This window comes from Aplidium turbinatum, chromosome 2, assembly GCF_918807975.1.
Source record: "Aplidium turbinatum chromosome 2, kaAplTurb1.1, whole genome shotgun sequence".
NCBI classification, from domain to species: Eukaryota; Metazoa; Chordata; class Ascidiacea; order Aplousobranchia; family Polyclinidae; genus Aplidium; species Aplidium turbinatum.
Genome location: NC_137473.1, coordinates 12,965,320 through 13,037,408, shown reverse-complemented (window position 1 = coordinate 13,037,408; position 72,089 = coordinate 12,965,320). Strand labels below are relative to the sequence as shown.

Sequence of the window (72,089 nt, the reverse complement as noted above, 5' to 3'; positions counted from 1 at the left end):
ACTTAAATTTTGCATGCATCGGATTTAGTATTAAATTACCTTTCCAAGGATGTGCATCAATAGGTGGGCATTTGGGAGGAACGTCCAGCAGAACGGTTCAAAGATGGAAAATATTTTTAAGATATTCAAGAAAATAATACGATTTTACATAAAAAATACCTCTCCAAACATCTTCGAATAAAACTATATTCCGCAACATATGCCACTTAAATTTTGCATGCATCGGATTCAGTATTAAATTGCCTTTCCAGGGATGTGCATCAATAGGTGGGCATTTGGGAGGAACGCTCAGCAGAACGGTTCAAAGATGGAAGATATTTTTACAATATTCAAGAAAATAATACGACTTTTTGCATAAAAAACACCTCTCCAAACATCTTCGAATAAAACTATATTTCGCAACATATGCCACTTAAATTTTGCATGCATCGGATTTAGTATTTAATTACCTTTCCAGGGATGTGCATCAATAGGTGGGCATTTGGGAGGAACGTCCAGCAGAACGGTTCAAAGATGGAGGATATTTTTACAATATTCAAGAAAATAATACGATTTTTAAATAAAAAACACCTCTCCAAACATCTTCGACTGAAACTATATTCCGCAACATATGCCACTCAAAATTTGCATGCATCGGATTCAGTATTAAATTACCTTTCCAGGGATGTGCATCAATAGGTGGGCATTTGGGAGGAACGCTCAGCAGAACGGTTCAAAGATGGAAGATATTTTTACAATATTCAAGAAAATAATACGACTTTTTGCATAAAAAACACCTCTCCAAACATCTTCGAATAAAACTATATTTCGCAACATATGCCACTTAAATTTTGCATGCATCGGATTTAGTATTAAATTACCTTTCCAAGGATGTGCATCAATAGGTGGGCATTTGGGAGGAACGTCCAGCAGAACGGTTCAAAGATGGAGGATAATTTTAAGATATTCAAGAAAATAATACGATTTTTACAAAAAAAATATCTCTCCAAACATCTTCAAATAAAATTATATTCCGCAACATATGCCACTTAAATTTTGCATGCATCGGATTCAGTATTAAATTACCTTTCCAGAGATGTGCATCAATAGGTGGGCATTTGGGAGGAACGTCCAGCAGAACGGTTCAAAGATGGAAAATATTTTTACAATATTCAAAAAAATAATACGACTTTTTGCATAAAAAACACCTTTCCAAACATCTTCAAATAAAACTATATTCCACAACATATGCCACTTAAATTTTGCATGCATCGGATTCAGTATTAAATTACCTTTCCAGGGATGTGCATCAATAGGTGGGCATTTGGGAGGAACGTCCAGCAGAACGGTTCAAAGATGGAGAATATTTTTACGATTGGGAAAGGGAAGGTAAGTTGATACGGAAGGTAATTTGATACACCCTCCCTACAGATATGTACAAAAAATGTTAGTCAAAAATATTGTCATTAGGTGGAAGATCTGTGAAAATAATGCCTGCAAAAATTGCACCATGCAGCTAACTCGTGCTTTTGTGGCATAAAATTGTGAAAGTGTTTTTTTTTTTGAGTATTTTGGTACAATTTTTAACTCATGATTATTTTCGTCTGGAAAATTAAACAAAACTTCCTGAAAGATGAAACCCAATTCATTATTTTGATGGTTTATGGATAAGGCTTTAAGGGCATGTCACGTTTTTTCTGCAATGTCACAGTGTCAGTGTGCAATGTGCATCCAAGCATACAAAAATCAGAATTTTATCACTTTTTTTGAAAAAAGTAAACTGATACATGTGGAGAAGGTAAATTTATACAGTACTGTATATTAAATTCTTTTTTGTGACTGTAATAAATGTTGTCATGGATCTAGTTGATTTAAATAAGTTGTTCTTTATTAACTAGACCTGCTACTTTGGAAAACAACTATTATATAGGCTTTCGTATGTCTACACGCTATCTACTGTTAAAAAATGAGAACAGCTCAAAGAACCCCTCTTAAATAAGAACTCCAGCCAATCATTCTTCCCATGTCCATCCCGCTGCAGAAGCTTCGCCGCACACATGGGTCTCAACAGTCATCCTTGCGCACAATCACGTCAACCACATATTAAATTTTCATTTAGATCTTTGCTGTCAAGGGAGATTTCTGTGTTAGTTTTACTGTATCAAATTACCTTCCGGGTGCATCAATTTACCTTCCGTGGAAGGTAAATTGATACATTTGAGTGATGTTTTTAAAATTTCAATTAAAAAAGAAAAGTAACACAAATACAAAAGTGAAAATGTTTTTAAAAAGTGTGTAAGGGATCAGACTTTCATTTCAGCTTAAAATCAATAGTTTGTGTCAAGTAATTTTCAGTTAACAGGCAAAAATGTTAAAAGTGTATCAAATTCCTTTCCCTTTCCCTATTTAAGAAAATAATACGTCTTTTCGAGTTACATTTTACCTAAAAAGTGGCTTGGTACAGATAGTTTAACTTTAGTAGTTGCTTGTGAAATAACTTATTCATCGGACCTCTAAAAATTGTCGACTTGTCAAACTGGACCTTTGTTAAGGTTAATTAGTTGAGTAACCCTGAGCTATACCATTTGATTGAAGGCAGTGCGTTGACAAAACTGTCCCGGCTCCCAGTTCAGCTCCCGTCCTAGCACTCTTATAGTCCTATTCCCCTACCTCTAATCCTTAATCCTCACATCCCAACCCCATAATAAAGCGAACAAAATGTAATTAGAACGCTAAACCTACAATCGCGTTGGAGAAGATTCGAAGCAAGAATTTCAAGCGTGCCAATCTAACATGTTTACCAGTCCGCCATCACACCACTGACGTGAGCTTGCACATTGCAGGCGTATTGAAGCGAGGACCGGTAGTCAAGTCCAGTGGTTCTCAACCTTTTAACAGTGGGGGACCGGCAAAATTTAAAAAAAAATGTTCGCGGACCGGCAACCAAAGATCGTAGTAAATAGAATGAATATTTGTAACGTTGAGTTATCCAAAGTTGTCGTTGCGCACCATAATGCAAGGTTTTAGCATATGATTCGTATTCAGGACAAAAATTGGAATAAAACGGCAATCAAATCAACTCAAACAGAAAAATGTCAATTCATTTGCATACAAAATCAATGTCAGTGGAAAATTTCCTACTGTTACGCGGCCAGTAGCCTATGTGAGGAAGACGAGATATCAAAGAAGTTTCTAAAACACGTATAGCTCTGTTTCGGCATCCAGGCGATTTCTTTGCTTTGTTATTAAAGCTAGAGATGAAAAAGAATTGTCGTAGTTGAAACAATTAGGCCTACCATCAATTCGATGGCACGAATTCGTTTGCAAGAGATATCCAAAAGTGTTACAATGATGTTTTTCAAATCTTGACTGCAAAGTAGAAGCACAACATATTGTAATTCAATCAGACTTTCTTTTTCATGAAGATTAAGGTCGCATGTGTTGACATCATTCATCGATGCATGGATTGTTTATCCAAAAGTTTCCATGTCGAGGATCTTCATGGTACGCAAAATGATCGTCAAAATTGTTAGCCAACTCTTTCAAGTGTTGACTCACAATGCTCAGCACCTCTTTTTACTTTTTCCACCACTCCATTTTACCAGAATTTTCCATAGCAAATCGTCTTGTCTTCATTCTATTCCGAAGCGCAATTTTCCGCATCGTCTTTGAAAAACAAGATCTTTGCTTTCTCAAACTCCGGTTTTGGTAAATTTCCATTGTAGGCCTGACTATCCTGGAACTTCAAATTTATCTAATTCCAAAATTTCGTCTCCAACGACTATAAAAATTTTCAAAATTAAGGACAAAATTCCCCATTTGGTTATGTATTTCTGTGTTTCAAAACTTTTTGAAAACCACGAGCAACTTGTCACAAAAACATTATCAACGGCACAGAATTAGATCATCAAAACGTTCACCTTTATTATCAAACAATTTTACGTGGAGATATGTCAGTTTTACAGCTGTGCATATTTCACAGTGCAATCACAATTTTACAATATAATAATGACTTCACCTTAAAATAAGCTCTGCAGAAAGTAAGATCTTCTGCGGACCGGCAAAATAATTACACGGACCGACGCCGGTCCGCGGACCGGCGGTTGAGAACCACTGGACTCTAGTCTAGAGCAGGGGTAGTCTAGAGCAGGGATCCGCAAATAGCGGGTCGCGACCCAAACTTGGATAGCGAGACCATCCACAGTGGGTCGCAAAACCGTTTAAACTTACCATAAATATAACTTGTAAGGCAAAAATAAATACAATCATATAGTCTTTGATGTGCTGAGTTTAGTACTATTTGGTACGCTAAAAACAGCAAAAGAAATAGGCATGTACTTAGCCAAACACAATTTACCATCCTTGAAAAACAAATCAAACCTTGTAGATTTTTTGCTTTTCTCTAGTTTTCGTGCAAAAAGTGCTGCCTCCAAACGAAAAAAAATTTTGTTGGCTTTCTGTAGGAAAAACGAAGACTTAATAAATCGTTTTAAAACAACTTCCGTTTCTACATCAAAACTTGCCCCTTCAAAATTAGCTTATGACTTGGCAAAGATTTAAATTAAGTGGACGGGAAGGCAAGAAAGCCAATCTTCGTGTCCACCTTCAGGCATATCTTTAAGTGTCCTGCCAAAGACACAGCCGCATGCTCTTGAGCGGTGTCGAACCGGCGCCCTTACGATTGCCGTTTCAAGGCTCTCACCACTCGTAAGCCTGGATACGACGACGACGACTTGGCAAATTCCATCAGTAAACATTTGAAAAACTTTCCTCGTCCTATGTTTGTTTGTTTGTTTGTTTTATATTTATCCTGCATTGCGGGAAAGCGGACTTGAGCGCTATGCATCGGTGTACGCCTTCCGACGTACACCTGACCCACGCTGCAGCCGACGGCAATGTCTGTTTCCGGTTGTCTACTTTATTTATGACTTATAATTTGGTACTACCCATTACTCGAAATCGATCACTGGGTAACTATGTTCACTATTGCATGTTCACTATGTTCACTATGTTCACTATTCTTCACTACTATGTTCACTATGTTCACTATTGCAATCACTATGTTCATTCTAAAGTGAGAAAAATTACGCAATGGTGGCGTTTTGATTCTTCCTTTAGAAAATCTGTAAAACTCTTATATCTTGCGTTTAAACAACAAAAAATGGAAAGTGACTTGACATATCAACCCAGTAGGCCTACATTAACTTCAGAAAATGAAAAATCATGCAAGGCTATTCAATACAACAACACTGATATCGAAAATGAAACAAATGATGTCTTCAACTGCCATAGTGGAAAGTTATTATCAACAGAAAATCATGAAGAGACTTCAATGTACTGGGTGTGTAATAAACCTAACGATGGATTGTTAAACTTGCTTAACGTGGTTTCATCCTCGCTGCATATTCCCCCCCAAACAATCTGGCATTAGCGCTCACAAAAAAACAATGGGACCGCGTTCGTAGTCGCCTTGTATGTGAGGGTGTAAACGTAGTGATGCATTCGTCAAATTCGGTATTTTGTCACAGAACTCTTCAAGTAAACACTAAGTCCATTGAGGCTTTAAACATTTCATCTTCACCATTTTAGCAGAAATCAAGTTTCATTAATAATGATGCAAAATATCTTTCTCTGGCTCGTCTTGATGATTTATCATTGTCTGATAATATGACAGGCCTAGATATAAACACATCTCGCTGTGACAAAAGTTTGAGAAAAGCCGCAACTCACAACGGAAAAGTTGAAATAACTTTTTTCGAAACAAAAATCAACGACACAAAAGTTGATATGAACAAGGCGAAAACAAACAAAACGTATCAGCCAAAAGCCGAAGTTTATGACCAAAAAAACAAAGTTTCTGAACTAAAAATCAAAATTGATGATAAAAAAAAAACAGAACTGGTGGTGCAAAAGCTGACATTGATCATGCAAAGAATGCAACTGAAGTGACAAAAAACAACGTCATTGACGCAAAAACCGAAACTGATGACGCAAAAACTGACATTGATGACGCAAGAAGCGAAATGAAGGGAGCAAAAACCGAAACTGAAGGGACAAAAAACGACATTGATGACGCAAAAACTGACATAGGTGACGCAGAAACTAAAAATGACGAAACAGATGGTGTTCATAGAAGCTATGACAACCGGATACCTTCAATTTCCGATGAAACATTAAATGAGTTAGGAAACTTCACAGAATCAATATCACAAAAGCGTGAACGACGTTGTGAATGGGTTGATGTGACTAATAAGTCGTTTTTCCTTACGTTGGATGAATGGAAAGAGATGACCCTCAATCGCACCAAGCATCGATTTTTCTCCAGTCTGCATCGCGATGTTATATGCAAACAACTTAGAAAAAATTATGACAGTTGCGTTTTTTGTTTTAGAAATAATCATTTGGTATAACCAGCAGCGGTTGAATCCTAAAGCAATGGTAATTCAAAATTTTATAATGGTCATGCTAACGTGTATGCAAACACCCAAGTTGTTGTCGATGCCCTGTAAAAGGGGATGTACGCATTTTTTCATATGTTGATAAAATTGAAGTTATTGTAAATGTGATAGGGGAACGTAATCATGAAATGCATTGCGTAAAACGTAGGCCGGTTGCAGGAAAGCAGCGTAAATTACTCACACTGTAAATGAAAAAGGTTCGTTTAGGGTTCTTTTAGGGTTCTTTTTTCGAGAAAAACCCTAAGCTTAGGGTTCTTTTAACAAAAAAGGTTCTTTATTGCAAAAAGAACCCTTTGCTTGTCAAAAGAACCCTAGGCCTAGGGTTCTTTTTCGCAACTTGTTTCGAAAAGAACCCTACAGAAAGGTTCTTTTCGAAAAGGTTTTTTTTGGAACCTTTCTGTGAGATTATTTTAACAACAACGCAACTATATATGGAGATTATACAAATTAAAATCGTATTATTTTCTTGAATATCGTAAAAAAATCCTCCATGTTTTAACCATTCTGCTGGACGTTCCTCCCAAATGCCCACCTATTGATGCACATCCCTGGAAAGGTAATTTAATACTAAATCCGATGCATGCAAAATTTAAGTGGCATATGTTGCGGAATATAGTTTTATTTGAAGATGTTTGGAGAGGTGTTTTTTATGCAAAAAGACGTATTATTTTCTTGAATCTCGTAAAAATATCCTCCATCTTTGAACCGTTCTGCTGGACGTTCCTCCCAAATGCCCACCTATTGATGCACATCCCTGGAAAGGTAATTTAATACTAAATCCGATGCATGCAAAATTTAAGTGGCATATGTTGCGGAATATAGTTTTATTCGAAGATGTTTGGAGAGGGGTGTTTTATGCAAAAAGACGTATTATTTTCTTGAATATTGTAAAAATATCCTCCATCTTTGAACCGTTCTGCTGGACGTTCCTCCCAAATGCCCACCTATTGATGCACATCCCTGGAAAGGTAATTTAATACTGAATCCGATGCATGCAAAATTTAAATGGCATATGTTGCGGAATATAGTTTTATTCGAAGATGTTTGGAGAGGTGTTTTTTATGCAAAAAGTCGTATTATTTTCTTGAATATTGTAAAAATATCTTCCATCTTTGAACCGTTCTGCTGGACGTTCCTCCCAAATGCCCACCTATTGATGCACATCCCTGGAAAGGTAATTTAATACTGAATCCGATGCATGCAAAATTTAAGTGGCATATGTTGCGAAATATAGTTTTATTTGAAGATGTTTGGAAAGGTGTTTTTTATGCAAAAAGTCGTATTATTTTCTAGAATATTGTAAAAATATTCTCCATCTTTGAACCGTTCTGCTGGACGTTCCTCCCAAATGCCCACCTATTGATGCACATCTCTGGAAAGGTAATTTAATACTGAATCCGATGCATGCAAATTTTGAGTGGCATATGTTGCGGAATATAGTTTTATTCGAAGATGTTTGGAGTGGTATTTTTTATGCAAAAAGTCGTATTATTTTCTTGAATATCGTGAAAATATCCTCCATCTTTGAACCGTTCTGCTGGACGTTCCTCCCAAATGCCCACCTATTGATGCACATCCTTGGAAAGGTAATTTAATACTAAATCCGATGCATGCAAAATTTAAGTGGCATATGTTGTGAAATATAGTTTTATTCGAAGATGTTTGGAGAGGTGTTTTTTATGCAAAAAGTCGTATTATTTTCTTGAATATTGTAAAAATATCTTCCATCTTTGAACCGTTCTGCTGAGCGTTCCTCCCAAATGCCCACCTATTGATGCACATCCCTGGAAAGGTAATTTAATACTGAATCCGATGCATGCAAATTTTGAGTGGCATATGTTGCGGAATATAGTTTTATTCGAAGATGTTTGGAGAGGTGTTTTTTATGTAAAAATCGTATTATTTTCTTGAATATTGTAAAAATATCCTCCATCTTTGAACCGTTCTGCTGGACGTTCCTCCCAAATGCCCACCTATTGATGCACATCCCTGGAAAGGTAATTAAATACTAAATCCGATGCATGCAAAATTTAAGTGGCATATGTTGCGAAATATAGTTTTATTCGAAGATGTTTGGAGAGGTGTTTTTTATGCAAAAAGTCGTATTATTTTCTTAAATATTGTAAAAATATCTTCCATCTTTGAACCGTTCTGCTGAGCGTTCCTCCCAAATGCCCACCTATTGATGCACATCCCTGGAAAGGCAATTTAATACTGAATCCGATGTATGCAAAATTTAAGTGGCATATGTTGCGGAATATAGTTTTATTCGAAGATGTTTGGAGAGGTATTTTTTATGTAAAATCGTATTATTTTCTTGAATATCTTAAAAATATTTTCCATCTTTGAACCGTTCTGCTGGACGTTCCTCCCAAATGCCCACCTATTGATGCACATCCTTGGAAAGGTAATTTAATACTAAATCCGATGCATGCAAAATTTAAGTGGCATATGTTGCGAAATATAGTTTTATTCGAAGATGTTTGGAGAGGTATTTTTTATGCAAAAATCGTATTATTTTCTTGAATATTGTAAAATTATCCTCCATCTTTGAACCGTTCTGCTGGACGTTCCTCCCAAATGCCCACCTATTGATGCACATCCCTGGAAAGGTAATTTAATACTAAATCCGATGCATGCAAAATTTAAGTGGCATATGTTGCGGAATATAGTTTCAGTCGAAGATGTTTGGAGTGGTATTTTTTATGCAAAAAGTCGTATTATTTTCTTGAATATCGTGAAAATGTCCTCCATCTTTGAACCGTTCTGCTGGACGTTCCTCCCAAATGCCCACCTATTGATGCACATCCCTGGAAAGGTAATTTAATACTAGATCCGATGCATGCAAAATTTAAGTGGCATATGTTGCGGAATATAGTTTTATTCGAAGATGTTTGGAGAGGTATTTTTTATGCAAAAAGTCGTATTATTTTCTTGAATCTCGTAAAAGTATCCTCCATCTTTGAACCGTTCTGCTGGACGTTCCTCCCAAATGCCCACCTATTGATGCACATCCCTGGAAAGGTAATTTAATACTGAATCCGATGCATGCAAAATTTAAGTGGCATATGTTGCGGAATATAGTTTTATTTGAAGATGTTTGGAAAGGTGTTTTTTATGCAAAAAGTCGTATTATTTTTTTGAATATTGTAAAAATATTTTCCATCTTTGAACCGTTCTGCTGGACGTTCCTCCCAAATGCCCACCTATTGATGCACATCTCTGGAAAGGTAATTTAATACTGAATCCGATGCATGCAAAATTTAAGTGGCATATGTTGCGGAATATAGTTTTATTTGAAGATGTTTGGAGAGATATTTTTTTTGTAAAAATCGTATTATTTTCTTGAATATCTTAAAATTATCCTCCATCTTTGAACCGTTCTGCTGGACGTTCCTCCCAAATGCCCACCTATTGATGCACATCCCTGGAAAGGTAATTTAATACTGAATCCGATGCATGCAAAATTTAAGTGGCATATGTTGCGGAATATAGTTTCATTCGAAGATGTTTGGAGAGGTATTTTTTATGCAAAAAGTCGTATTATTTTCTTGAAAATCTTAAAAATATCCTCCATCTTTGAACCGTTCTGCTGGACGTTCCTCCCAAATGCCCACCTATTGATGCACATCCTTGGAAAGGTAATTTAATACTAAATCCGATGCATGCAAAATTTAAGTGGCATATGTTGCGGAATATAGTTTTATTCGAAGATGTTTGGAGTGGTATTTTTTATGCAAAAAGTCGTATTATTTTCTTGAATATCGTGAAAATATCCTCCATCTTTGAACCGTTCTGCTGGACGTTCCTCCCAAATGCCCACCTATTGATGCATATCCCTGGAAAGGTAATTTAATACTAAATCCGATGCATGCAAAATTTAAGTAGCATATGTTGCGAAATATAGTTTTATTCGAAGATGTTTGGAGAGGTGTTTTTTATGCAAAAAGTCGTATTATTTTCTTGAATATTGTAAAAATATTTTCCATCTTTGAACCGTTCTGCTGAGCGTTCCTCCCAAATGCCTACCTATTGATGCACATCCCTGGAAAGGTAATTTAATACTGAATCCGATGCATGCAAAATTTAAGTGGCATATGTTGCGGAATATAGTTTTATTCGAAGATGTTTGGAGAGGTATTTTTTATGTAAAATCGTATTATTTTCTTGAATATCTTAAAAATATCTTCCATCTTTGAACCGTTCTGCTGGACGTTCCTCCAAATGCCCCACCTATTGATGCACATCCTTGGAAAGGTAATTTAATACTAAATCCGATGCATGCAAAATTTAAGTGGCATATGTTGCGAAATATAGTTTTATTCGAAGATGTTTGGAGAAGTATTTTTTATGCAAAAAGTCGTATTATTTTCTTGAATATCGTGAAAATGTCCTCCATCTTTGAACCGTTCTGCTGGACGTTCCTCCCAAATGCCCACCTATTGATGCACATCCCTGGAAAGGTAATTTAATACTAAATCCGATGCATGCAAAATTTAAGTGGCATATGTTGCGGAATATAGTTTTATTTGAAGATGTTTGGAGAGGTATTTTTTATGCAAAAAGTCGTATTATTTTCTTGAATCTCGTAAAAGTATCCTCCATCTTTGAACCGTTCTGCTGGACGTTCCTCCCAAATGCCCACCTATTGATGCACATCCCTGGAAAGGTAATTTAATACTGAATCCGATGCATGCAAAATTTAAGTGGCATATGTTGCGGAATATAGTTTTATTTGAAGATGTTTGGAAAGGTGTTTTTTATGCAAAAAGTCGTATTATTTTTTTGAATATTGTAAAAATATTTTCCATCTTTGAACCGTTCTGCTGGACGTTCCTCCCAAATGCCCACCTATTGATGCACATCTCTGGAAAGGTAATTTAATACTGAATCCGATGCATGCAAAATTGAAGTGGCATATGTTGCTGAATATAGTTTTATTTGAAGATGTTTGGAGAAATATTTTTTTTGTAAAATCGTATTATTTTCTTGAATATTGTAAAATTATCCTCCATCTTTGAACCGTTCTGCTGGACGTTCCTCCCAAATGCCCACCTATTGATGCACATCCCTGGAAAGGTAATTTAATACTAGATCCGATGCATGCAAAATTTAAGTGGCATATGTTGCGGAATATAGTTTCATTCGAAGATGTTTGGAGAGGTATTTTTTATGCAAAAAGTCGTATTATTTTCTTGAACATCTTAAAAATATCTTCCATCTTTGAACCGTTCTGCTGGACGTTCCTCCCAAATGCCCACCTATTGATGCACATCCTTGGAAAGGTAATTTAATACTAAATCCGATGCATGCAAAATTTAAGTGGCATATGTTGCGGAATATAGTTTTATTTGAAGATGTTTGGAGAGGTATTTTTTATGCAAAAATCTTATTATTTTCTTGAATATTGTAAAAATATCCTCCATCTTTGAACCGTTCTGCTGGACGTTCCTCCCAAATGCCCACCTATTGATGCACATCTCTGGAAAGGTAATTTAATACTGAATCCGATGCATGCAAATTTTAAGTGGCATATGTTGCGGAATATAGTTTTATTCGAAGATGTTTGGAGAGGTGTTTTTTATGCAAAAAGTCGTATTATTTTCTTGAATATTGTAAAAATATCTTCCATCTTTGAACCGTTCTGCTGAGCGTTCCTCCCAAATGCCCACCTATTGATGCACATCCCTGGAAAGGTAATTTAATACTGAATCCGATGCATGGAAAATTTAAGTGGCATATGTTGCGGAATATAGTTTTATTTAAGATTTTTCGAAGGTATGTCATGTCGCACTTTATGCCTCGCACTTATTCACGGATCTCTTTTTTAGGTGGAAAGCGGAAAAATTATTCTGCCAGAATGACGGTGGTGTGAAAAATTCCCAGTTACGTACGTGGTTTTCTTGAAGAATTAGACTGGTTTTGTTTTGGAGTTGGGAGCAAAATTTAGCAGTCGCAGTTTTTATTCGTTTAGTTTCGTCTCATTTTTACCGAATTTTTTTCGATTTTGACTGTATTTTTTGAAAATTTGTCATATTTTCTGCTTGTTTCATCACTTGTAAAGATTGGGCTACTTTTCAGTAGCAATTGGGCTGAAAATTTCAAAAACATGTGCAACACCAAGAACTGTGTCTATAAGATTATATGCAAAAAATGCAGGGAAAGCTACATAGGCAGCACGATCCGCCCACTCCATTCCCGCCTCAAAGAACATCTCAGCTCGGATAAAAGTTCGGTATTTGATCACCAACAACAATGCCACGCAGACTTTGAATTTAAAATTATTGCAAGAGAAAATGACGCGGTACAATTACGTTTCAAAGAGGCCATATTCATTAGCAGACAAAATCCTAAAATCAACAACCGCGCCGAAAGGGAAGAACTACGTCACCTAATCTATTAATCAACTGATCCAACAAAACCTCACAGCAATAACGCCTAACAGCACAGAAACTCAACAGCCAGCAGCCTCAAGCTAAACCAAAGAGCCACTTTAAAGAACCACTCTCTGACTTCAACACCATTCGTCATAGCACATGACTAGGGAACTGTGTTCCGAAAGCTAGTGTAATTTGATATTGCCAAAAAGAACCCGCAGCACAGGCTATAACAGATCGTTTGAATCTACACTGTGAAGTAAGCAACAATCATGCTGCTAAAAGTGAAACTCATTCAACTACACTATATATAAATTTCTCTCATGGAAATCTAGATTGTTTCTAGAAAAAAATTTAATGCTTACTAGTAGTCTGTGGTTTGCTACCATGTTTCTAGTTTTAAGTGCAGATGAGCTACACTAATAACTGGACATTATTTTGTTTTCATTCTTGACAATCTTAAAAAAACAAAAAGGCATATACAGACGAAATTGGTTAAGTGTGTAACATGTACCATGTTTTTAACTAACAAATTTATATTTTAACATTTAACTGAAATTTTTTAGAATTGCAAAATGCATTTCAACGCTGCAAGTTTCCTGTTTAACCAATGTCACACGGAATTTAGCTCAACACATCTGTATTTCTAAAGTGATACAACTATGTAACCGGTATCGCTTTCATAACTCCCACTATATATATTACTGATAAAAGGCACTATAGGATATTATGATAGAAGCGGGGAATTGAAAAATGCAAACACTCAGAACTCAGAGACAGACTTGCAAAGCGAACAGACCGAACAACTTTGAAACGAGAAGGTAAATTTTACGATGGGAGAATGTCGCTTTTCAGACACCCGTTGCAATAAATTAAATTGGTTAGATATTTCTCAATTTCCCAAATAGCAAACTTGTAACTTTGAACAATAATAAAACATATTTAATATTTGATTTAATTTGTTTAATTTTGTAGGAAATCATACCCCTAGACAGAAGCCTAAATTATCCCTTTAAATTATCCTTTTTTAAATAGAGACTTAGGGCGGAATTCAGAAACCAGACTTAAGGCGGCTTAAGTCTGTCTGGACAAAAGTCTGCGTTAAGCATCGATTTTGCGATTCAGAAAGCAGACTTACGCTTTAGCAAGGCTTATACTCGGCTTAAAAGCCGAAAGATATAAGCCACCTGCGGAGGTGGTTTAAGCCTCTGTTGAAGGAAAAGTGTTTGGCTAATACTGGAGGTATTGAAAGTAGGAGGTTTGTTACAGCATTTTTTTTTAAATAGACCGTCTGGTGCAAAGGCCACGAGACTTTTTTGATAGTTTTTAATGTGAAGCAGGTGTGCCTGTTATCTTAGCTTGGTTGCAGGCAGAGTTTCGGTCTGACAGTTGGCTTGATCGGGACTGTTCCCTCGAACTAGACTTCTTTCAGACGCTGACAATAGTAGGTTACTAGTGTTATTGCTGGTGGTGTAAATTTTGAAATGCCTATTTTGTGTTGTTGAATAACCAGACGCTGACACGCAGTTTAGTAATACTGCTTGTAACATCACTTTTGCAAACATATAATTGTGATTGGTCATACTTTTTCCTTTGTCTGCAATGCCAGGAAAAAACAACTCTATTAACTATCTTACATTTGACAGTTTTCAGACCAAAGGGAGTCTATGCGCCCGCCCTTTTAGTCATAAACTGGCAACAGTATTCCTACAATTGTACTATTTTTAACTTTCAAGGCATCAAAAATAACCTGAGTTATCTGATTCTTTCAAATTGATTAATTATTGCAAACGAAAACCATGTGCGTATTGGCATAACGTTATCTTAACGTTGTTTCAGTGCTTAATGAGTATTACTTGCTTGTGAAGGAAATTTTTGTGCCAGATCTGTTGCGTCATGGATTACTTGGCATCTACGTTAACTGACAACTTACTGATGCAACTACAACGTTTCTATTTCAACGTCACAAAAAACGACTTTTTTCTAGTTGTAGATTTAAATAGCACAACATTGCATTATTTGTTGATTTAGCATTCATGAATATAGCTCAGCTATACGCAAACACTTCTTCGCGTCAGTTAACTATCGCTAAGATATGAACTACTGCTTTAAATTCAGTGAGCAACTTGATGAGGGAGTTTACTGCGCTTTTAGATAAACATAGTTTATACAAATTCCCGTAACCCTTTATTGTAAATTGCATTATCATTTCTTATTTCAATAAAAATACCAAGAGGATTTAATTACAACGATTCTGAACGCCAACTGCTTATTGACCTCATCAAAGACTTTCCAGTGGTGGAAAATAAATAAAAAAAATGATAAAAAAGCCTTTCCAAGATAATCAAGCGAGGAAAGATTTAACTAAAGTTTTTAACGCGAACAGCTCTACTGAAAGGACCACCCAGAGAGCAAAACCCGTTATATTTACATTGATTCAACGTCTGCAGGCGTTGAATCAATGTTAAAATGACAAATCTTGCTGTCTGGGCACAGATCAGCTGAAAAAGTTAGGGTTAGTTAGTCCATCTGAAACTTGGCGTTATTGACACAGGTTTTGGTTTGATACTTAGGTCACAGTATATTATTGCATATAATTGTATTTTCGTTTTCTCACAAATTTGCAAACCATTGCTTTTAGGCAACTCTTCGATGAAGAGTAGGCTATGCAAATATTCACATTGAAAGGCCTGTTCGCGATCATGCAGATCCTTTTATTCAACTTAGCGACAAGCAGTTTTGTCAACGTTTCCGTCTTAGCAAAACTGCAACTATGGAACTCTTTGAATTGTTTAAAAATGACGAAACGTTGACAGCCCGATCGCATGCAATACCGCCCATACTGCAGCTATTGATAAGCCTTCGATTTTTTGCAACTGGCCATTTCCAGAGAAGCGATGGCGACTTGGGCGGGGTTAGTCAAAGTTCTGTTTGCAGAATTGTGGCGCGTATTTCTCGGTGCATACCCATTGTCACCCAATAGGATTCCATCAATTTCTCCATTCTCAAATTTATCTCGAATGATGCTGTTGTCAAAAATCCCCGCATCATGTGTCAATCCTGGCCATGATTGTGCAAGCAAAGTCAAAACTTTCCTATTTAGGCATCAAAAATAACTTGAGTAACCTGATTCTTTCAAATTTATGAATTATTGTAAACGAAAGCCATGTGCATATTGGCATAACGTTGTTTTACGTTGTTTCATTGTTAAATGAGTATTCCTTGCTTGTGAATGAACTTTTTGAGCTAGATCTGTTGCGTCATGGATTACTTGGCATCTACGTTAGTTAACGAACGACTTACTGATGTAACTATAACGTATTTCAACATCATAAAAAAGTGCTTTTTTCTAGTTGTGAGTTTAAAGCACAACATTGCCTTATTTGGTGGTTCAGAAGGAATGTAGCTCAGCTTTACAGCCTTCAGTTTCACGCTTCATTACCTCAACCAAATAGTTGCTATAGCAATTTCTCTTTCGCGCGAAAACAAAGAGGCTTAATACGGTCTTATATAAGTCGCGCGTAAGTCGAGTTTCTGCATCGCAAATAAGCTTCTCGTATAAGCCTGGCCTATATAAGTCTGACTTACGCATAACACTGACTTATTTTGAGATGCAAATCTGAATTCCGCCCTTAGAGTCTCAATAGCCAAACCCTACACTAGGGGAGTTAGAATAGGCAAAACCCTACAAGTGCATACTGCTTAAACGTATCAATTGTTTTATGGTATCAAAATCTGAAATCCGAAGCCAAATCCTATCTAACGTTAAGTAAAACTATTGGTTTAACGTATCCCACTTAAAGGAATACATCAAATAAGTGTATCAGGATTTGCATCTCGTTTGCATACTTCATTTATTTTATCGTATCATTGCCTTTGCTTAAAAATATCTGGACAAAGAATGAGTCACGTGACAAATCTTTTCCGGTAAGCAAAAGGAGAATGTTCCTTTTTTCTTTTGCATATCTGCTTGTCATGTGCAATAGCAATTAAAAAAAAGTGTCATTAAAAGAAAAACAAGCGACTGTAATCCCATGCTGTAATCTCATGCGCAAGACCTTGCGCCACACAGATCTAATCTTTTCACAGCTGGACTTAAGGCGAAAGAATGGACAAAGGAAATGATCACACTGCAACAGATCCAAAAATAACATGCTTGAAACAAAGACACAGGTGGTCAAAGTTCGTCTTGTAATGCCACAGAGATCATTAAAGATAGAGTCCGATTGCCGTAGTTTACAGAAAAATGAATTGATTGTACAATCGAGCGCTGGCAATACACGGTATTATTCAACAAAGCACTAATAAACTCCTCCCAGTTTAATTAGACATGCAAACAGTTGTAGATTTACACCATACAGATGTGAAGCCCAATGCAAGCGAGTTATCACCGCACATTCCCAACAATGACGCCTGATTACAATAAACCTCTTTTCTTGAGCAAATTGGTTAAATGTATCAATCATTATAATCGTATCAAAATGTCGGGAAATGTTTGATACGATTAACTAATGTTTAAGTAGTGTTTAATGGTTTTTCATTTTTAACGAAACAATAAAAAGTATATACGTATATATAATAATATAATTGATTTGTAGGGTTGCACATTTTCTTATTGTTAACAAGTCCATTGTAGCAGCAATTATGTTTACACTGGGACAAGAGCACATTTTAGAAGAGGCGTCCAAGCCTCAACCAATCATGTTCACAGCTGGTGCTGTTCCAGTAAAAAATAGAAAAGGTAATTGAATATATAGTTGTTTCACAAGACATTATTCATGTTCTCACAATTTTGTGTTGGAAACGTTCAAAATTTATATCTAATTTTGTGGGTGAAGCTTTGCTTGGTGAATATTTAATGAGGTGGTAAAATTTTAGAAATTTAAACTGATACCATTCATCAAAAGTAGCCAGGTTATGTTTCAAATGATAATATAAAAAATATAAAAATAATATAAATTTATATTTATGGTTTTATACTATAACTACAGGACTACAACGATTTATCAAACTTAATGTTAAATCTAACCTTTCACTTGAAACAGGTGACAGTTGAACTTACTCTCACTTAACGACATTGTTGCATTACCAATTGGTAGCCTATATATACCCTTCACGATTTTAAACAAACAAATTTGGAAACTAACGAGCTATAACACAATCACACAAAAATCGTGTAAAAGTTTGGAAGTTTTTTTTTTCATGAAACCTAGCATGTGTTGTTGTACATCTCTGTGATATTATATCACCAGATCTTTAGCATCACCGAGGTCTACTCATTGGAGATGGAAGATGCAAAACTACTGTATTAACTCATATGTGCTCACGTTCCAGGTGAAATATCTATGGAAAAGGTACATGTTCGGCGTTATGTTGCTGGGAAGCGACCAGAATGGGCCAATGAAGAGGAGGATTCTGATGAAGATGACAATAAAGTAAGAAAGATTTTCCTGCTATCCTGATTGATATCTTTTAGATTTCTACTAATCTTGATTCAAATAAACTATTCAATGAGAAACGTTTTTGGAAAATATTAGTTTAACATATTTCAATGTTTTAAAGCATTTAATACAAGCATTCATTTGAAGTTTTTCATACATATGATTTTATTCAGACGTATCTTTAAATTTGATGATGTGGCATTAAACTTTTAAAGCAGGTAGACTTGGATCAGTTCGAATTGATGTACATGTAACTTTTAAAATAGATTTTTAAAAAGAATGTGTGCAGCATTGGGGATATGAAAAACCAATTTACACTACATGATTTGCCAGTACATATTTCAAATCACTACAAAGTGAAAAGATAAATCGACCATTTCTGGAACCCATGCATCATGTGTTACTTTGTTTTATAATTTATATGTTGATACAGTATGGCAAATTGTCTACCGCACCTTTATAAAAAAATGTTTTTGCAGACAAACAACTATTTTAAATAGATGTTAAAACACGTGTAACGTACTTTCGATCTTAGTTCATCAAGTCAGACATGGTGTCAGATGAGGAAGACATGGATGTTGCCTCGCATATCCACCAGCAACGTAAGATGTATGAAGAACAAGACAGGAGTGATGAGATGAAAAACCTCGACGATCGGAGACTACGAAGACTGATGCAACGCGGAGAACAAATGGATGCTGAGGAAAGGTAAAACGTTGTCATTCGCAATACAGTGAAATTAGTGTATTAAATCCTATATGCTTTAGAAAGGACTTTTTGCATGCTCTGCTCACTCTTATTGTAGTGGTTATTAAATCTGAATTTACTCTCAGCCAAAGTCGGTTTATTCGTTCAAGTTTTACTTAAAGTAGCATCGGTAATTTGTATTAGAGCAGGAACTTTTTCAAGTGACTGCTTGCATGATGCATGTGAGCTAAGGATAAGATGCATTGCTTTATCAGTGGTATCTGTTAAGTCACAAGGAAGTATTTTAATCTTTTCTCATCCATTTCTTTTTCTGATTGTCACATTTAATGAACATGAACATTTTTAATTAATTTGTACTTCATCCTGACAGCTAGGTTACACTGTATCATTATAAAATGTTGTCAATAACTTCTCAATCCTTTTATCTGCAAGAAACTGATTTAAATCTATGGAAAGATTGTTTCTGATCTTTGTGGAAAAATTGTTTGTCAAAAATCGTCTGTATTGGAACAGGAGTTTGGCTAAGTTTCAAACAACATAACTTTGATTAGAATGCTAGCAGGCTATTTTTTATAGTAATGCTGTGTATTACGAATATTTTCAAAATTTCTGATGAGGGCTTAGGTTAAGCCGAAAACGTTAGACTGCTCATATTGCTTGTAAATATGTGTATTACATTTTTATAATGCTCAATCCTGTCGTGTTGCTCTGCCTTGCTTGCCTGATGTAAATTGTATCTTTTTATATATACGGTATATATTGCAAATATCTAACTATTTGCTCAGAATCCGAAGAAGACGTGTTCATGAACCTGAGGTGATCTCAGGAGGATCCGATTCAGAGGCCTCAGATCAAGAGGTGAAAAGACCTTCTCGTCCCATCACAATCCCGATGAATGAAGAGGAGAGCAGTGATGAAGGGGAGCTTGATGAGGATGTAAGTTCATGTGATGATTAGAAAGATGTAGAGTTTGGGTGGAAAATGAAAAAAAATAAGCAAAAAGATATGAATTCCGTGATAAAAGTTAAATCAGCATCACAGTGACGGGTTTTTGCACACAAGCGAAACATTTGCTAACTAACTCTTGGTTTTTGCTTGATGTGCGACTTGTGCGTGGGTTTGAATCCTCAGTATGTCATATACTAAAACTTTTTCAAGTGACATGCTGTGTGTCAAAGGGCTTTAAGTTTTGCTAAGATTTTTATCCGGAGAGCATAGTATGACTTAAATGCGATTAAAGAAGATACTTTGCCGTCTACTTTCGTGTTTACTTAATCCTGGCTCCATGCAGGGTGCAGTTTTGTCTATCTTACATGTAGTTTGCCCTTGTCTAAATGAAGAACTTGCTTGCCCAACATGAAGTTGTCATTTCTATTTTTGACAGGAAATTGAGTCTCGACGTGCGAGGTTGAGAGAGCGCGTTCGTGCCAGGCAGGATGACGCAGAAGAACTGCTTGCTCTTCCTACTGATTCAAAAGTGGAAGATAAGGAAGAAGAGGACAAAATGGATGATGAGGAAGAGTACAGCAGTGAAGAGGAGTCAGATTACTCTGATTCCGAAGATGACGATGCCCCGCGACTTAAACCAGTGTTTGTCAGAAAGTAAGTGCCTTGTATTTGTAAAAACTTGTGAATATCTATTCTGTTAGGAGGAGAGAAATCACTTATTTACCAATCAGATTCTATAATGCAGTAAGTACGATACAGAATAAGCTTACCTCACAATAACATGCAATTCATCAACATAGAGAAATGCATCGTGTTAAACAATTCATGCCGATTAACCAGGTGAAACTATTGCCTCCTTACGATGCACATGTAAACATCCCACTTGTCTTTTATTAAGATAAGTAAATTTGTGTTTTGCTATCCACTGTTCAATTGCATTGAGGTTGCTGTGAGCGTTTGTTCTTTTGACAGGAAGGATCGGCTTACCATTCAAGAGCGAGAGAAGGAGGAAGAGAAACAAAGAAAACTGGAAGAAGAGGCCAAGCTAGCTGCGGAAGAAAGAAGAAGATACACAATCAAAGTATTTTTAAGGCGTCTTCCATTTTCGTTCGATCGGCGCCTTGATAATTTTACGAAGGAATCAAAAATCTCGTTGTTTTATGCTGATTTGTGATGATGATGTTGCTGTTAATTTGGGCTCATTCCCGGACCAACGTTGAGGGCGTCTTAAATCGCAATGAACTGCCGAGTTTTTGAAGCAGTTCTTGTTGTCCAAACGCAATTCGTTCAGCCCGCCGGGAGCGGCTTATCCCCCGAGAGCAGAGACGTTCAACGGTTGCGAGCGACGTCGGGAGAGTATGTCATATATTTAGTACATATATATATAATATATTATATATAATATTATATATATAATTATATATTATATATATATATAATATTATATATATATTATAATATATATAATATATAATATATATATATATACATATATTTAGTACATAGTCATATATTTCTACTGCACAGTGCGTGCATAAGATATAACTCAATCTTCCTTCATCTCCTTTCCCAACTTTTACATCCTGTCTTTCTGCAGTTGGTGGAGAAAGAAGCCCGAGCTGAGTTAGAGGCGGAATCTGCAGCAAGAGGAAACCTAGAAGCGGCTCTGGGAGCTGTGGACTCGGACGACGGAAATGACGAAGCGGAATACGAAGCGTGGAAAGTTCGAGAACTGAAACGAATCAAGCGTGATCGGGACGAGCGTGAGGCGTAAGTTGGTGACGTAGTCTAGACAGCGAAAGTTTGACTTTTAGTTTGGAAAGTTGGTGATGTGACAGCAGATTGATTTTTTTTTAATAAATATAATATAATAATAACGTGTTTTCATGTTTATTTTAACATATTCTATTTGAATAAGAACCTTCTGATGTTCCCAATTAAGGATGAGTCAGCGTTTTAAGGTTTTCGTGAATAGTAGCTGCATTTGGTATAACATTAACACGTTGTGGATATGATAAAATTACCAATATATTCAAGCTACTTAGTTGGAAGAGATTCAGTGGAAGCTTGCCACTGAATTGAACACTTTATGGAAAATGACGTCATCAACAATGGCCTAGTCTTAGCAAGACACTTCGTGACATGATCGAACGTGGACACAAAGATTTGATCCATTACCTCCCCCACTTTAACTAAATCTCTTCACCAACCAGACATAATCCTAGATGCGACAAAAATCCCTTCCATTTCAGACTCGCCAGGGAGAAAGAAGAAGCTGAAGCGATGCGAAATCTCACAGAAGAGGAGAGGCGAGCTAGGCTTCGAGCTAACCCCAGGATCATCACTAACATGGCTCAAAAGGGGAAATACAAATTTTTACAGAAATACTACCATCGCGGAGCTTTCTTTATGGTAAGATGTTATGTTTTTGTATTGTCTTTCTATTAATAGCATCGCTTGGGCATGTGGGAATGGGACAGTGGTTTTCAACCAGGGTTCCGCGGAACCCTAAAGCTGGGTTTAGACTACGTGCGTTTTACGTGCGGTTTTGTTGCGTTGCGATTTACGTGCGTGTTGTCTCAAACAGCTCGCGTTTACACTACTTGCGGTTTTCATGGGTACAGTGTTACGTCATTTTGAAAATATAGGTTATTCCCCTACATTGATGTCAATCAGCTGATCTACTTGACATCACTTCAGTTCTGTCAATGCGATCATTGCAAATTGCAATACATGTTGAGTATTACTTCCTCTGCACAAATGACTTTCACAGAAAGAAACAAGCTCATAACACAAGTAATTGAACTCTAGACTACACTAGCTATTAGCACACAATGATATCAAAGTAGAACACTTTTGAGGGTCATATATTGCGAATGGAAAAGCCAAAAAAAAATTACTTATCAATATGGAGTGCAGAGTGGCATCCAGATTTTTAAAGCAATGCCAGATACATTTAATTGCACCGAGTGGGTTCTTGTGTTAAAATAAACTTTGTTACATGTGGACCAACACCAAGAGTGTACCACTGGAATTTTTAGACAGGCTATGTTTTTAGAATAACCTTGGATTCTAAACTCATGTTTAGCAAACACTTCGAAAACTAAACTGTCTATTTCTGGGCTATATATTTTTTGATTAGATTGACCTTGCATTCCAACCATTTTAGCCCTGACCTTGGTATCTTTGTTCAACAACCTTTGAGGATTGAATTCTTTGTTGACTTTTTAGTACATTGGTTTCTTTATTTAAATGTTAAAACTATACCACAAGTCTACTGCTAAAAATTGCTTTCCTACTTTGCACTCAGCATAAAGAGCACTAAAAATCCCGGCAATGTAAACCACTGAGCAATGCAATTGTATATTTGTGTAAATATACACTATACAATACAGGGTGTATGAGATCTCACAGATCACTGCCATTTGTGACGGACTAAATTTTCTAATATTATGACAGGCTATAGTTTAATATCTGTTTATTTTCTGCTTTCATAAAATATTAATAGGCTAAAACAAAAAAAACTGAATGCAATTCAACTTTATTTGTCACCAGCGAATCAAAACTTACATAGTATTCTTGCATGTTGGCAGTTTTCTGTATACTTGTTTATAGGCTATGCACAAATAATGAAAAAAGTAGATATTACAAATTTGGTAGAAGCAAATAAAATCGCACTAACAGAATTAAAAAGGTTGCAAAGTCACAACAATGACAAATATGGACAAAGAATTCTTTGTAATAGCAATGTTGATAATAACAAACCACCATGATAGTTGACAATTTTTGGCTGTTTATCAACAAATCTATAGGCCAGCAATGGCAGTTATTCATCACAACAAATAATTTTCAGTAAACAAATTCTCTTGTGTTAATCTGCCTAATGATGGCAATTACAATATTCTATATTGACATGTTTGTGTCACACATGTATGGAATAATGTCAGTTAATATTATACTTTTGTCAAATCGATTGTAATGCCTAAGAACACATACTATAACATGATATGTTATGTGTGTGTTCTTACCACCAAATTCCTTTAAGGGTGATTGTAATGAAATGCACAGCCAAAGTAATCATAAGAACAAATGACTTCAAAATAATTAATTTTAAAAGTGATTGTAATAAAACACATAGTCAAAGTAACCATAAAAACCCATAACTTCAAAACTGAAATACAAAAACAAAATGAAATAGGCTATAAGCAAATGTACACCTCAAGTCTACATGTATACTTTTGAAATATTGTATCATACTAGAGTAGGTGTAATCTAATGTATTAATTCTGATATAGTGTCATATATGTCTATGACAGTACAATGATTATGCAGTTCAAATTCTTTATCATGGACTTTATATTGATGTGGAAAGGGCAAGACTTCAAATTTCAACAGCAGAAGAATCATCATGAGTGCAATAAGACCACAAACATATCTGCAAAACAAATGAAATTACAATCAACGAAGATACACATAAATGCAGTTTTTATGTTCATAGCAATATGTGACTGAGAGAAATAGCCTATAAAGATCTGAGAAGGAATATTACTTTATTTTGTCTACAAAGAACAATGGACAAGCCAAAATAGTGTTCGCACTGTTTGGTAATAATGACAATTGTATCAACTATCAGCTACACTTTGTTTTTATGCAGTATGCTCAAGATGTGCATTTGAAATAAGATCATCATTGTATGAGGTTCTGGGGCCGAAGTATCATCCTACAACGAAACCAATATAAACTAGGTTGTATAATTAGGAACGGCATAGCAGTAATCTACAAACACATTGCTCACTTAACTAGTTGACAACTAATTTGGCCTATTTCAATGTATGAGGTGAAATGTGCCATGTAGGCCTACTACACTATAAGGGAAGTTTGGACCACATTAGCAAATTTTCAAAATTCTATTGAAAGCCAACACAGCACTATACAAGCCTTCAAAACACCAGTCACTCTTTGTGGCCATGATAAAAGATAAAATGTTTAAAACAAAGCTTCAATTAAAAATCAAGATTTGTGATACAAACTTCTATAGAAGTCGTTTTAATGAACTTGGTCAAATATAACGTGTGTGTCTTGATACAAAATATACATTATTAGGCCTTCAAGTGCATGAAACCAAAGCAAGGTAAACTTTTATGGGGGGCAAGCATCCCAGAACTTTTGCATTGTCTATGTTGAATTACAAATTTTCATTTGTTTTAAACTTTGGTGTCCCCCCAAATATTTTTATAGATCTGCCACTGGACATAACTAGCACGTTTGCGATGACTTTTAAATGTTAAATATGCCTTCAATTGAATTCATTTTTCTTTGTTGAAACGCAAATCAAGCGATATTGCGTCAAAAGCCTCTACAAGTACCGGCATGCGCAACTACCGGGAATAACCTATCAAGGATTTTTCAGTCAGAGGATAAAGATTCAACAACCAAACAGCAATAAAGCCAGCAAAAAGAAAAGGTGGCAAAACCATAATGGTTTAAGTGAAATAATCAGCACTTCCAAATATAGAATAGGTAGGCTATTTGGTATGATCATTAGCTTCATACTTTAAAATAACATTTAGGTAGTAGGAACTTGATAGTCAACTAGTCATTTTACTCACCTTCTGGTTATGGTAGGCTCTCATAATGACATAAGCATGGTGATCACTGGTTGATTTACTTCATAACTTTCATAACATAAGTTTCATAATCATAGCTTAGATTTTTTTATGTGTAACAATCTATCGAAAATCAAGTTCAAAACAGTGGCCTAAACCTTGAAGAATGTAAAAATAAATTAAGTTTGACGAAGAAAAACACTACTGAGAGGCATCTACTTGCTTCAAAATACAATAAAACCCTTTCAAAAAGTCTAAACTTCAGCAAAATCTGCCCAACAAGTCACTTTTGATGTAAAAAGCAATTTTTCTATCAATACTTCACAAAAAACTAACCTACCTCGGTGTTTTTTTCGCAAAACTACCTAGACTGACTTAGCAAATACGCGACCTAGGATTCGTTGCGACAGCTTCAGCTTCCACTCAGTTCGGATCGCTTGCGACGGCTTGCGATTGTCTGAGACCTAAAGGTGCGTCTACACGAGAAAGTGTTCTTGCTTAGAAATTCTTGCTTAAGTTAGTGATTAAGCTCGTTTCGTCTACACTGGCAATCTCGACGAAGATTTTGCTCGCTTGAATCGCGGTCACGTGATTATCTAATCCCCAATGACGTCACGTTTTAAAAAGTTCGCGCCAAAGCATAGCAGTTCGCGCTAAAGTACAGCAGAGTAGACCAAGCAACTGACTGTTCTTTAACTAGTTGGTGTAAGCTGGCATTTGAAGTTGTTGCAGTCTTTCAGTCATAGCTTCCCAGAAGTTGTGTAAAAAATGCTGCAAAAAGCGAAGGATGCAAACCCGCAATTTAGGCTACTGCTTATTGAAGCATTCAGACACCTCAGTGAGGTTGAAATGTTGGAAACAGAATTTCGTGTCAGCGTGGGTGACTGGTGACAACCAGCAAGATCATTTCTCCGCTATTTTTATTACCCGGTGTACAATGGCAATGGTTTTCTGCTGAGATCCTGTTTTGGATTTGAAATTGGAAAATATTGTGCTATCTATGGGCTATTTTGAGTACGGTCACCGCCAGTTCAGCCCGCAACATTAATAAGAACGGGTTGGGATCAAAACTTAACGAAATCCTTTAACGATACCGCCCTGCCCTGTCTGGATACTGAGCTGAGAGGAGACCTGAGATTTTGGCGGGAAAAACATTTCTAAGCAAGAGAACTCACTTAAGCGCCCAGTTTTTCGCTCTGGAGCGTATTTTTTCTCGACGGCTTGCTTACTCGCCCATTTTCTTAAAAGTAAGCGGCACAAACTGCGATTAACTTAAACAAACAAGAAGTTTGGCTAGCTTAAGCAAGAAAACAGTCGTCGTGTAGACGCACCTTAACGCACGAAATACGTACGCAATGTAAACGGTCCCAATCACTTGTGTGTGATGGATCGAGCGATGCGTATTGTCGTAGTGCTTACGCACGGAAAACGCACGTAGTCTAAACCCAGCTTAAGGTTCCGCCAGTAAGTTTAGGGATTCCGCAAGTTTACATTCAAATCCGAGATTTTTAGCTCTGACAAGCACAAGAGGCAAGCACAATTGCTGTCTGTTGAAGATGAACTTCGTGTGTGTCTGTCAAACACACGACCCAATATTAAAGACTTGTGCAAGAAACACAGGCTCAAGTTTCTCATTGAATTTTTTTGTGAGAATAAATGTAATAAGTTTGTATTTTTATCGTACATAAATAAATCTGAACATGAGTATTTTAGTTTAATTTCATTAATCAAACGATGTATTTTGCATAAGGCAATCCTCGAGCTTTTGGAATATTTCATTGGGTTCTGTTCCACCAATAAGGTTGAAAACCACTGGAATAGGATATTAAATACTAATCTTTTCGTTATTGTAATTTTTCGATTCAATTGTATTCTTCTTTCAGGACAAAGAAGAGAAAAATTTCTCCCAAGACTTCACTAATCCCACGTTGGAGGATCACTTTGACAAGACTGTACTGCCCAAGGTTATGCAGGTAACTTTGCTATACTACAACTGCGACTACCCATTTACTGGGTGAAAATGAGCAGGAGTTTTACTGGTACCCTACCAAACAAAGGATTCTAGGATTTATACTCAGGAACTATTATTCGAACAAAAAAGCGATATAAAATCACTTATCAGAAAGAAAACTTAACGTTAAAACTTAAAGTTACTTTGCAAGCAAAACTTTAAGTGGTACGTTATTGTAGCACGTTCTCAAAAGCTGATAACCAACACCAGTTACATTGGTGTAAGTTATATAATTTATATTGTTTTAAGAATATATAGAGGATATGTCTTTTGCCATAAATGACCATTTTTTTAGCCTTAATACATTCTCTTTCACTGTCAAACCTTTTCCCAGGTCAAAAATTTCGGGCGATCTGGTAGGACGAAGTATACTCACTTGGTTGATCAAGACACCACGAACTTGGAATCAGCCTTCGTCCAAGAGTCTGCTTCAGCGAACAGGTTCATGGCGAATCGGGCAGGCGGAATGAAGCAAGGGTTTGAGCGGCCATCTGGCAAAAAGAAATGAGCTTCCACTTGCCACCGTGTTATAGTTTGCAAATGTTTATCAATTTGCGTCTTTCTAACATAAAACGACGTGATTTTCGTCCTTTGACCACCTCTTACTACTCTGACAATTGGTCACTGTGTCTCTCAGGAGTCTTCATGCTCAAAGGATGTCACTGACGCTTTGCCATTGTCCGTTGTTTCGGTAAGACTGTGATACACAGAGCTGCAATTCGTTCGCTTTTGGGATTACTTGAAGGAACGATGACAAGTGAGGTCCAAGGTGCATTTTTAGACCTGGCCAGGCGTAACTTTAGAGGCCTTAAATCTTTTCAAAGGTCCCGAGAACTAGAGGACGACATCACCTATTCTTTAGTGTCTTGTCAAAGTATGTGATTGAGGCTCGCGTTTCATTGGTACCTGCCCCAAATTATTATAAAATTGTTCTCTCGGCCTTGGTTGCTTGTATTACAGAAGGACAAGTGTCAGAGCACTTGATTTGTTGCGTTTGAAAATCTCTTTTTGCATCATGTTATTGTCTTTTTGTTAATAAAAGGATCACCTTATTTTTGTCATTATTTTGACTACTATGTCATACCATAGTTGGTCTTAACAATGTGTTTCTGGTATTTTACTGCTGGCGTTCGACCTTCCTGCTTTGATTCTCAATGCTGGTATTTACACAACAAGCTAATACAGAACCGTACTTTACCGTTGAGAATCCATTCGTTGTTAGCAACCCAACTATAAAATTAGTCGTTTTTTACATTGATTCAACGCATGCAGACGTTAAATCAATGTAAAAAACGACTGATTTGCTGTTCGGGAATAGCTTAGCCAGCAAAATTGGTCTTGTTTGATTGAACGTCTTCAGAAGTTAAATGTGCAGTGTGAAAAAGAACCATTTTTATAGCTGGGATCGGCTGGTAGGATTGTCTCCAGTTTGCTTAGAAAAAGCCGGTTCTGCATTCCAAGACGTCAGGATCGGCCAATTGAGAAAACAAAATAATTCGAAAAGAAACCCTGGAGTGCAAATCAAAATGAGCTTTTTGGTGGCATTTTGCCAATCTTTGAATTTAACAAGGACTTCAAGTTTATGATGACCGGTCATGAGAATTAGAGACCGAGACTTCTCAAATAGCAGAAAACTTTTCTAAAAATAGTTTATAGCTGCTCATTTTGATTTCTATAACGCTTACAGCCTTCTGTACCAGAAACTATCATCCCAACACTTCAGTTCGAAGTCTAGGCTATAGGCCTATAGCCTAGCTGAGATGGTTTAGGGAACGTTCAAATATTACGTAACGCCTTCGAGGGGGGGGTTTATGCAAAGCGTTACGTTAGCGTCGGGGGGGAGGGGGTTCAAGCAAAACGTTACATAACGCTTTCGAGTACGGAATGGTAGTTTTTTGTGCTGAATTCGTAGTGAAAAAGCGTTACATGGGGGAGGGGGGGGATTGAAAAAAGCGTTACGTTGGCGTTACATGGGGGAGGGGGGAGTCAAAAATTCGGAAAAAAAGCGTTACGTAATATTTGAACGTTCCCTTACATCTTTGATGTTCAAAATGGTGGTAAATATGCATTTAAAATTAATTCTTTCGTGGCCAATTCTTTTCTCTCAGCCGCCTTCAGCAACTACATCCTAGGTGGAGATAAGCAGCGTTTTTTCAATAAAGCAGCTTGAGCTGGGAGCCCAACCCGGATTGTGTGATTAAAAAGCAAGCGTCTTTGCTACTGCACCAAAATTATGCAACTGTGATTTAAAAAATCGCAGGCATAACATTGATCCACCGCTAAGTGGTGCTAAATAGTTAATTGAAGTACAATGACTCATCATGTAAACTGGATGCTCATTGCTCAGTTGAAAAATAACATTTGGAAACCAGATAGACAATTCAATGCTAAATCAAAATATATTACTCAAACATTCTGTTTTCTATCTATTTGCTTTATTGGGTAAGCTATAGCGAAGATTGGCTTCCTTGCCTTCCAGTCCACTTAATCTAAATCTTCAATCACCAGCCATAAGCCTGGATACGACAAACAAACAAAAACAGGGGTGAGCATTTTTAACACAATGGCTATTTACAAAAATGTAAGCTTAATAGCCTACATAGGCAACTGGGAGAGCGGCACTGCAAATAAACACTAATTTATACATTTTAACTGATACAAAAAAACACTGCAAGTACATGCAGATATGACTTATCATTGCAATTGAATCTTCAAATAGAAGACAGTGAGAAGGTTGATTGCGATTAAGCAACTGAGAAACGACCGGTTGCTTTCCAAATATGGCATAAGCTATACAATGTGCCAACAGGCACGGAAAAAACTAAACAAATTTACGATTGAAGTCCTCTTAAAAGTTTGGCAAACGGCCGTTGATTTTTGCTGGCTACTGATACAACAACTGCTGCTGTCGCATCCATGGCAGCAGGCTTGCACATTCTAGGAGAAAGTAATTCGATCGAAAGCTTATCTTGAAACTGACACAAACACGGCAACCTAATTGTTTTTACGTTGATTCATTTCGATTTAATGAATTGCTTAATGAGTAGGGTAATACTATGAGATGTCAGCGACTTTCTCATAACGGTGATCCCAAAAATGGGAGCAGATTTTAATGAATTCAATTTTCCGCATTCAGAAGACTACGCGTAATGCACCCTGTTGCGCAGTATAAGAATGAAAGTGAGTAAATTTCCCTGAAAGAACCTTATTTTCAACGTTGTTTATTATTAGATTGCTTGAATGTGAAAGTTTATCACTGCGCTTAGTTCAGTTGTGACGGAGTGAAAAACTATGACGTAGTCAGCGTTCAAAGAAACCCTAGCAATCGTTTTAAAGTAATATGAATTTGACGACATCAATAAAAGAAGAATGAGCGAATTTTCTTTATTTTTTCCTTTGCCACAAAAGCACAGCAGGAGCACAGCTGGATGCTCAATCACAGATAATTCGAAAGCTACAACCATTAAACTCATACCTCATCCATTCTGTTACCGGAATACCGGATATTTTATGCTTTCATACACTGATGATTCAACCCACTTTTATTCGATTAAAAAATACGTTCCTGATACAAATTCTGAGCAAGGTTTCAAATATTTTGTGAGCTGAATGCAAAATTTTTTATCAATCGATCAAGCTTATTATTCTATCCGGTAGATAGGCTATAGCCATAAAGAAATATATAACCAAAATTTTCTACTGAATGGAAAGGAGACAGCGAAGTTACCACAAAAGGTCATCACGTCAGCCGCCATCTTCAGTAGGCCTGAGTAACAAAAAAACCCTTATAGGCCTACAGAATAATGTATATTTTTATATTAACATTAAAGAAATATGTATGAATTGAACCATCTTCATTTCTGGAACTGATGTACTTTATCATAAACTGGAAATGGCTCCGAAACATAAATTTTGTCTAGACTAGACAGCTTTAACTGAGACTTGAACTACACACACCCATCGTTCAAATCACTTTAACTAAGAAAAGAACAATCAGTTTACATGCGGTACATACGGTATCTATTTTGTTTTGCGTGACTTACGGAAAAGGCGGATTGAGCGTGGATGCGACAAAGCGTTGTGGAAGAGCTGAAGGAAGTTGCGTGGAATCAAGACTGGAGCTGTGGAGAGATTATTCACAAAAAAACGAAATCGACTGAACGAATAAAGTCTCAAACCCGATAATAATTAATTGGTGGATTGTGCTAAATCAGGGGCAGGCAACATACGGCCCGCCGGCCGGACCTTGCTCACGACGGGACTTTGAGCGACCCGCAGACAGTTTCCAGTCTTACATGATAATGTGGCTCACGGCCACAGCCTACCGCAATCCCTTACTTGGTTTGGTTTTGAATCTTTATCCTCGGACTAACAAAGCCTTGAATGGTTATTCCTGGTAGTTTCGCATACTTGTAGACTAGAGGCTCTTGACACAGGGCCGGTTACCGAGATTGGCAGAGTGAAGTTTTCCAATCGTTGAAGTGTTGTTACCGAAAAATTATTCCATTTACTATGTGCCGTTGAATGGAGAGCATCCTGAAACTGCGTTGCTCAAGCGCACACTCCGAGAGTCGAACTTGTGCCGCGTGATCTTGAGCTGGGCGCGTAACCACTGAGCTAACGGGGCGGACTTTCTCACAAGTCGGCAAGAAAACAGTGTGTTTGTTGTGCAAGGAAAATGTTGCCGTGTTTAAAGAGTACTACATTAGCCGCCATTATGCGACAAAACATGCAGGCTATAGCAGTACCGTACTTTATTAGAAGCGGAACGGCTGCCAGAGCAACTAAACTGGACAGAAGACTTGTAAAGCAGCACAATGTATTTGTAAAAGCGAAAATAGCCCAGAAAATTGCTAAATACTGCTTTTGGTCTCTATGCTTTAAACTTAAAGTTTATATTAAATACGGCTTATGCCTTGCATAGATGAATAAATACACAATTGATGTATCGATTCAGGAATCCGGCCCGCCAAGTACTTCATTTTCCCATATCCGGCACACCGACTGGAGAAGTTGCCCGCCCCTGTGCTAAATCGACGTTAAGGTAAAAAGCCAATCATAGTATCCACCTTCAAACATGGCCGCCAATACCTTGCCAAAGCACGGGCCTGTAATCACGGTAGGCGTTGAACCGGTGTTCTGGAGTAAGTAGTCTAAGTCAGTTTTAGCAGGTTCGTTAAGTTTGATTTACCGTCCACGACTAATCGATCGATTGTATCTACAAGATGTGTCTAGATGTAACACTTGCCGTACATTGTTTATTATAGCAATGGAAAGAAATGGCCCCGTTAGCTCAGTGGTTACGCTCCCGGCTCAAGATCACGCGGCGCTGGTTCGACTCTCGGGGTGTGCGCTTGAGCAACGCATTTCAAGACTGCTCTCCATTCAGCGGCACCTAATGAATGGAATAATTCCCCGATAACAACACTCAACAATCGGAAAACTTCACTTTGCCCATCTCGGTAACCGGTCCTGCGTCAAGAGCTTCTACAAGTATGCGAAACTACCAGGAATAACCTATCAAGGCTTTGTCAGTTCGAGGATAAACATTAAAAACCAACCAACCAGCTCAAGTTGTGCATTTTCACCTTAAAAATTGTGTTGGGTTGACGTTGTTAGGAATTAGGCGTATCGCCAACATAAAACCAATAAGCGCGTTGTTCGATTGTTTTTATCAGAGATCATTGTGTATGTCCTTGCTTGCCAACATCGCTCAAATACTTACTGCTGTTTAAAAACAACTCTCAAAAACGCTGAAACATAATTCTTTATGTAAGCACTACGAGGCTACCTAAAAAGTCCCATTTATTGCTTGCGGAGAACCGCTGGGGAGCGAAAATATACTTCAACAAAAAGACAATTACAAAAAAATTCTTATTTTGAAATAACACAAAGTAATCGAAAAAAAAAACTTCTACCATGTCTAATCGTAAAGAGAAAAAATCTTTAAGTAGCCTAGTAAAGATTACACACCAGACTTGACAGATATGAAAATAGCTATTGATTCAATGGCGTGGCGATTATTATGAAGCGTAGCCTACATCAACTGATATTAACTTGGTTTTTTCCCTTGTCAATCATTTTTGAACGTTGACGCGAGAAAGAGATCGAGATTTTATGATAAAGCTGTTTTAGCAGTCCACGATAAATCAAGCCGCTTTCATTGGCATTTCAATTGTTTTACTTGGTTTTGACTATTTATAATCTTGCATTGTGCCAACGTTGGCAGCTGTCAGATCAATGTCACTGCTGGAAACCATTGAAAGATGACTCAATTTGAAAACAAAATTGACCTAGTTTCATTCAAAGTCAAGAAAATTTAGTCAATGAAGAACTGCATTGTAGAAAAAGGAGCTCAAAGTCAATGGTGAAAACCGCAGTATTGTTTATCCGACAAAAACAACCTCTAACAATGCAAACCTCTCTTATACGCTGCTGGCAGTTAAACAAATTTCAAAAGTTATTTTGTCTTACTTTCGTAGATTTCAAACCTTGCTTGAAAATTTTGATGTTGAAAGCAGTGTTTCCCACTTCAATATTAATGATTTGATTTCAAATTTAGTTGTTGTACGGTCTTGCAATGGAGAGTTGCATGCACTGACAATAACACAATAAATACTTTTACCGAATAATCACTGGAAGAAATTTATTGTCTAGTTGGATTGGATGGCTTAATAATTGTTTGAGCAATGCTAGTTTTGTTTATTGCATTTTGACGACTGGAATTTTTCTTGCTTCAATGGCACTGTAAACCCAGCTAGCCTCATTTAGTACTTCAACTCTAAATAGACGTTAAACTAATGGAAAAACAGCAGATTTTGAAACTAGTTGAAAATCGTTTTCTCATTCATCTTATTTTCTTTATTTGAGACACTGAAACACCCGCTGGGAATGAAATCTTTGCGGAGCAATGAATCCAATGGCCCTTTTGTGTTTTGGCCATCCAAGCGGAATTATTGGATTGCTCGAGCAAAAACAACGTTCACATAAACGGAGCTTCAAGCAAATTCAGGTTCTTAAAATCCGGTTAAAAGGATTTATTTTAATTATATTAGTTCAACATACGGCAATGTAGAAGTGGCGCAAAAACGACAAACTGAGCTGCGTCGTTTGGAAAGCCATGCTTTTTCATTTGATAAAACGAAAATACTATAAGCTTATTACACGCTAAAGTCGCTTAAAACCGTAGCAGATCATTAAAAGAATATTAACTCAAAACCAATACAAATTTTACTTTCAAATATAGCTCTCCCAACACAAATAGGCTACCAACTTTAACCAAAGAAGCGTAGCTTATTAAAACAGAATCCAGTAGGCCTACAATTTATTTCAAAAAAAGAACTAAATATGTTGCAAAAACTTCTTATTCAAAAGCAACTATGAGCTAACCCAGAGAGCAAATCAGTCAATTTTTACATTGATTCGACGTCTATAGACTATGAATCAATGTAAAAAACAATTGATTTGCTATCTGTGATAGGAATAAAGTATGTTGTTGGTTTGCGAGGAAATTGTAATTGAATGAAATACAGCAACCAACCAGTAACCGCAAGACCCTTAATAAATACGGATTGCACACCATTAATCAACAGTTCTACAGAAAGTGAAATTTTAAATCTCCTAATGTGTCATTGATAATGGTTTGATGACAAATCGAATAAGTCTTCTCTTCTTCTTAAAAGTAATCTAGAAACTCATTCCGTGAAGCAGTGGCAAAAAAAATCAGAAATCCATTTATCGTCGATTAGTGCAAGCTTTATCAAGGGAGGGCTTAGGTTTATTCACGCATTGTGTACAATGCTTCCCAGACCCAGACTCATTTGAAAGATTTGAGAAATGGATAAAAACGTTGCTTTTCGATTGATGCAACCTCTGTTTGTTAAACATCATTTGACGTTGATTCAACATGCAAATGTCATTTCCAACAGGAAAACTTCATTCTTCAAAACTTTCTTCATTTAAAAAACACTTTTATTATTTGAGGCCGGATGAAACCCTTTCGTTTTCGCCTTCTGAGTAAGTTATCAATACCGTGCTTTGTTTGTTGTCAAGAGTTTGGACTGGAGGCTACACCGGTATGGTTAACGAAACGCAATGCTCGCTGTTCTATAGTGAGTAGTAAGGTAGTGCTGACACCAGGAAGGTCGCTCCTTCTTCTGCAAAAGTTTGTTTAATTAATGATAATTACGTTTCATTACATTGTTAAAGCATCATGTTCTTATATCTTGTACTATCATCATCAGTATGATATATGTTTCTGCCTCGTATTGGGTTTGGAGGCAATGAGTTATTGGTCACATTATGAGCCTGTCGTGCCCCATTTTCATAATTTAGCTTTCTCCATTTACAGAGGTTTGTTGTCCAAAGCCAACTTTTGTGTTATATTTAATAAATATCATCAACACTACAAAAAAGTTTTCAATGCCAAACAAAAAAGCTTGCGAAGTAAATAAATCAAAAATTAAGTCAACATTCGGTTATTTGACAGTAGCAACTATAATTGTTTTTTTATTATATAGATACTGCATAAAAATATCATGATAGTTCCTGCTTGCTGCAAATGATATTAATAAAACAAAAAGATTTATAAATGCCTAGGACAATGTTAAGCAGAGTTGCCTAAACTCAAGAAAAAGAACTCATCATTTTCAAAGTTATTTCAACTATTTGTTGTACCATTGATGAAATCTTCAAAACGTTCTGAAACACCTGCAAAAGACAAATTACAAACGTCCTTTTTGCAAACGTAAACAGATTTTTAGTGGTACTTTTGTTTACTTTAAATCAATAACATAAGTAAACTTTCATAACATAATTCATTAACATAACTTAAATTTCATTAAATGCAGTGCCAGCAGGTAGACAGCTTTGGCTTTCTATGTGCATTGTGCTATAGCTAAGCGTGGTTATGGTCCATTTTGTAAATGAACATAACCTCCAGCCTTCTTCATATGGTAGTTCATAACTTCTTTCGTGTTGTTACCATTGACACAGGATGGACTTTTTACAACAATGTCACCTTTGAACAGACTGTTTGAATAAGCTGAAAAAGCCATTATTATCGTAAAATAGCTTCTTTCTTAAGTTTTATCAAATATATTCTTAAATTTAGCAGCAAAACCTTTAACAAAGCATTTTTTCAACACCCTTTCCACATGTCTGTCATGTTTTAGTACATTACCTTTTTAACAATTTAATTGTAACAAACATCTGTTTACATCTGTTAGCTGAAAGAGCCATTAGCATACTATATTGAAATTGATTGCGTCTTGTGTCTTTACGGACGATGTCAAAGATGAGATTGTTGGCAAATAACACTACCAACACTTTAACAGACAACAATCGGAAATTCTACTCTGTCAAACTCGGTGACCGGGACTGCGTCAGCGGTTCAAAGCCTCTACAAGTATGCAAAACAACCAGGATTAAGCTATGAAAGAAATTTTATCAATGCGAGGATAAAAATTGCCATAATCAATCAATCAATGATTGCATTTTAAAACAAAGCGTTAAAGGTAAATTAGCAAGATATTCATGTTAAGATGTCGGAATGGACTTTTCATTAGCAAAATTTAAAAATATTTTCGCCAAATTGCATCAGATTGATGTTAAAAGAGGAGCTATCCATCAAGTAAACGTTCTGTCAACTTTATAAGTATTTGAAAACTTTTTTGTTGTTCAGCCTTACATAACCCTACTGATTGAATCTGACTGACGGCTATGATAATCTTCAACAGATGGTAGGTGGGATTATATATCAGTTATGGCCCACAGTGAAGTCCCTGGTCATAAGTCATCATAAAAGAGCTTAGTGACAATTAAGGGAGAATACATGGAAAGTGTTGATACAAATAGATACTGATAAATTAATGGGCAATGTTTTTCATTTCATAACGATCAGTCACTTATCATTAACCAACAAGCATGAGTCATCTAAATTACTTTTTACACTTATTTTAGTCAAAAATTGGGAAAAATGGCCCCCACTAAATGTTGTTCTCTCTCTCCAATAAAAATACCACCTGTTGAAGATCCCCTGAATATCCATCGTGCGTAAGTAATGATCAATGATTTATCGGATCTCAAATGGTTTATCGGGTCTTCAATGGTATAGGCTGCGCATAGCCGAGTGGTGAGAGCATTGCAACGGCAATCGAAAGGATGCTGGTTCGACACCGCTCAAGAGCATGTAGCTGTGTCTTTGGCAGGACACTTAAAGGCATGCTTGAAGGCGGACAGGAAGACTCGGTTCCTTGCGTTCTCTTTTACTAAATCTAAATCTTCGACCACTGGGCGAAAGCCTGTATACGACAAAAAATCTAGTGTAAATTAACAAGCGCAATAGCGTGGAAGCTACACCGTTATGGTTAGCGAATCGCAACTGCTCGCTGTACTAGTGAGTGCTCAGCCTTGTGCTGATAGCCGGGAAGAACGCCCCTTTCTTCACGATATACCATTTATTGAAATAATATGTTAGGTTTTCTGTAACATCTTTTTTACACTACTCTTTTTCATTAGTTTGCCCTTTCATGTAAACAAAACCTCAAACCGGGCCCGAGGCACTTTTATAGTGGATCAACTATGCAATACAAATCATGCGCCTGTTTGTAGATTTTGAATGCTCCCAGTAGACAAATCCGTTGTTTTTTACATTGCTTTGACGTCTGCAGACGTTAAATCAATGTAAAAAAGAACTGATTTGCTGACTTGGGTCGAGCACAGCCAACTATATGAAGCTAGCAAAGCAGTCCATTTTTACATTACTGTAATTCAATAATTGCAGGCGTTGAATAAACTAAAGTAGTGTGTGTAAATTTTTTATTTTGCTTTGTTATGCTTTTAACTGAGATTTTTACCAGGAGAATTATTCGCATTCGCACAGCAAGGACTTTCCACGGTTTGCAAATTTGATTTTGTTAATTTGATTTTGTGCATTTTTTAATAACAACACATTTCATAAGTCGTTTAAATTCAGGTTTACAAAATGTTTGCATCTCTGAGTTCAAAGTACTTTGTATTTCTTTAGGAATTTGTACGTTTTAAAAAAAATATCATTTCTTCATTTGCTTTATGTTCTCACAATGTTGTTTCAAAAATTAGTGTTCTTTGTTTAATTCCAGGCGAACAAAACTTGGCCAAAAACACATCAGATTGATAGCTCACTCGAGCTTTAGAAGTCATGCATAGAGAAACTTACCATTTCCTGAACGTTTATAACATAATATAACCCAAATAGCCTACTCCAGGCAGTGGCGCGGAAAGTATTTTTCTCAAGGGGAGGCTGAAGCTGCCGTAGTGTTGTCAGCTTATGTACCTTAAATATTCAGAATTTTCTAGGGGGGGTGAAGCAATTATCGAAAATTCCAAGGGTGCTGATTTAGCTGTAGAGGTCTTCAGCCCCTTGAGCACCCCTAGTTCCCGCGCCCCCAACTCCAGAGGTCACCGAACTTTTTGTCAATGCGGGAAGAAGAATTGAAAGATTAGCAGGCACAGGCCAGCATGATCATAATGTTTTGGGCTAACTTGCGTGTTGAAACGATACTTCGGTGAGTACTCATTTATAACCAACAAATCCTTGGCGACCGATTTAAGTGGGTAAACGACCCAACCTCAGGCGGTAACCCATAGTTTAAGACAAATCATTGGATTACGCATAGGTTTAATTATAACCATGACTGGGGAATTGATGTTAAAATTTGATCTTTTCAAAGTTTTCTTGCCCATGATGTGCCAGCCAATCATAAAAATGTATTTGACAAGACCTTGCAAATGCAAGTACCGCAGGCAGGCCTAACAAACGGGCCGTAATTTGGTGCCTTTGAGTTTGAGGTGTTCAACTTGTGCAAAATAAAAACAAAGAAATAAGTGAATATACAAACGAAGATGTACTAGAATGCCTACTACAAATTCTACAAACAACTAACTTAGATTAAGAAAAATGAAATATTTTGGCCACATGATTTGCAATAATTCTATTCAGAGACAATTACTAGAAGGAAAAATTAATAGAAAACGAAATAGGGGCAGACTACCAAGAATTTTGACAAGATTGGTCAGAACTTAATTACAAAACTGCAATAGACAAATGTCACAAGAGAGATAGGCCTGCTTGGCGCTTAATGACCTCCAACCCTCGACGAGTGGAAGGAACTTAATGATGATGGAGATATTTGTTTAGTTTGTTTATGCCTACAGTTGAGCTATAAGCAGTTGGTGACTTGGCTCATTACAGGCATTAATTGTAAAAACACGGATGTGAATTTCAGAAGGCTGATTATCGCCTGCTGTGTTTCATAGCAAAGTTGTGTCATTGTTTTTGTTTACAAGCGATGACATAAAGATGATTGAAAAATTCACCAAAGAAAAATTTCAAACAATGAATGCTTTAATTATGTCATCGACAATAAGTGAAAGCTTGAATTTAAAAAAAAGGATATCACTATTAATTTTATGCTTAAACAACAGGATGATCTGCCCCTTTGTTGCATCATAATTGACATCCCGTTGGCAAGGGATTAAGACAAAACTTTTGTCAAAAAGGAGATACGACTGATTTCAGCTGCGGAAAAACTTTGTCTGGAAATATGTTGCTAGACAGAATAAATTTCACGGCTAGTTTTCAGGAAATGGTTATATTGAGCGCAGTGGCGTAGCCAGAAAAAATTTGGGGGGGCCAAATATTTGATGAAATGATGAGAACGACAAAGTGTTTGATTAAGCCATCGCCACCTGATGTGCATTGGCGTATCCTGGTGGGTTGAGCAAGGGAAGCAATGAAAGTGGTGGGGGGTTAGAGCGTGCCGAAGGCACGCTTATTGTAGGGGGTCCGGGGGCATGCTCCCTCGGAAAATTTTTGCAAATTTACACTCAAATAATGGATTATAGCGCTTTCTGGAAACACTTTTAGGGTAATATTTGAATGAAATTTATTAGCAGAAAAACAGCTATAAACTTATTAAAGGTAGCTCTTACACACAAACGGGCAAAAACTGCGGCAAAATTAGAGAACACCAAAAACTCAGCTATACAAAAACTCAATAACTACACAAAAACCCAACAGAGTAAGCCATTCTGAAATTGATCCACAAATTAGTTAAAAGAAACGTAAATCGCGTAAATTTTGCGCGATTTACGATTTGCAAAATTTATTGGTGTCTTTCTGTGTGTCTAAAATCAATCCTTGGGGGTGTTAATAGCCAGATGTCTTGGTAAACGTTATAAATTTCTACAAATTTTATTAAATTTTCAACAAAGGGCTCAACTTCGGAGTCCAGTCTTTGAAAATTTGGGGGGGCCATGGCCCCTTTCGCCCCCTCCTAGCTACGCTTATGATTGAACGGGCTACGTTTTGAAATATTTGTTGGTCCTCGCCAGAAATCCAAGCCTCTTTTCTTTAGCAGATAATACTCGTTTTCAAAATAAGTTACTCATTAGGGTTGACTTTGCGTTCATAAAAATCATGATGTTTTAGTTTACTGGCATTAATCTCGAGAAAATCTTTCAATGGGAAAGTGGAATCATTAGTCTATTAATCGCTGCTTTTTCCCGAAAAATAAAACCGTATTATTTTTCTTGTTCGCAGACAAAATCACAACACGGAAGTTTTGTTTTAATTTTCAGTTGTTTTTTTTCAACTATTGTATTTCATCAGATTGTGGCAGCAGTTGTGCCAGAAATGATTTTACACAAAATGGCTGCCAAGGGTCGAGGAAGAAGTTAGCTCGAGCTGCTCATTATCCCAGGTGTCTATTTTTTCGCCAGTAGAGCAATTCAAACGTGTTTCTTTCCCTACAAAGTTTTCATAACGTCATTTGAACGGAAAAAAACTCTCAAACATTTGATAACCTAAAAATTGTTTTTGCAAGGTGCTGAAAATTTTATAGATTGTGAATTTTTTTGCTTCAAAGTTTCATGCACGGTAATACTCTTTTGTAAACAATATGCATTTCACTTGATCCTGAAAGCTTAATAAAGTTACAACCACTGCATATACTGTATTTATGTATAGCACTAGCAGAATCTATAAATTCCGGTCGTCGGACCACTTGGCATGCGACAACTCAGCAAGAACATTTCAGCTACTGTTAAGTCAGCAAATGAGATTTACTTGCTCACGTCGAACCTGCTTGATTGTCACTTCTCAAACTTATTTTGATGACTTGTGACAATCCATGATTCGGCTTGCTCAGTTTCATTATTTACGGTAGCCTACCAACTTCAGCCACTTGCTGAAATGTTGCTAGATCAGTTGTCACTTGCTCAGTTCACAACTTCTGACTCGTAATCGTAAGAGACTCATAAATTGTACATCATTCCATGTACAGTAATTTAAAATATCCTTGAGTTGTAAATCTTTTGGTCTGATTGCAAAATAACTTGCAGTGGAGCCGGAGTTTATCCGATTTTTAGAAAATGGAATGGATTCGGAGTTTCATTTATCACAAAAGCTTCGGATTGGAGTAGATTCGGAGTTTAGTTGAGCAACTTTTTTCAGTAAAATCAAATAAGTCCCAAATAACTCTGTGTGTAGAGAAAATAAATAAAAACTGTCTCCACAATTTTCGACCTGACGGTAAAGTGCTTTTGAGTGAGTGCCACTGAAAACATTTAAGTAGCAAAGTTGAAAAAGATCTTTGCACCCCTGAGATATTTCGTGTTATACGCATTGGCTAGCACAGTAAGCCTATTAAGTTTACTCAGAATTAAATTTTGGATTGGATTAGAAGTCTGAAAATGATGAGATTTGTCGGAGTGCAGTTTTCACGGAGTAGGAGTGGAGTCAGAGTCTCAAAAATCACACTCCACTTAGCACTGCTGGCTATGCATAATTTTGTAGTGGCCCACAAAAAATATAGTAAAAATGATAAACGACGAACACTTACTTGCTGTCGGTAATCCGTTCCTTTTATAGCATATTCATCGAATAAATCCGTACATTAGCTTGAAAAACTAGAAAATGAAACTTGTCGGTGTTAAGCATTTCTGCTTACCATCCCAGAGATGCCTTAATGTTTCTCTGTTTGGTGTCATTAGCCTGATTTTGCGCAGTTACCGAGATTCATCACGAAGAGGCTGACAACAGGAGTCTTCTCTCATACAAAAGGAAGATACACAAATACGCGTCATGACACCGCATTGTTTTGATTTTCTTGCTTGATGTATTGAAGAAAACTGCATATGCGCAACTACCATTTACACTCTACCCGTTTTTCCATGTAACACACATTCTCCAGCCTGCAAAAGTGCCGTGTGCACGAGCGACGTTGAAACGATGCAAATAAACGGCAACTTTTGCAGGCTGAATTTGATTCAAAACAATGAAGACGACGATAAAAGCACTGTCGCATGCTGCTGGCTTCACAGGGTTTCGTTGCGTTGACAATATAATAATGAATTTAAAGTCTTAAAAGAGTAAGGCAAAACCGTTAGTCAACGTCAGGCATAGCTACTTATAAAAACTGTTTTAAAACACAATGCATTAATTATATGAACAAAAGCACATATGGGTCAATAATGAACTTCCAAGTAAGGATGAAAATCCCGCCATCTTCTCAGTAAAGCCGTTAAAAAGTTAAATTTTTTAGTAGGATAAATATAGGCTATTTGGGAAGATTTACAAGTCTAATAACTTTTTAAAGATGCTTAAAATTGCAGAATTAAATGTAATAAATTTATTTTAAGATTTTTGAAATGTCGCTAAATATAGAACGATCTTGTAGTAAATATTTTTATGGATTTTGTAATAACCGTAGTTTTGACCAAATAAAAAAAAAAATTAATTGATCTGGTTACAAAAATACATGCTGCTAAAATGTGGAGTTAAAATGTCAGATATTCAATGCAAGAGCAGCACATTTGTTTTTATTGTACGGATTTTTTTGCAGAAGAACACTAATTGCTTCTCAAAATTGTAAGACACTCAAGCAATACAAGAAGGCAATGAGGAACGGCTTTTCATGGCATTTGAAATAGAACAGGCACTTTAACGTTATATCACAACAAAGGCACTTTTACAAATCCTAGCCAGAAAATCAGTTCTTTTTTGCATTTTCAACGTTTGCAAACGTTAAAGCAACGTAAAAAAGTACTTACTTGCTGGCTGGGATGTTTTGCTGTAAAATCGTAACATGAAGCGTGTGGAAAACATACAAAATATTCACAATACTTTTGCGGCACAACAGGAAAAAATAAAACAGTCAGGAAAGCCACCCAAAAAGAAAATCGAAAATGGTTTGAGGTAAATTTATTTCTAGTTATTTAACCTCGAGTTAAATGTCTGCTAAGTTAGGTCTAGCACAACTCAATAAAAATCAAATGAGTCCACAATTGTAATAAAATCTGGATTTTGCACAGAAGACAATTTCATTACACTTTTGAACAGCACTTTTTTTAATATAGCAACAAACAAAAATGTAAGACATGGATAGTCTTAAGCCATTCTGTTGAATACAAATGTCTAATTTATTAGGTTGTAAGCGTGCTCAAAATTTAAATATTTTAAAATTACACAAAATTTCATTTCGTGTCGAATTTAGTTTTTTAATGAATTTCGTTATATTTGTAGCGGTTTTTCTAAATTCAATACTCAACTGTAGTCTGACACTCTCGCAGTATTTTATTTTTATGTTGATTTTTTTTACACTGCATAAAACTTTTTTCCAGCAAATAAAACTCAACGTCTTTAGACGTCAAACCGGTCTGAAAGGGGTGGATTTTGCTAACCAGGTTCTTTGAACCCCGATTAAAAAGATTAAGGGAAATCCGTGAGATTTACAACAACGAAAAAAAGTTTTTAGGAAACTTGTGAATCTACGAGTGAATACAGTCAACGCAGTCAGAGAAAATAACATGTAGTAGATGATTAAATTCGTACAAAGAGATTGAAAAATCAGCAGATCTCTATTGATAAACAAAGTAGCCTTTAAAAAGTACAAAGGCACATGCAATCCACACAATAAATTAGTGACAATCGGCTAAAAACATGAAAAGCATGCATCGATTTAAGTCAAAATCGACTGCCCAATGTTCCCATCTACTTTGGGAACAATTGACTTTTATCGTTACCAACACTTTGCACAATTGAAAACACTTCAAATAACCGACTCTTGACTGATCATTGGATGGAAAGTGTTCGTGCATTGAGAGTGCAATGGTGAATACACATTCTGGGTGGTGGGTGTCATTTGACGAGAGCAAAAAGAGTGTGATATGTGAGGTGGGTTGTAAAAGGGTTGTTGGGCGTGGTAATCGCTAATACCTGCATCGGGAACAAAAGATCTCTGCTGGTAGCTATAACCTGAATATGGCTCCCCGCAAGGTACACTTGGAACAAATCCTAATGTGGGTGGTTTATTTCTGCTGTAAAATGTCTGATCCTCTTCTTGCAAACAAGCCTCCTTGACATCACGAGCGTCAGACATTTTTGTATCCGGATAAGGATATGCTGGAAGTTGAGCATACGGAACCAGAGCATTAGGGTATTCTTCGCAGCCGGAAGAAGACGGAGAAGATGACTCGATAACCGATGATGATGAAGCGGAAAAAGCGGAAGGTGACAAGCTGTTACTACTCTGTCGCATCTCGGATGAAACCGGGGCCGGAGAATTGGACTGGTCTTCGTTCTTAGTGGTTGGTGTAACCGATTCAGCAAACGAAGGAAAAAGCGTTTTAGAACTCTCCGTTGGATTTGTCTGCTCAAATGATTTTCCAATCTCAATATCGGCAGTGCAAAGAATGTCTCCATGGGCTTCATGCAACTTCATGTGCTTTCGCAGGGAACTTGGATGAGTGTAGCTTTTCTCGCAACCAAAAACCTGAACAAAACATTTTGTACGGTTTGTAAGAAAGTAGACTATAAAATCAGCATGCAAATACAGCATGTCAAAGCGATACTGAAAATTTGCAAATTGACCAATACATGAACTTGATATTAAAAATAAAATACTGCATGTGATAATGTTTAAGTGATGGGGTAGACGTTGATGTCTCTTGACGTCTGTTTCGATTTCTTGATGTTATTGAGGATGAAAAGTTACACAAGAATCCTTCATTTAGGATGCAACCAAACAATTTAACATAACAAGTAAATAAAATCAACCAGGTTTAGAAACTTACATAATTTATTGATAAACCTTTCGTTAAGGTAGCTTCTTCATTATTTTATTCAAATAGAATATAGATTGTATAAAAATATTTAATATTCAAAAATGAAATGAAATGTAATTAAATTCAATTTTAAAATCAATGTTTTGAAAAAAATAAAATAAATCGGAGCAAGTTTTTCATCTAGTCTCATCATCATCAAAATGTCCCTTCGTCGTACGTATTGGGGTTGGGTACAATGCGCCGTTGTTCTCGATCATGAGCTGTTCGTGCTGCACTTTCATAACTTAAATTTATATAACTTCTAGTCTAGTCTACTGCATTGAGTGACAGATGTAATGTTATAGCCTTGGTAGTGAGAAAATTCTTGAATACCATAGACAGATAATTGATAGGATTAAATTGCATAATTCAAAAACAATATAATAAATAAAAAGGTAACTACATAAATTCGACCGTTTTCGGCAAAACTTTTTGCCCTTGTCAGGATAAAATTACTTTCCTGACGAAGGCAGAAAGTTTTTGCCGAAAACAGTCGTTTTATTTTTTATATTGTTTTTGAATTATGCAATTTAATCCTATCAAGTTGCTATCAATTAAATGTAATGTTCTGGAAAATTGTATTAGATAATTTTAATTAAACAGGCTCTTTTTTCTTATCTAGTCAAGACAACGCAAATAAGTATTTTAGATTTAAAAACTGCAAAACGAGGAATCGATTATATACGCATCACGCCAGACATACTTTATGATGGGCAGTGAAAGTAGAATTCTAAAAAAAACATAGGCCAAGCCAATGATGTATTCCACATAGATAAGCTAGACAAACTGAACAAAACTACTCAAACCACGACTAAATATTATTAAAACTATCCTGAAAAAACAATCAAACTGAAAATATTAACATCCTTTTAACCAAGCAATTAGTATCGTACCTTGCATAGATAAGGTTTATCCGTGGTATGGACATGAGCGTGCTTTTTCCGGTCAGAGCTGTTCGCGAACTTTCTCGTGCATCCTGCGTACTCGCAGCAAAATGGCTTCTCTCCTTCACAAATAAAATATGCAGTTTTGCTTAAAATAGTTTTTTTATTCAGTATTGTTACCGTAAAATCTGCATACCAGAGAGCAAAATTCATCATTTTTGCAGACGTTGAATAAATGTAAAAATGAGAGATTTTGGTGTTTGAGCACCAGCCGGCTACGATACTAGCACATATTTTTGCGATGAGAGTCGGACATGAGCAATAGCTGAGTGTCTTTAAACGTGCACATTCATAAAAGTTATTGTTGCTGCCTTAAAAATATATTTGTAGTAATTAAGCATGTCAAAATGACACAAAAAGAGAACTGTGTATTAGCTTGCTAGGAAGTGTTATTGCACAGCAGAAGGCGTTCCGGTATTCAAAGAAATTCACTTACTTTGCTTTCTCAATGATTTTTCTACAGAAGGAAAAAACTCATTAAACTAAATTCTATATTTTTTTGTGTGATTAATTTTATTGATGTGTGATTGATCTCTTTGATTTTATTTAAAAAAAAATAAATACCAATGTACAGAATCTTACAGCTGAGAAGTTTTTCACAATGACAAACGAAATATATATTTTTGTTTACCGTGTGAAATTATATTATTCGCTATAGCCGAGAAAATAAGCGTGAAATTTAATGTAAACTAAGGTTTAAACAAAGGATAAACAGGAAAAATTAACAAAAGAAAACAGAATCGTGTTAACACGAAGCGATCAAAAGTACTACCAAACTTCCGAAACAGATCTCACGTTGTCACAAATGTAACGTTTTTTTTCAAAATTAAGCTGTGGTGGAAGAAGCTAGCATCAGCTTAATGAATTCTGAATCGAAAGACCTGAGTTCGAAGCCTGCGCTGGGACACTTCTTTTTGAGCAATTATTCAATGTCAAATGAGAATTCGCATTGCCGAAAACTAAAATTTGCCCAAATGTATCAAGCCAGAAAACCAGTCATTTTTACGTACATTGATGTTGAAAGATACTGAATTGTAGCGTGGTTAGTCGTCTTTTGTTGTGCGAGATATACTGTAATATAACAGCTTTTTCCATACAAAAACATTGAATGTTATACAAGGTGTTCATGAAGTCCTGTTACAATTTCAAAATTTTGAAAACTAAAATTGTAACAGGACTTTATGAATAACCTGTACAATACCATGCCAATATAGATCTACAAGACCGGAGAGTATTATTAATTGTGTTGGCTGTGGCCACTGCATGTGCAACTTAAAACTATCAAAGATATCGTTTCGTTTCAATTCAATCTAAATTTCAATTTTGTTTGTCTCCCTTGAATCGTTCAACGTTTGAACCAAGAAAATGAAGTTTTGCCATTTAGACCAAGAAGTTTTGCAATTATTAGTTAATCATTGGACATTTTCTCATCATCATCATCATGATATAATTAATGCAGTAAGAAAATTTTACTGGGTTTGCATTAGAGTGCTTCAACACCTGGAATAATTTTTAATGTTGGCATAATGAGAATATACAAAGGTTTCAATTTGAGAAAAGTAAAAGTTTTATATTCATTTTGTAATTTTACAGCTTTTAAGGTTTATTTTTACTTTACAACTACCTAAGTTTTTACTACGACTGCTCTTTTCTTTAAATTTGTATCATATTTGCATGTGCCCGCCTTACCACCCCAACTTTTCCTCAACATTGCCCAATAACAATAATTATATATTCTTATATAGCGCTGTATCCATCGCTAATATGCGTTGCCCCTCAGCGCTTTACAAAGCAGACAGTTGAACACAGTCAGTACTGTACTATTTTCGAATTGGTTTTTATATTGGACCTCGACATGGGATCGAACCCACGCCTGTGAAGATTAGTAACAATAACATTAAATCATTCTTCTACAGAACCAGAAGTTACAAAACGTCAAAAACAACTCCGTAAATTTAATTACTTTTCACAAATGAAGTCTTGATGAAAATAAAATCATTTTCAACGTTGTTGTTACGACTTAAAGATGTTTAATTCAAAAACTTTAAAACGAGCTGCGATGTTTCAGCTTTCATCTTAGCGAATACAATTGATAGAACTTTCACATTTCGACGTTTGTAGCATTTTTTTTTTATTTTGGATCAACGCCAAATAGTCGCATAAAACCCAGATCCTTACTTGGTTTGGTTTCGAATCTTTATCCTCTGACTGACAAAGCCTCTGATAGGTTGGTTATTCCTGGCAGTTTCGCATACTTGTAGAGACTTTGAACCACTGACGCAGGGGTGTTACTGGGATAGACACAGAAAATTTTCCGGTAATTGTGGAAGTGTTCTTATCTGTGAATTATTCCATCCATTTGATGCCGCGGAATAGAGAGCAGTCCTGCAATTTGTTGCTCAAGCGCGCACCCGAAATCCGAACCAGCGTCGCTTGATCTTGAATTGTATCTTCAACCACTGAGCTAATTTGTATTAAACTTGACCTTTCAACCGATTTGCGATTTTTGTAAAAAAACTTATTTGATTGTTTTTCACGCATGACGGAAAACAGCTATAAAAATGGCACAAAAATTAAGCATGGAAAATACGCTTGTGATTTTTTAAAAGCAAAGCGCCCACCGAGAAAATGACATAACTCGAAGTAGAATTACTTAGGTTTTTACTTTTTATCACAACTATTCCTAGCCGTGTTGTTTTTATTTAAACTTGCAGCACTAAAAATATTGACAGTTAAAAAGTAAAATCTTGTTACTAACCTGTATGTGTCCGTTTGTGTATCTTCAAGTTTTCGCTTCTGGCAAACACTTTTCCGCAACCGGAATATGGACAGAGAAACGGTTTCTCACCTGTGTGGACTCTGATGTGATTGACAAGCTTATATTTGGCTTTGAATGGCTTTTTTTCACGCTGACAATCGTACCAGTAGCAGGTGTGGTCTGTTTGTTCAGGGCCCCCAACATGGTCACGACCAATGTGAGTGACCAATTCCAACATGCTGTGAAAAATCAAGTTGCATTGTTGTCCGTTGAGGTTATCAGATTCGTTTCTTTGAATGTAACCTTCATGGAGTGGACCTATGTTCGGATTTCCTGCAGTCCACTTGCATACTAGGGTTTGGCGAATTTCCGCCTGTGGATGTTGGAAAGTGTTGTAAGAGAAAGTGAAATGCTGATTGTGAGGCAAAGGACGTGAGTGGAAGCCAACAGGAAGGTTGAAGTTTAAAGAGGCAAAATGCAAGTCACTGTACTGGTACTTGTATTGATGCAAAGACTGATTATTATGTCCGCACGCTGCAGCTGCTTGCCAAGCAGTTTGAGAGCAAGGATCATTTTCTTGTTTGAGGTAAGACGAATTCCCAGTTCCTGGCTGATTTTCTCCATTACTACGAGACATTGAATTGAAGGCTGAATATGCTTGAGGAATAAAGGCATCTTGAGACATCGGTTGATCTTTTACTTCGTACGGTAAAAGTGAACGATTGAACGCCGATGGTGAATCATAGCTCAGGGTTCCCGGGAAAGCCATTTTGTTTGCGCGCCAGGGCTTTGCCAATCTTTTGCCAAAATTCGTATGCGTTTAAATTCTCGATAGAGAATGTGAGCCCTGAGGGGAATTTATTACCACTTTTCTAGAATTTTGGTACACTTGAAAAAGTTACATAAAAGTTACAATTCCTGAAAGCATAATTATAAACTAAATTAATTCATACGAAAACTTAGAATCTTGTTTGTCTTTATCAGTCGACTAAATGCATACGCACCAAAACAGAACTATACAATAAACCATTTCAATAAAATTAATTGTTTCAAACAAGACTGTAACCGTGCTAAACGGTATGTTTACAATTTCTACCTGGTCAATAGATTCGTAGGATATTTCTGCTTTCTAATTCTTATGCTCATTTGAAAATTTTGCTTCCAATTACAAAATCGTAGCTTTACCAAAAGGTGCTGTTGGTTGAGAGGGTTATTTGGACTCGGTGCTAATGTCAGACGCCCAGGTTTTGCTAACAAGGCACGTTAACAGAAACAAGACACTATCTAAGAATTTAATGTGTTTTTTTCATTTTACGGCCCCCTAAAAATGTACAAATTTGTCCTGGGTTTGCGTTTAAAGTACCTTTCTGTCAACGCTACTAATGCTATGTATACTTAGTAACACACGCAAACTTTCCCTCAGTGATTAGCTTACCAAGGCATCTTAGTGCTAGCCAACAAGCGCTATAATAGAGTGCTAGAAACTGACTCTCAACTTGTTTCAGACAAGTTTTTGATGACAGATTCTATAGTGCCCCGTGATAAAGGGGATTCAGGTAAATTCCGGACAAATCAGAGCAGTTGTGATCTTATTATCAGGGCAGTGAAGTCCAGAAAAAATGTACAACTGCAACTATCCGGTTTATAACTGGCCGACTCCGACTCCGGATAGCCTACGTCATAATCTGTCCGACTCCAATTCCACAGCCCTGCTTATTACTTCAAGAATCAGTTCTTTTGCTATCATTATGGTCGTTTAACACAAGGGTTTACCAAAGCATGGGTCGCAAATCGTAATTTTAGGTCTGTCAAAGAAATTTAAAATGGGCCTAGAGTGGGTAGTGGGCATTGTAAACTGCCCACTCTAAGGGGTTGCATGAAAAATAATTTTCTAAAATGGGGTCGCACAATAAAAAAGTTTGAGAAGTCTCGGTTTAACAGTTGAAGTACAAAACACGTCACAATTAAGGTACGGGTGGAATACAGTACAACACAACACAAGTCATCATGTTTTCATCATAAAATTGTAAATTATAGATCGAGATTCATTTTCCTCAAATTGAGATCAATCCAAAATTGTGCAATTTTTCTTTGCTCTTGTAGTTCCTTTGCTACTTGCCTACAATTAACCTCAAAAATTTCGAAATCGATCAAGACGGAATTAAAATTATCTATTGAACACCTAATACAAAATTGTATAAAATATATTTTTGTCATCAATTTTGTGGAAAAACAAACTAAAATCCTTAATTTGAAATGGCTGATCCAAAATATCTCTCCCTTTCATAAGACTGTCCTGCTTTCTGCTTTGCAATTGAACAGAAATGTGAAAAGCTCGATTTTCAGCACAGCTGAAGAAACGGCAAGAAAACAATCAGACGGCAAGTCAGCCCAAAGCATTATTTGCTGATCCGAAAGCACAGCTTGTTGAAAACGAAAACAGAAAGCTGGTCTTTTGTTTTCCGATCATGTAATGCGGGTGAATGTGAAAGCTTCAATGCGCTTTAAAAAAAGGGATTTTTTTATGATCAAAGAGATTTATTGCTTTTTTTTCTAATTCAAAAAGTTCACAGTTTCTTCGGAGGTCAATTCATGTCGTAAAAAATGATGCTGGGAAAATGAGCAATGGTTTACAAAGATAATGAGCTTACAAATCTAAACTTTTTCAACATTAAAATAACGTAAAGTCCAAGTTTAATAGTTTTTTTTTAGTTTCAGTTGTTTGAACACAGCTTTCCAAGATGTTACATCACTAAACAAACGTACTCTATTTGAAAAAGATACTGCTTAGTATCAGTACCAAAAATAATTTCTATCCGCTTTTGGAGTAAATCATAAAAGTGAACATCAACATACAATTGTCGAGTCAGAGTAAGCAGCTGTCTTTGCAAAAAATCTTGAACTGTGATCTTTCTGCAAGGCTTGTTGAAACAAAGACTGCGAGTACACTGATACGGACAGCACTTTATCAAGTCTACGAAATGATTGTACCACCTATAGACTGCCAGTTAATATTAGCCTTATTCTCCATCGTAGTGCATGCACTTACCGAAAAATACAACATTTTAATTTTTAGATTGACTTTTAGTTCCGCTTTTGAAAACCGTGGTAAGTTGCTCTTCGTCATTTGAGTACTTTCGTCATACCTTGGAGCTGAAAGTAGCCTACAATTATTTTGTACCACCCAAGTATGATGCTCTGTTGACACTGCTCCGGCCGTACATTTATTGCTTCCTCGACGACACTGTTTCCAACATTTTTCTCGTGCGAGGTACCCTGTAAATTACTTCTTGCGCCAAAAATCAAAAAATTGAATAACGTTTGTTTACCGATAACGTTTGTTTACTTTAATTCGGAGAAGCAGCTACCTGAGACGGGAGTAATGTAATTGCCCAAAAATGTCAAAGTGCCCGAAAATATCAACAGTCAAAGCAACTGTTTTAGCCTAAGTTTTTATTTTTATGAGCCCGATTTACAGTGGCTTATTGGGATGGGCGGGACATGTAGCAAGAATGACAGACAACAGATGGGCCAAGAAAACCACTGAATAGACACCAAGATATGCAAGAAGAACTATAGGGAGACCAAAAAGAAGATGGCGAGATGACATAGAAGAAAAGATTGGCATCACCTAGATGAAAACAGCAAAAGACAGAATGGTGTGGAAACATATGTGGAGACCATCTGCCAGCAGTGACATGATCGGCTGATGATGATGATTGGGTAACTGTGACTGAATGGAATGACAAAAAGCCACTTATTCAAAGCCAACGGGATTCCATTCAGCTTCAACATCAAACCTATTTACGATTCCTGGCGTAATGTCAATACTTTAGTAAACCACGCGAGGTGGCGCTATTGGTCCAACATTAATAAAATCTTTGAATCAGGTTTAGTAACCAGTTTTTATTGCTTTTGCAAATGTCAGTTACATTGGCTGAACACTTTTTTGAAGCTGTAGGATATTCAAAACAAAAACATTTAGAAATGAAACAAAATTTTGTTTTGCTAAAAATCCAAACTACCTTTTGGGATTGCCTAAAAGTCCAAACGACCTTTTGGGATTGCCTAAATGTAGAAATTAAGTTATTCGATTCGCAAACAGGAAATTTTTCTCAATAGACATATCCTATTTTTTGACACGGCAAATTCTTCATTTACAAAATGAAACGTTATATTTCCTTTCGAAATAAAATACTTTGCGTTAACAAATTCTTTTTAGTCATTTCATTCTATTTAAGCTACTCCGTCCGGTAAACAAGCTGGCGAATTGAAATAAAAGTTACATTTATTGCACAACAATGTCAGAATATGTCTGTGAATTGCTATTTTTACGTTGACCAACTCAGCTAGTAAATATATCATTTTAACATTGATACAACGTCTGCAGGCGTCTAATCAATGCAAAATGTACAAATTTACTAACTGGAAAATAATGATTATTATACAAATTGCTTCAATACGGCAACAAACTGCATTTTCAAAGAAATTCATCGATACAAATAAAAAAAATTACCACCGCAACAGAATTTCAGCGTTATTGTTACTTTGATAGTAAAAGCAATCCCATATTTTCCGCTTTGGACTCATTGCTGATATAAACAGACCAGTAACTTCCACTGTTATTTCAACATCAGTGGCTCTATTGCCTGATGTGAAGTTATGTTGTTATGATTTAGATATATTATTTTATTGTTGTGGATTTATGCTTCTCTGCGTACACACAAAAATCCAGGCATCTTCTTTTACATTGAAGGGACTAAGACTGTAATTAACAACATACTGTACATTGTCTTGATGTATGGGCGAGTGGTAAAGAACGGAATACTGGACACGGTAGTACAATCTCGACAGATGTTCGATTCCCACTGAAGTCGGAGACGTTCATGATTCCCATCAAGTTAGAAGTTCGATTCCCGGTCAAGACACATGAGTATGCAGCACAGATGATTCCAAACAAGGGTGAAACCCGAGTATGGCGAGTTTCACGCTACACTAAGCTAATCATTTTCGTTCGATCGGGAACCTTAATGACTTCACAAACCCCCATATGTTCATACATATTATTTTATAAGTCTTAGCATTGTTGAAGAATGTCTCCGTGATTACAATATTTATTGGTGGGAGTCACCATACACGTTACAGTAAAAAGTTAAACACACTTAATGAAAACAAGGTTAAACCATTTGTAATTATTGGTTCCGTTTCTTTGTCATTCAGCAAAACCTAAGCTTAAAGATTGCACCGTAATATAGACTGTAATTTCATGCAAAAGGTTTTATAATTTGACAAAAAGTAGAAAGCGTTTATAACGGTTATTAACAGCTGAACAATGGAAAATTGAATTTAAAAAAAAAAATAAATAAAAAAAACAACATGAAACAACATGAAACCATCGAAAGCTACGACATTGAAACATCAAAAGCTATGACACGTTAAACGTCAATATACTGTAAAGTCAATTAATAAATTAAAAGTACTGATACTTTTTTGGACATACAGTAAAGTGTTTATATAAAGACAAAAAAGCTTTTCTACCCTTTTTTATTTTTAGAAAAAACGAATGGCAAGGAACGAAATTGTTTTTCCGCTTTTTGTTTTCCGCTTTTTTGTTTTTGAACTTCTTGTCTCGATGTCATCATCCGAATATTAGATTGAAGAGGTGGCAGTTGTCATGACCGCATTGCTTCTTATACAGACTATGTTTCCACACAGAGGTTCTAGTATCCGTTTCGTCTCTCGTCTCATTTTGCTGCCAAAACAAAACGTAAATTGCATGTGAGTCATAACCAAATAGTTCACATCATAAATATTTTAGATCACGCAGCCTCTCATATAGCATGTCATGATATACTTCAGTGTCTCAAAACAAGATTGTTGTCAAAAAATATTTGCGACAAATTGTTCTGTTATTGAATTGAAAAATTTTTATCCTTGTATTGAGAAAGCTTCACTGAGGGCTTTATCCTGGCAGTTTCGCATACTTGTGGAGGCTTTGAACCACTGACGCAGGCCCGGTTATCGAGCTTGACAGATTTCCGATTCTTGAAATATTGTTTTCTGTGAATTATTTCATTCATTAGTTGCCGCTGAATGGAGAGCTGTTCTTGATTATGTTTTCCACTCACTGTATACCAATTTGTTGCATAGATAAAGCTAATTTAGTGGAAACTAAACATTTAGGCCAAATCACCAAACGTAACAAGGCGGGCTTTGCTTATGAAAAGCGAATTCCAAAGACATATTGATATTTTTAGCAAAGTAATTTTATTACCTTCTTATTCTGGAAAAAACTTATTAACTTGTTCTACAAAAAACAAAACAGTCAACATACCTTGAAGAGACATTGTACAAGATAGGATTAAAGCATTCGGTGACTCGCAGCATCAAAAATGCCACATATGCAAATAGCCAAGCAACATACGGTTGGGAAGGCGTAGACGGGTCGTTGACGTAGAAATGATAGGCTATAATGCAAAACTTTGTTTGTAAGTCTTAGATTCTTTGCTAAAGGTAAACTAGAAATAGTGTTAGGCTCGTCCCTAGACTGTTAGAAATGCAGCCTAATAAATCATATGAACAGTTTTCTCTTACAACACTTTTCAACAACAAGAAACTGAGGCAGGAGCACAGGATTGAAAACAATGCTGTTTAAATGTCACCGGTTTAGGAAATCCTCTGAGACCGACTGTCACTTTTCTACGACTTCTTTACTTTGTAATGACAAATTTTTACAAAAGGGCCCAATACTCAAGAAATCGATTTCGTAAAGCAGTTGCTTGTAATTCAGGTAGTTCTCGTATTTTTTAACAACTAGCAAAGGCCTGCATCATTTGAGATTTGCACAAACATACAATTGTTTGCACTCTTTCTTCCAGCTTTCCTTGCTTAAACAATAGGCTACTGCAGTATTGATCTTGTTTATGAGCCATCAGGAATATTCACTTAAGGCGATGTGTAATTAAATGTCAACAAGAGACTTGTAAATAGAGTTTTCCCATGAGAATTTTTGAAAATTTCTAATTTCAGTCTTCTAACCATTTTATAATATCACTCGAAGGTTAAGCTACAAGAAAGCAACACACAAAATTAATAACAATATTTCATCAACCAAAACTACTGTAATTTACAAATTTTCTTACATTGGTTTTTATGCGTGTCGGCTACGATGACTTTTTCAATTAACCTCTATTCAAAAAGAATCAAATAGGAAAATAGCTTAAAAAAATTAATTGTACAAAAAACGGTTTCTATCAATAAATATTTGCTCATGAAAAGCAACACATCAAAGAGAAAAGATTCAATTTGTAGGTCAAAGCAATCCAACAAAACATCGTATTTTAATAAAAAAAAGCAATGGAATCAAGATAAACATACTAAACTCATGTTCAGCAAACGTTTCGAAAACTGTACTGTTCTCGTCTTCAGTGCTGTACAGTGTTTTTTTTTTACTTCTTTAAACTTTTATAGCACTGAAGAAAAGGACAGTAAAGTTTTTGGCTGAACATGCGTTTACGTAGCAGCCTATTTACATTTTAGATTCTTTATTTTTCTATCAAACTAACAAACCTGTCTGTGGGATATATCCCACAAGGAAAGATCCTACAATAAGACTTAGTTGGAGGAGGATTTGCATTTCTTTTCTACTTCGTTTTGCTTCGGTAACATCATCTGTATTCCTGTTTCGTCGTCCTAACATTTGGAAAAGAAGTATTACAATTAAATTTTGAAAACAACAAACTAATCAAAACATTAGCCTCGAGTAATAACAATGAAATATACGTCCCTAGCTGCAAGTAATGATGCGTACAATATTTTCAAAGATATTTATGCGATACGCTGCTTCTAATAAATCGATTTCTGCGCATATTCTTTAATTCTAATAATTATTCTCAATTTCAATAGTCTTCAGTAAGATCTGGAAAGAACTTGAATAATGTCATTGAGATTTTCTGCTAATGAGACACAAATTTACAAATAAAAAAGGATTACTTGCACTACTCCGTTCCTTTTCTTTTGATCCGGGCAGTCGGACAACCTCGCTGAATTAACAACATTTGACAGAATAGAATAAGTCACATTAATGAGGTCTTACTGTGTTTGCTTCCAGCTTTATCCAACTGTTGCTATCAGAATTTTTTACCTTTCAATTTATTTCGATTTTTTCTAAGAAGATAAAGCTTGAGCGCGATCCCAGTTGAAAACAGCATCACCAGAACAAGAGGCACGTAATAGAAGATAGGGTAAACTACTGCTACATAGACCACTATGTGTTGGGCCCTGTCAAAACAAAAGTTTTGAAACAAAAATGTACAAGTGCAATGAAAGAGTTATTTTCAAACTTCCCCAAGATCAAGCTGTTCGGCTCTGGAGGTGTGCGCTTGAGCGGCACATTTCAAAGACCGCTCTCCATTCAGGGGCACCTTGTGGTAGCCTATAATGGATGCAAAACTTCACAGAAAACTACACTTCAACAATCGGAAACTCCACTCTGTCAATCTTGGTGACCAGGTCTGCGTCAGCGTTTCAAATCTTCTACATACGAAGCCGCCAAGACTAAGCTTCCACAGTAGCTTTCTCAGTCTAAGGATACAGATTCCCTCAGTTAATCAATTAAATACATTCGAGTGTTGTTGGTATTATGAATTTTTCTCGGACTATCTTGAAATTAGCACTCCTACAATGTTTTAAGTCTCATGTGCGACTGTTTCAGGTTAAAGTATTTAAATTTAATGATGACATCACAATGAATTAGCTGAACCTAACTTCAACCACAAGTGTAATATTTAATATACTCTAAACCAGTGGTTCTCAACCGGGGGTCCGTGAAGCGATTTCAAGGGGTCCGCGCAAATTTCCGAGTTTTCAGCATGATTGATAAATTCTGAAATTTAGAAATTGTTTGTGGTTTGTTTATGTACTAGCCTACAGTGATTCTCAAGTTGTAAGTCGCAACGCACTGGTGCGTCGTTTGAAATTGCAAAGGACATGGCACAAAGGTTTGGTTTGGTTAGAACTAAAAATATCATATAAATGACTTAAACCTTTTAATAAGGCTATGTTGGCTATGTTCAACTTAATTCTTTTGAGACAGCAGGTTGTTGATATGATTAACTTAGAAATGCAAACGTTAGTCAGCAGTCTATCACCACTCACAGTTAGTCAGCAGTCAATAACCACTCACAGTTTTGCAATGACTGCGATTATAACGAATTAATATTGATTACAAATGAAAAAAAGGAAAAATTCTTTGTAACGGTTGCAAGTAGGCTATTCTATTAACTTTTGATAAAATTTATAGAAAAACATTAAATCAGCATATAGATTACTGATGTTTGATCCTGTGTGTCAACATATAGCTCATAATAAAATTAATTTGCGTTCTTCTGGTGACTATTTACTAGGTTACCTCGTGATGTTAAAGATGATAACTAGCTTTTTTTTCCGACGTTTCGTCAGTCAGCACGACTGACTTTATCAAGGTGGCTAAAACAGGTTAATACAACCTGTTCAGCAACGATGGCACAACACAAAAACATACTGATAAAATGAGCTATATATGAGCTATATATGAGCTATATATTTTAATATAGCTCATAACATAGGCTAAGTCCATCTCATCAGTCCATCTCATCAATCGTCAAGTGCGTTGCGAATTCAGCAAATTCTTCTGAGTATGTTGCTTCGAAACTTATGTAACATAATATGATTCCATAAAGAGGCGCAATATACCAAAATTTTAAATAGAATTTTTAGGGGTCCGCGACCGCTTCGAAGGCACCAAAAGGAGTCCACCAAAACAAAAAGGTTAAGAACCACTGCTCTAAGCTATGGCAATGATAGATCATTTGATTAAGTAGAGCAGTACCAGAAAGGCCATCTTTTATCCTCTATTAAATTAAATTTGATTTAGAAATCATCGTTTTTAAAAAAAAAAAAAAAACATCATTGATATTTAAAACAAACAAAAACAACAACCGTTTTTAAACTTAGCTCAGACGTACTTGTTGACGTCAGCAGAGCAAGAAGGCCAATTGAAATCGATTGATGACCCACTTCGGTCACGTGGGAAGGAGCCTAGCCAAGAAATCGAAAGGAGAAAAGACGTTCCAAGGCAGATCGTCCACACCACGGAGATGAATATCTGCAATTTTTACAAATGAGTAAAAGTTGAATAATTTCCATTTACATAATTCTTAACTCTAAATGAACTTATAGGGGATAACTTTTACCTTTAATATTTGCATACAAAACATTTTCCTTTTAGTTTTTACACACAGAGCTTCAGTAGAGAATTTAGTTTGTTGTACTGGAAAGAAATCCAAGTAATACCACAAATAAAACAATATTTCAATTAAAACACAAAACAATTAAATTTGAAGGCTTGTATTATCTTATTTATTTGTTGTTTACATGTTTTCAAAAATCTTATGTGATATACAAAATAACATATGGATTTAGATTCTTTTTATTTGGTTTAGCACTACAGCACATACGCATCAATTAATATATTGAAATACATTGAATGTGGTACTGGTAGGCCTACTAGGATGACAGTGAAAGACCACACGGTAAACGAGGTCAGCTGCCCACCTTCATACAAATAAAAATAAAAACTTCAAAAAGAAGAGGCAATAACAACGACAGTACAACAAGAAAATAAAATAAATAAACAAAAATAAAATAAACAAACCAACAAAGTTAGATATGTTAACAGGTAGCGAGACAGTGGTAGGCTAAGTAATATATCCACGCCTAGTTGTTGTATAGTTTAAGAAAGTGCTTTTTAATTTCGCTTTGAAACATAGTTATTGGTTTTAAAGGTCTGTGGAAATGGTGTTGCAAAGCTTTACAACTAGGTAACTTTGTTCTTGTCTGTGTTTGATTTACAATTGGTTAGATAAAATTTCTGTTTAACTTTCTGTCGAGTGTTGTGGTTAAGAAGGTGGTTTAGATTTTTAAAATATTTGGAGAGGTGATGAGGCAACATATTGCCAGCAGAATTATATGCAAAAGTAGCGCATTCAATGTAATAAAATATATAACAACATAAATTTTTATTTAAAATTAATAAAATTCTATTTGTACAGTATAAGGACCTTCAACGATCCCCCTTTTAGGGTGAAACAGGGCTGTAGGTAGAGGTTTTAGAGAGCAATAAATAAATTTGATGTAATAACATAAATAAGAATATAATCATATTATTATTATATATATATTTTATTATCGTACTGTTGTTTGGTTTTATGTGTTTGTACTTTAATAAAACTACTATTCAGATAATTTTTTGGTTCTATGAAAGCTATGCCACATTAGAAACTGAAATGCTTGTCGGCTACTTGCATGGCCTGTAAGCGGAACCTGAAACGGCAAAGTATCAAATATTCACAAGCTTCCGCAAACTGGCAAAGTTGTCAAATTACACAACTCTAATAAATATTTTAGTGTTTATACAAAGATTTATAAATGCTCAGACAACTTTTGATTGCAGTAGTGACGCATATGGATAATTTGATAGTAATCAAGATTATTAAGGTCAAACTTGGCCAATAAGCTGGCGTTTCTTATCAATTCAATTTGGCCTATTGTCCATTTATTGCATTATATAAAAACATTTAAAAATCACATAGAATTCAAGAAATTGATTATTTAATCATTTAGCTTACCTAACTGAATGTGACCATAATGATTTAGTTGTTTTGAGTGACTTCTGAAAATGAATTGCTTTCAATGAGAAAACAACCAGTCTTTAACATCGTCCACTTATAGTATTACGCATTGAAGTTTTTGTCTTTTTTTTTTTATAAATATTTGATCTAGGAAAACTTTGGCGAGTTCAGTTTCTTACATCACATGATATGCTTTTTGAAGAGCGGCCGTCAAATAAAATCAATGACATTATATTTAAATATGCAAAATTGTTGCTTAAAGTTTTGCTTTTGCTTGGTCTTTCGCTGCTCCTGGCTATTCAGAATGAATTGTTCAACACAACAAAGTGTGCTTAAGCATTTATCTGTATTTTTAAAGTGTATTATTTTGATGAAAGCTTATTGTATACCACTATAGAATCCGATTGGCAAATACTACTGTCTGTCTTCCTCTTTCAACAACCAATGAACTCGCAGACTTTCTCATAACTTACAAGCCTCGTGATGAGAGCCACTGCTTTAGTGATTAGATCAGGGGTTCCCAACCTTTCTACGATCTCGTACCACTTGGACGTTCTGTACTGCCAAGCGTACCACCTCTTGCAGAACAACTAATTTGATCGAATCATATGTTATTCAGAAGAATAATATATTGGCGTACTAAAATAACACTAAAGCACCACAACTAAATTTAATGAGGTTTTTATTTACTGTTCACCAATTGGTCGATACCCGGTGTAAATTTGCTAACAGCGCATCGAAAGTCATTTCCGGGCACATCTAGTCGGTTTCGATTTTTTGACTTGATGTTGATCATGACTGAAAATCCCTGCTTGCATTCCACGTGAAAGGGAAAATCGCTAGCTGTGGAACAGCATGGAAAGCGAGCGTTGAATATGAAGAAGCCATACTGAGCAAGAAGTTTATTGGAGAACATTCCTTGTAACTGTTATTGAACATTTTATTCCGATCTATTTTTAGCTTACAATTAGCATTATTCAACGCTATTTGTAGCTTAGCTATAAAACAGTAGATGATATCTATCAAGAGCAATCATTTGACATAATTAGCGCCCACTGTCCCACAGCTTTGTAGGCCTACTAATTTTCAAAGCAACTGTGCTCCTTGTTGACAATTGACATGACCTGTATTTTGAAGATCGTAATGATACGAAACAACATGAATAGTTACGTAACAATAAGAATAGCTTCGGAAAAAAATTTTTGTAAACAAAATCAGATAATTCAAATAATTCAATCAGATATTCAATTTTCAAAATCAGATAAACGAAATATAAAGTTGTTAATCTACGTTTTTGTGAAAAAAAAAACGGAAGCTACCCGCGTACTACCTGAAAAACCTTCGCGTACCACAGGTTGGGAACCCCTGGATTAGATGTTTGTTCAACAACTGCTACTCTCATCGTACGCTTACTTACCTTTGCACGAGAGGGAGTGAATCGTTTAAAGTGATGCGGCCATTGTATGGACGCAAATCGAAAAACAGCAAACATAAGAATGTGTAGAGAAGTAACATACGAAGTTCCAATATCGATTCCGAAAAAGATCTATCAAAAATAAAGTAATATTTATAATACAAAACTAGTAGCCTATGTCAAACTTACATAGCATTTCTTGCTGTCGTCAACATGATTTAGCTTTTTTCCAACATAGAGTTTAAATTTGAGAGCAATCACTGTGGAGGCTCTTCGGGTCTAATACTGGCATTTTCATTATTTAGGGAAGTGTAAAAAGAGTTAGTAGAGCAATTTATTGTCGTGGAGTGGTTCCCAGCCAATAAAGCATGCTATGACATTATAAAGTACACAACACGAAAAAACAAACAGCAACAAAAATCTATAATGTTTGCAAATCTGATTATTTCATGCAGATACATTGTGTACTGTACATTGATTACATTGCGTACATACATTGTGTAAGTGGCATAACATTACCTTGCATAGAGCTGTTGACCATCTCCAGTCGTTGTAACCCCAAGTGATGGAATACACGAACAATGGGCTGTTGAGGGCTGACATCAAATCAGAAACGGATAAACTCAAGATGAGCAAATAGAAAGTGGTGCTGCAATGTACATTGTACAATGAAAACGTTCAGAAATCCTTGCCAATCACAAACATAGCCGTAAGAGATGGAGGAACAGTGGGGGCGGTTGCACCCCGGCTACAAGAAAAAAAAAACGAGATTTTGGGCAAAAATATCCAGTTACAGCTTCGGTAGAGAGTTTGTCTTGTTGAACCATAGGCATACGAAGCCGAGCAACGTTATCAAGTTTAGCATATTTAAAGATTATTATATTTACAAAAACACAAAACTACGCAACAATTAAATATCGAACGTTTTCGACATCACAAGATGTCCTCTTCAGGAATAACATACATACAACTTAACTACATCTGAATAAAATACAATGGTTAACTAAATCTATAAACAGGAAAAGACAAAAAATGCACAGTACTTCTGACTAGCTTAAACTCAACGATAGGCTCCACGAGAATCAAAGTTAACTACATCAAAAGGTGTTAAACAGATCACATGATATGGTAGAAAGGCAAGAACCACTCCAATATCCAGTTAATTGGGCAAATTTTAAATTGTTGAGTTTTTAAAAATATTTTTGCAAAAACAAATTTTAAGCAAATTTTATTCGCACCCTTAAAATGTTTTATTCTCGCGCGGGTATGATTATAAAGCTATTGAATGTGAATGTTATTATGAACAAACTGTAGTTACCTCATCTTATTGTTTTAGCCCTGCTGTAGTATTGGAAAAACACACTGATAAGAATGCTTTTGCTCATTTACTTTTATTGTTTATTCAAGAAATCTCTTTTCTCGTACCAATTAAAACTAAAAGATAAAAAGACCTTCAAATTTTTAGTCTTGCGTTTTAGGCCAAGCTATAGGCTAATGAAATAAAGTAGCCTAACTAATATAACTTTCTTTATTTTTTTATTTTTTTGAAACCTTTCAGTCTGCAACAACATTGATTTTAAACAAACAAACGCAGGCAACTAGATGCATTTTAATGAAGATCAAGTATTACTAAATCACAAAACGTTCTTATATTTTTGCAATAATTGATCGATTGAATCTTTTGATTGATTGAATTTTTATCCTCGGACTGGAAAAGCTTCTTGCAGAGCTTGATCCTGGTAATTTCGCAAACTTGTAGAGGCTTTGAATCACTGAAGCAGGCCCGGTCACCGAGATTGGCAGAGTGAAGTTTCCGGTTGTTCAAGTCTTGTTGCCAAATTTTAAGAAGTTGCTTTCTGATAAGTTTGTAGGTATTTGAGGAGAAAAGTAAAATAAATTTTCAAGGATGTTAACCAGTTACAATGTAGGCTATATTAGTTTGCAATTTCCATATAGGCTAATTTAATTCAGCGGTCTGTTTCTTACTTGAGAGAGGGAGAAGTTGCAATGACAATAATTGTAATGATATTAGCCAAAGATCCAAAAGCACACAAGAAAAGGAGAGTTGTTGCGACTACTGCTTTCCCTGAACTGTCGATGTCAAAGAGAGGCACATCAACTCTGAAATCAATGCACGGAATTGATTCGTGTATCATTCACAAAACAAGAAATCAATCTGACTTTCCTACATACAAGATAAAGAAAAGTTAATCAATTGATCGTTTTGCGAAGCATGATTGGTCAAAAGTTGTCGTCTAGCCTGTCCACAACGTTTTTCACAAAAATCGGTGACGATACTTCACAAAATCCTGTCATTGCAAGAAAAAGGAAAACCTATTACACTTCCGGGGTAGGTTTCCGAGCGCAATAATGGAACCTGTAAACAGAAAAGACTTATACAAATTCAACGATAGAGGTTTTTTTTTTTAAATAAGATTAAGAGTTAAAAGTAATAAAACCGTCAACCACACTCTTGCGTACAAAACGAACCAAACAGAAAACATTTTCCAGCTGGCAAAATTATAGTTCCTTTTTAAATTAATTCAACATTTACAGACGTAGAATTGATATAACAAAAGTCCACTGTGTTAGCTGGGTCAAGAGGCACCAACGTAGCTGACAATAGAAAGAACTTTTCCTCTAGCAAGCACAATGTGAAAGATAGAGGTTCTTTGTAATTTATATTTTTTGTGAAATGGTTGGATGGTTGGGTTGGGTGGTTGGTTGGTTGGTTGGTTATAAATGTGGTGGTTAGTTGGTTGAGTGTTGGTTGTGAAATGGTTGGGTGGTTGGTTGTAAAAATATAATGAGTAGCAAAATGGTGGCGATTCTGCATATTTATTTGCATTCTACCCACAAACCTTTATTGATACTGGCATCGATAGGAAAAAACAACGAATGCAACAGTTCATATGCTGTTCTTTAAAAGTTGAACGCGATATTTTCATCTTGTTGCTAATTATTTAAAATGTGAAAGAATGAGAGAGTCATTTGCACCACTTTTAGTAAAAAATTATTATGAAAATATATCACACTTTTACATAAAGCTATAGAACTTTAAACTACATACACTCAGAGCACTCTCTCTTAATTTTCAATTTAATGATGTCATCAATTTTCAGGTTAACCCTATATTTTTTTTACTTAACATCATGCAGTAGATTATCGAGGGATAAATTGAAGAAGTTATATTTCCTAGCGATAAAAACAAAAAGTTTATTTGAAACTGCTTTACTAGCCTTTGTAACGGTTTATTGTCGGATGGTCTGCCACGTTGACAAACACAGCAGCAATCAAAGAATAAATTTTTCATAAGCTGTCAAAGACATTGTTATAATTGTGTTGTAATTACACTGCCTTCGTCAATAGTTTGACAACAAAATGCTCACACAATAGCATTGACACGCAAAACATCATAATTTGTTAATTGTCTAGTGTCTACTAGTCCAATGCCTCATCAAGTCTGGCCGCGTTATGATGCAAGAAAATGCAACGAATTCAAAAATAAGAAAATCAGAAACAAATTAATAAACCGTCTGCTTTTGAATTTTTAGGTTGGCCTTCGTGTTTGATACCAAGCAATTACTCATATCCAATAACATTGATAGGGAAGTCCTGGGTGCAGAGGCGCCGAAAGCGGGGGGGCAGGGGGGGCGGATGCCCCCCCTGCCCTCAATTTTTCTGCAGATGGAGGGGCAGGGGGGCAATGGTGCCCTTTTAAAGTCATGTAAGCTACTGCACATTTTGCAATATAACAATTTCTGCTATTCGCCTTAAAACTTGTTGTTTTTTCGGCAGCCATCGTGGCCTATTAGGAGCTCCTTCTCGGCGGCCAAATCTGCCTGCTTGAAGCCAAAATACAAAATAAAAATAACGATAGCACAAGTAAATAGAATTTAACTTGCAACAATGCTAAAATGATCACTTAGCGTTGTTGAAGTCTGGGCCTGGGCGACGTCCTACAATAAAATTGTTGCACCACGCAATAACTGCTTTATCGGGATTGTAATCCAGTAGCCTACTGCGGGACCATCTAACGACACTCGCACGAGTGTTTCCGATCTGGCTGATTTTAAAGAAGTTCGTCACTCATCTAGAATTTTTTTTAGCAACGAAAAACAACGTTCGACATGTGTTGACGATGACGGCAAGGTAATAAAATAAGTATTTCAATGATGTGAAGGACATTACTAAAAGAAGCATAAATTTTGCAAAATATGATAAAAAAATATTTTCCCCTCGGATGTCAACTAACCTAGTTCTCCTTTTTAACAACGATTCAATTTCCGACAACATCGAATCGACATAAAAACGACAATATTGCCAACTGATGTAAATTAGCACATTGGATTAAGACTTTGTTTAAATAAACGTCGGGAATTACAAGCAAGACTTACAGCGCTGGTGATCGCGGATGGATATATTCCAGCAATAACAAATATTCCCGCACAATGCAACAGTGGCGATTATGACGCGCTGACCTAATTTTGTGCCACTCTTTGATACTACATATTTTCGACAGTTAATCCACGATCATTCTATTGCGAAATTAAATAATTGGCTAGAAGAAACTGGCGGCCAAACTTGGCCGAATGAGGAGGTAGCCCCGGCGGTCATTCAAGCACTACTTAGCGGCCATGGCCGCAGGCTGCTTTAAGGCTTGACAGTAGGTTAGGCTACATTATTATAACATAGGCTGTCATTTTTTTAAAATGCAAATCCGGGACGCATATTGAAAACTGTAAGTAATCTTGATGTAGGCCTAATACAAAATAATTTAATGCAACTAATTATTTAATATGGGAAAATTACCAATATATTTCTCCAACGAAAACATGGGAACTTAATATTTATGAGCACATGAATCAGGCCTAATAATATTTTTCTGTGCTAAGTACCTTTTTCGAAAGTAGGCTACAGTGTTAGATTTTATCTTTTCATAAAATTCGCTACATGTCAAATTAACATTAATTTTGCAAGTGAGGAGAGCTTTGACATTCTGTTCTAGCATTTGGCCTCTGTCATCAGACCACATATTGTTCATAAATGAAAAATTCGTTCAACTGGTGCTGATGTCCCAGGCAAACAAAGCACAAACTCGACAAGGTTTTGAAAGTTTGGAATGGTTATGTTTTTGTTAAAAGTTCACTTTTGTTCAAGAGATGTCGTTGCATTTTGCCATGATTCTTTCCTCTCACTCTTAGACATGTACGCTATTTCTTTACCAAAAAGTCCTCATCGAAAAAGAAGTCGATGTTGATCCTTTGCTTCTGAAACATTTGTTGATATTTTCTGCAGACCCACTTAAGAAAGAATCGTTAAAATGACTAGCTCAAGAATTTTTTTTTACAAATCTCAAATTGAAAATTCCGGGACAAACTGGTTAACCGGGCGAGACAACGGGACAAGGCCTTAAAATCGAGACTATTCCGGCTAAACTGGGACGTATGACAAGCCTATCATAACATAGCAAGATGCCCTTCTTTGCATACCAATACCTTGAAACTAAAAGACATACATAACATTGAAATAAAAAAACATATGTACAAAGTTCATATGAATGAGTATCCGTCTACGTATTGTGATTTATTTTAAATGATCAACATCGACTTCTTTTTCGATGAGGACTTTTTGGTAAAGAAATAGCGTACATGTCTAAGAGTGATGATGCCCTTTAGCATGATGCCCTTCTTTGCATACCAATACCTTGAAACTAAAAGACATACATAACATTGAAATAAAAAAACATATGTACAAAGTTCATATGAATGAGTATCCGTCTACGTATTGTGATTTATTTACAAATGCTTCATCTATTCATCAGCATAACACAAGATATCAAACAGGCAACAATTATTTTATAAACAGATCAAACACAGAATTTGGCAAGAAGTCCATGCAGGTATTGGGACCAATGCTCTGGTCAGAGGTTCCAAGCAGGCTAAAAAACTTATCATTTCATTGTTTCAAAAAAGAGATCAAAACGTTAATTTTACAAAGCTACAGTGCATCGTAAGTGATATGTTATGGAAACCAACTTGTCAGTTGCTTCGGAAACTTTATTATTCTCTGCTTGCTTCATGGAATTTTGTGTTTTGGCCTACGTTATCATCAATATGTTTTTTTTTGTGCGTATGCTGTTGTTGAAGCGCGGGAACGTTTCAATTATTATTTTTCTCTTGTAAGCTTATTTTAAATGGCAAAATCGTAATTTCCGTAGGGTGGCAATTGACTAGTAGACCGTATGGTCGTCTCGTTGTCTCCCTGTCGGTATGGGAACTTGTGTAACTTTTGTACTGTGTATATTGCATATTTCAAACATGTACCTATGTTCCTGTTACTGACAAATAAAACATTGATTGATTGATTGATTGATTGATTGATACCGGACACTTGTAGGCTATCATTACTCAATACATAGTGAGCTGATCTTAAAACTTGAAAAAAAATCGGCCTTGTAGTAAACAAAAGTGCCCTTTTTTCGTAATCTTGCCCCCCCAGTCAAAAATCGTTCCGGCGCCCCTGCCTGGGTGTAGCCTACGTTTGGACCTGGGCCCGGGAACTTGAAGTAACCACTTTGTAGTCTTAGCCACAACTATAACACTGGACATGGTTCCTAAGAAAAAAGTCAATTTTTTTCACAAAGCGTGGTACAACCAACACACAATATTCAACTGTACAACTTGTTGCAAATTTGCAACATTAGGCTATAAAGGATCAATTGATATTATTTTTTTGTCGTGTTTTATTTTATTTTTAAATATTCAACCTCCTCTCCCAAAGTCATGTAGCTTAATTCCCTTTGTTTGCATGCTGTATACACAAAGGGCGTTAAGGGGTTAAAAATCATTGTTGAGGAAATTAATGTTGAGTTGTAGTCGAATGTATCCAGCAACTGCAAGTTTGTTCGTAAAAAAACATTTTTGAGTTGGTCAATCTATCCTCCTGTGTTTATGGCAGAATTGCATTTCCCGCAACTTCTTTTTTCTTTCACAAAGTAGGGTCGCCAATCTGAGATCTTCAGACTTCATTTGTTTTAAATCCCAGTTCAAGTTCACTAAATCGTTATCCATTGCAACTTCGTGTTCATCACAATGTGAGGTTTTGCTGATCAATCTTAGAATTTTGGTGGCTTTGAGACCAGGGTTTTTGTTTTTGTGCGTTCAGTTCGGCAAAGGGGACTTCTGGGTCTTTAAGTCTAATCCGTATTCCTGATTTATGGAATTCTTTAATTGTCCATTTGAATATTTTTATGTAGCCTAATCTTAACAGATGCAAAAAATTTTTATCAAATGTGCATTTGTGCAAAGTATCTGGCCCAAGGTTTGAAGCGGACCAACTTTTAACCAAATAGTTTTCAATATTTTTATGGAACATTTGTTTTCAATGCTAGAATGCTTTTTATGGCTTACAATCAGTAGCGCACCCAGAAAAAAATTTAGGGGGGGGGGCTAATTCAGAAATGTCGGCCGAGTGATTTGCGACAATAGTGACAGTGACAATAGGCCAATACCCATCCTTTTGATTATTTAAAGACACTAACGGCCCACAACCCACCGGTTGCCGGTACATCAGGATTTGTTCTCTCAGATTAGAAGTTGGCCTAGTGAACCCCATGCTACTAGCACCTTCAGCATCCTCATTCCTACGTCTACTCTCGCAATCTTCTATAGATCTCGACTTTTTCCTCATGCATGACAAAATAAAATTAGCTTTCCGTTTGCCAACACAAACAAGTGCGAAAAAAACTAGCACGAAATCAGTTTGAAGCAAAACATTAATTTTGTAAAAAGTAAATTTGATGTGGACGTTTTTCCGACTTAAAAGTGCCATCAAAGACCATATCATGGAGTGTTCGTTTTGTACAGATCGAAAATTCTCTGCTGACTCATTTAAAATTTTACGCAAAGGCAAGTCCCAATTTGACACTAAAATTCAGGAAGCAGTGTTAATCAAATGCTACAACCAAAATTTAAACAAACAATTAACTTATTTGCTGGAGACGCGTCTATTTTTCTCAAATTTTACTTGATGTAGGTATACGTGGCCGAGTGGTTAGCGCGTTGGGCTCGCAGTCGAGAGCCTGCATGTTTGGTTAGCGCGTCACTTCTGGAACGAAGAAGCTTCAAGATCAAGCGGCGCTGGTTCGACTCTCGGAATGTGCGCTTGAGCAACGCACGTTAAGGACTGCTCTCCATTCAGTGGCATTTAATGGATGGAATAGTTCCCCGGCAACAAGACTTCAACAATCGGAAACTTCACTCTGTCAATCTCGGTGACCGGGCCTGCGTCAGTGATTCAAAGCCTCTACAAGTATGCGAAACTGCCAGGATTAAGCTCTGCAAGAAGCTTTCCCAGTCCGAGGATAAAAATTCAATCAATCAATCAAAAATTGAAATTTATTGCATTTTTATAAATATTTTCAGGTTCCTGATGAGGCCTTAAGTTAAGCCGGAAACGTTCGACTGTTAAAACTATTTGTAAATATGTAAAATATATATTGTTATAATGCTCAGCCCTGTTGTATTCAGAGATGGGCAAGATCACCAGTATTGGTGATCTTGAAGATCAAGATCATCAAGAATAGGTGATCTTGAAGATCAAGATCACCAAACTATGTGATCTTGAAGATCAAGATCACTTTATAATACAATTTTGGTAAAGAGGTTACTTTCTTCAGCCACAGACATATACAACCAAGCAATCACACGGCATTTAACATAATGGATTAAAATTGAACATAAACTATAAGCTACAAACGTTTTCGGCCATACACACGTTAGCCCTTATCAAGTAACAAAAAATAACTGCTTATCATATCTACAATGAAAATGAATAATAATAATAATGTTATGGTTTTATTTATTGTCGCTCTACAACTGCTAAGGTCTTTTAGCGACAGGGCTCATGTTTAATTTTTATATCAGGTTTACGATGTTATCACATTATTACCCGATTTATTCTCACTGCGTTTTGCAAGAAAGAACACAATCGGTACCGTTTTTAAAGTCTTCGGTTTGACCCGACCTGGAATCGATCTCAGATCTACCAGCACCAGAGCCGAAGGCGAAACCACTCGGCCACTGAGCTGGTCAATGAAAATGAATGACTGATCTAAACACTGAATTGAAAAACGAAATGCAAAATGAAACGGCAGAACAGAAGAAAGGCACATCACGTGGCGTTTAAATTACACCAGGCAAAGACGCAACATATGACGTATCAAGAAAAGACGTTGAGTAGATAAGAAGCACCTGAGGCAAACAACAGTTGTTTGCCTCAGGTGCTTCTTATCTACTCAACGTCTTTTCTTGATACGTCATATGTTGCGTCTTTGCCTGGTGTAATTTAAACGCCACGTGATGTGCCTTTCTTCTGTTCTGCCGTTTCATTTTGCATTTCGTTTTTCAATTGAGTGTTTAGATCAGTCATTCATTTTCATTGTAGATATGATAAGCAGTTATTTTTTGTTACTTGATAAGGGCTAACGTGTGTATGGCCGAAAACGTTTGTAGCTTATAGTTTATGTTCAATTTTAATCCATTATGTTAAATGCCGTGTGGTTGCTTGGTTGTATATGTCTGTGGCTCAAGATCACTTTCAAGATCACTTTTTGTGTAGCCTACTTGAAA

The 72,089-nt window shown here is 36.2% G+C and overlaps 2 protein-coding genes across 2 annotated transcripts; one reads left to right on the top strand and one right to left on the bottom strand.

Annotated features, from left to right (window-relative positions):
* Positions 1-17,417: 17,417 nt before the first annotated feature.
* LOC145764519 (microfibrillar-associated protein 1-like) lies at positions 17,418-28,580 on the top strand. The gene is made up of 10 exons (XM_082576135.1): positions 17,418-17,555; positions 18,149-18,249; positions 18,791-18,963; positions 19,749-19,899; positions 20,348-20,565; positions 20,884-20,992; positions 21,509-21,681; positions 22,164-22,323; positions 27,401-27,490; positions 27,863-28,580. The coding sequence occupies exons 1-10, from the start codon at positions 17,459-17,461 to the stop codon at positions 28,034-28,036; spliced, it is 1,446 nt and encodes a 481-aa protein (XP_082432261.1). The 5' UTR covers positions 17,418-17,458; the 3' UTR covers positions 28,037-28,580.
* Positions 28,581-44,618: 16,038 nt separating this feature from the next.
* Positions 44,619-50,143, bottom strand: LOC145788336 (uncharacterized). Its single transcript, XM_082600114.1, has 3 exons — positions 49,375-50,143; positions 46,566-46,678; positions 44,619-45,341 (listed from the first exon to the last, which is right to left on the bottom strand). Exons 1-3 carry the CDS (start codon positions 50,141-50,143, stop codon positions 44,619-44,621), a joined length of 1,605 nt encoding a protein of 534 aa, XP_082456240.1.
* Between the last annotated feature and the right edge of the window lie 21,946 nt (positions 50,144-72,089).

Bases quoted from the DNA above. Each gene is read 5' to 3' on its own strand.
- LOC145788336 (XM_082600114.1), bottom strand. From the start codon at position 50,143: ATGGCTTTCCCGGGAACCCTGAGCTATGATTCACCATCGGCGTTCAAT. The intron at 46,679-49,374 runs GTTAGTAACAAG...TTATTTGTGAAG, and splicing joins ACACAAACGGACACATACAG to GAGAGAAGCCATTTTGCTGC. The intron at 45,342-46,565 runs GTACGATACTAA...TGTTTTGTTCAG, and splicing joins ATAAACCTTATCTATGCAAG to GTTTTTGGTTGCGAGAAAAG.
- LOC145764519 (XM_082576135.1), top strand. From the start codon at position 17,459: ATGTTTACACTGGGACAAGAGCACATTTTAGAAGAGGCGTCCAAGCCT. The intron at 18,964-19,748 runs GTAAAACGTTGT...CTATTTGCTCAG, and splicing joins CAAATGGATGCTGAGGAAAG to AATCCGAAGAAGACGTGTTC. The intron at 20,566-20,883 runs GTAAGTGCCTTG...TTCTTTTGACAG, and splicing joins AAACCAGTGTTTGTCAGAAA to GAAGGATCGGCTTACCATTC.